The sequence below is a fragment of the Triticum urartu genome, chromosome 4 (assembly GCF_003073215.2).
Source record: "Triticum urartu cultivar G1812 chromosome 4, Tu2.1, whole genome shotgun sequence".
NCBI classification, from domain to species: Eukaryota; Viridiplantae; Streptophyta; class Magnoliopsida; order Poales; family Poaceae; genus Triticum; species Triticum urartu.
In genome coordinates, this window is record NC_053025.1 from 519,177,437 (window position 1) to 519,249,525 (window position 72,089).

A 72,089-nucleotide genomic window follows, 5' to 3' on the forward strand; every position below is an offset into this window, starting at 1 on the left:
GGCCCGACTACGGCGCCAAAATAAAAGATAACCCAACAAGCGACACGGTCCCGTTCAACCCCAATTGGGCACCACTACTGATCATCAGGAAAGGAAACGTAGTAACGTTGAGAGTCTTCGTCGAACTCCCACTTGAGCTCAAGCGCATCTCCTGGAGCGTAATCATCAGGCCCTGCATCTGGTGTAATAGTAATCTGTGAGCTACAGGGACTCAGCAATCTCGCACCCTCGCGATCAAGACTATTTAAGCTTATAGGTATGGCAAGGTAAATATATGGAGCTGCAGCAAGCGACTAGCGAATATGGTGGCTAACTTATTCGCAAAGAGAGCGGGAAGAGGAGGCAAAGCGCGAGCGAGAAACTAGAGAGCAACCTGCGCAAACATTACTCCAACACCGTGTCCACTTCCCGGACTCCGCCGAGAAGAGGCCATCACGGTAACACACTCAGTTGATTCATTTTAATTAAGTTAAGGTTAAAGTTATCTACAATCGGACATTAACAAATTCCCATCTGCCCATAACCGCGGGCACGGCTTTCGAAAGTTCAAAACCCTGTAGGGGAGTCCCAACTTAGCCCATGACAAGCTCTCGCGGTCAACGAAGGAATAGACCTCCTCCCAAGACGTTCCGATCAGACTGGGTATCTCGGTTCTTCAAGACACTTCGACAGGTTAAAACAAGACCAGCAACACCGCCCGAACGTGCCGACAAATCCCGATAGGAGCTGCACATATCTCTTTCTCAGGGCACACTCAGATTGTCTAAACTTCCGGTAGGCCAGCCCAGAGTTGCCCCTGGTAGCCACCGGCAGCTGACAGTTTGGACCAACACTCAGTGGAGCACTGACCCGGGGGGGGGTTTAAATAAGATGACCCTCGGGCTCCGGAAACCCAAGGGAAAAGAGGCTAGGTGGCAAATGGTAAAACCAAGGTTGGGAATTGCTGGAAAAGCTTTAATCAAGGCGAACTATCAAGGGGTTCCCATTATAACCCAACCGCGTAAGGAACGCAAAATCTGGGAACATAACACCGATATGACGGAAACTAAGGCGGCAAGAGTGGAACAAAACACTAGGCGAGAGGCCGAGCCTTCCACCCTTTACCAAGTATATAGATGCATTAAGATAACATGGAAATATAATGATATCCCAACAAGTAAATAAATGTTCCAACAAGGAACGGCCTCCAATCTTCACCTGCAACTAGCAACGCTATAAGAGGGGCTGAGCAAAGCGGTAACATAGTCAATCAACGGTTTGCTAGGACATAGAGGGTTAGCGGTTTGACATGGCAATTTGGGAGGCTTGAAAGCAAGTGGTAGGCATCGTAGCATTGGCATAGCAAAAGAGTGAGCAAACTAGCAAAGCAAAGATAGTAGTGATTTCGAGGGTATGATCATCTTGCCTGCAAAGTTGTCAGAGTTGACTGGATCCTCGAAAGCAAACTCAACAGGCACCTTGTTAGCGAACTCGTCTCCCGGCTCTACCCAAACAAGACAAACAAGCAACAAGGACACAATCAACCACGTGCAAGGATCAAACAAGATGATGCAAAGATGATATGCTATGCGGGATGCGATGCGGGATGCATATGCAAGATTTAACAAGGGATGCATGAATATGGCCTCAACTTGGGAATCCAAGTGTGCCACTGGAAATATGAGATGAAATCGCTTGAAAACGATATAAAGAACGCTGGAATCGGAGTTACGGTTTGGAAATGGCAAGCGATTCAAATATGGCACCGGTCTGCGATTCACAGCAAGTAGCCATCTAAATGCAATGAGATGAACATGCTACATCACTCAAACATGACAACAAAATACATGGCAGGGATGCATTCAAGATGCTTAACAAAAGTCTAGCACTGAGCTACAGCCAATTCATCCATTAACAGGTTCAAACAAGCATGGCAAAAATGCATATGGCAAACAGATTTCAGACTTGGTGAAATCAACACTTGTCTGGAATTTCAGATCAGGTAGCACTCTTCGGAGCAACAAAACTACATGCTATAGGACCTGAACATGGCAAAATAAAGCATGTCATGGAGCTACTCAAAGAGGTTAACAAAAGTCCCTTAGTGACCTTGAGCCAAAAGGGACCAGAAAATACAATTGCAAGCATGTGAACATAGCAAAAACATAATCAGATCACAGACTTAGTGAAAACTGGAGCATGCTAAAAACAGATATCAAGAAGGCATGTTTACGAGCTCGATGCACTCAATACAGAGCAAGAAATGATAAGGTAAGCATACATCTATCAAGAACACACAAAATGCAAGCTAGACATTGCAAGAATAATAGCATATCATGCACGGATCAACTACAACATCATCGGCAAAATTACAAACAAGTTGACAATCTGGCCAGATTCACAAAGTAGAAAAAGTAGAGCTCAATTGACTCAAGCTAGGGTGCTCCATAATTGCAAACAAAGACATGGATGGATAGAGCACTACAAGATTAACAAAACATCCTTACTGATCATCCTCAAAAGAGGCACAGATCACTAGGAAACAACATGATTATATGGCATCATGAGATAAACCGCTCAAGGACTTGGTGGAAATGCTAAGTCCCTGAAATCAGAATTACCAAGTGCCTCACTTTGCAAGCTTGTGCTAGTCACCACACACATCAAAAAAATACATGGGTTGCACCTCTGGAAAGATGACAAAACCCTTAACAAAACATATGTAGAACTCATGGGCATATCATGCACACAATAATCATGGCAAAAATGACAAAAAGCTAAATGGAGCAGCAGATCTGACAATTATCTCAAGTAGCCCTCTTCTAACAGCATTTCGGGCATCGAGATGAACTCAAATGAAAATGATGCAATGGAATGAAATGATGTACTCTCTGAGATGAACATTTTGATATGCTATATGCATGAATCGGAGCTACGGATGCAAAGTTATAGCATGATGAAGATGGGCACATGAGCTAGGGACTTGGGGAAAAAACGGGGTCAACCCTTATATTCCAGATCTGGATCGGGGGCACGCAATCCGAGGTTCGACGGGGCTCTCACCGGAGCTCACTGTAGACGGCCGGAGCGGGGGCTTGGCGGTGGTGCCGCCGCCGGCGACGAGGAGGAGGCGGTGGGCGGCCGGAGTGGCGAGGTCAGCGCCGGGCGCGGACGGGGCGGCGCCTGCTCGGGCGGCGTGGAGCTTCGGGGCGGCGGTGGCCGAGGCGGCGGAGCGCAGCGCCGGCTCGGGAGGAGAAGGGCGGCAGCGGCTAAGCCCCGAGTTAGGTCGGGAGGGCCGGGGACGGGCCGAGCGGGCCTGGCACGGCTGAGGCGGCGAAGTGGTCCAGGGGCGCCACGTGGCAGCTCCCGGTTGGCGACGGCGGAAGCGTCCGGCCCGGACGGACGTGTCCGTCCGGCGCGGTGACGATTTTTAGGGTTTCGGACGAGGGAGGTCCGGATTTTCGGGGAGAGGCCTTTATATAGGCATAGAGGGAGCTAGGAGAGTCCAAATGAGGTGCGGTTTCTGGCCACGCGATCGTGATCGAACACTCTAGATGATGGAGAAGGTTCAGGTGGGTTTTGGGCCAAATTGGAGGGGTGTTGGGCTGCAACACACACGAGGCCTTTTCGGTCCCTCGGTTAGCCGTTGGAGTATCAAACGAAGTCCAAATGATACGAAACTTGACAGGCGGTCTACCAGTAGTAAACCCAGGCCGCTTGGCAAGTCTTGGTCCAATCCGGAAATGTTTAATCCTCACACACGAAAGAAAGGTAGAAATGACCACCGAAGGAGAACGAAGCGCCGGAATGCAAAACGGACAACGGGGAAAATGCTCGAATGCATGAGATGAACACGTATGCAAATGCAATGCACATGATGACATGATATGAGATGCATGACAACGATAACAACACACGGAGACAAAGACCCGAACCCGAGAAAATAAAATAACTTAACGCCGGAAACGGCAAGAGTTGGAGTACAAATTGGGAAAGTTACATCCGGGGTGTTACTGTCGAGCTCGATGTCGCCGCCGTGCTCCGTCTTCACCGCGGGGAGGCCCGGCTCCGTCTTCACCGGTGCCTGGCCCGGCTCCGTCTTGGGCCTGACGAAGCGCGGAGGAGCCAACGAGGGGGCACAACGGCCGCCCTCATTGATGACGATGCCGGCGCTGCGAGTGCGCCGGCCGAGCGGCGTCTCTGCCGTGGGCTCGGCCTTGACGCCGAGCAGCGCTGGAGCGTCGGACGAGTGTGAGGAAGAGCGGGAGGAGGAGGAAGAAGAGGAGGCGCCGAACCTCCTGGGCAACCATTTCCCGTCACATGGAAGGTGAGCCGTGGCCGTGGCGGCCGCCCTCGCCGGGGGGCATGCCAACGGCGGGTCGTTGGCGCCCTCGAGGTACACCAGAACGCCCTCGAGGGTGCGGCCGGGGACACCCCACCACAGGTGGTGTCCCTCGCTGTTCTTCGGTCCGCCCACCACCGGTGCGCCGTTGGTGGACGCCATCCTCTGCTGCTGCCGGCGCTGGAAGTACGCTGTCCACGCCGCTATGTTGTCGGCGGCGTACTCGGGGAGGGTGAGCTGGGCATTGGTGAGGGAGGCGCGCACGACGTCGACCTCGGCGGCAAAGTAGCCCGGTTTCGCCACGGCATCGGGCAACGGGGGAATGGGCACTCCCCGTTGCTGAGTCTCCACCCCGTTGGCCCGGCGCGCATGTCCGGTGGCGCCGGGATGTTCACCTAGAACAGGAGTCAAGACTCCTGTTCACGGAGCGAGCGGCGGCCGAAGCCGTTGGCCGCGGCCTCATCTCCGGGGAATCGCTCGGCCATCGGGAGAGTGAGGGAGGGAGAGGGAGGGCTTGGCGGCGGCACTCGGGAGAGGTAGACGGCGGGCTAGGGCTGGTGTGGCTGGTGTGGCCAGAGGCGAGGGAGCCACCGGCTTATATAGCGGCGTCGCCCCGTGTGTACACGTGCGAGGGAGGGGAGGCGTCCGCGCGCCACCCCGTGACACACCGCCCGCGAGGAATCAATGGTAAGGCTGACCGGCGGCAGCCTTGCCATTGATTCCCCACGGGAAACCGAGGAGTTCGGGGACGAAGACGCGCGGTGTCGCTGACGCGGCGGGCCCGCGGCTCTTTCGTGCCAAAACTGCTCGCCCCGGCGCCCCCGAGCGCCCCCAGCGCGCCGGGTTCGGCTTGGCTCCACCAATGCTAAATTCGGCCCAGGCCAGCGAAAATCGGGCTCCTGTGGGCACGACTGGGCCGATTTTTCTGCGCCGGCTCAAAAAAAACACCTGGGGAGGCCTTTCTGGGGGCGCGGCTGGAGATGCTCTAACGGATGGGTCTAGTCCATCACATCATTCTCTAATGATGTGATCCCGTTCATCAAATGACAACACATGTGTAACACCCCGGATGTAACTTTCCCAATTTGTACTCCAACTCTTGCCGTTTCCGGCGTTAAGTTAATTTATTATCTCGGGTTCGGGTCTTTGTCTCCGTGTGTTGTTATCGCTGTCATGCATCTCATATCATGTCATCATGTGCATTGCATTTGCATACGTGTTTGTCTCATGCTTTCGAGCATTTTCCCCGTTGTCCGTTTTGCATTCCGGCGCTTCGTTCTTCTCCGGTGGTCATTTCTAGCTTTCTTTCGTGTGTGGGGATTAAACATTTCCGGATTGGACCGAGACTTGCCAAGCGGCCTTGGTTTACTACCGGTAGACCGCCTGTCAAGTTTCGTACCATTTGGACTTCGTTTGATACTCCAACGGTTAACCGAGGGACCGTAAAGGCCTCGTGTGTGTTGCATCCCAACACCCCTCCAATTTGGCCCAAAACCCATCTAACTCTGCTCCATCATCTAGAGCGTTCGATCACGATCGCGTGGCCGAAAACCGCACCTCATTTGGACTCTCCTAGCTCCCTCTATGCCTATTTAAACACCCCCTCGAAATTCGGATCTCCTTCCTCCCCGAAACCCTAGATTTCTCCTCCGCCGCCGCCGGACACGTCCGGACGGACCGGACGCGTCCGCTCCGCCGCCCGCAGCCACTCCGGAGCCGCCACGTGGCACCCGCCACCTCGCCGCCTCCGCGGGCCGGGGAGCCCGGAGCCTGCCCCCGCGGCCCGATCCGCCCGCGCCGCCTCCGATCCGCCCGCGCCGCCAACTCCCTCGCCACCGACGCCTCGCCGCCGCGCCGCCGCCATCGGCCATCGCCGCCCCGGGCCCGCGCCCCTCGCCGGCGCCCGCTCGCCCGCGCCGCCCGAGGCCCCGCCGGCCGCCGCCGCCACCTCCGCCGCCAGATCCGGCCGGGAGTGGCCGGATCCACCTCTCCCGCGCCTCCCCGCCGCTTCTTCGAGCTCGCCGGAGCCGCCGCCGCCGCCTCGCCGGAGTTCTCGGTTCGCGTGCGTGAACAGTAACCCTAGATCTCGGAGGTTGAATTTTCTCTAAGTCCCTGATATTTTCAGTCCAAGTGCTCATGTTCGTGGCTCCGTAACTTTGCATCCGTAGCTTCGATTCTTGCATATAGCATATCAAAATGTTCATCTCAGAGAGTACATCATTTCATTCCATTGCATCATTTTCATTTGAGTTCATCTTGATGCCCGAAATGCTGTTAGAAGAGGGCTACTTGAGTTAATTGTCAGATCTGCTACTCCGTTTAGGTTTTTGTCATTTTTGCCATGATTAATGTGTGCATGCTATGCCCTGATGCTCTACATGTGTTTTAAGGGTTTTTCATCTTTCCAGAGGTGCAACCCATGTATTTTTGTGATGTGTTTGATGGCTAGTGCAAGCTTGCAGAGTGGTGCACTTGCTAAGTCTGTTTTCAGGGACTTAGTAATTTCACTAAGTCCTGGAGCTGTTTATCTCATGATGCCATATGTTCATGCTGTTTGCTAGTGATCCGTGCCTCTTTTGAGGATGATCAGTAAGGATGTTTTGTTAATCTTGTAGTGCTCTATCCATCCATGTCTTTTTTTGCAATTATGGAGCACCCTAGCTTGAGTCAATCGAGCTCTACTTTTGCTACTTTGTGAATCTGGGCAGATTGTCAACTTATTTGCAATTTTGCCGATGATGTTGTAGTTGATCCGTGCATGATATGCTATTATTCTTGCCATGTATAGCTTGCATTTTGTGTGTTCTTGATAGATGTATGCTGAGCTTATCATTTCTTGCTCTGTATTGAGTGCATCGAGCTCGTAAACATGCCTTCTTGATATCTGTTTTCAGCATGCTCCAGTTTTCACTAAGTCTGTGATCTGATTATGTTTTTGCTATGTTCACATGCTTGCAATTGTATTTTCTGATCCCTTTTGGCTCAAGGTAACTAAGGGACTTTTGTTAAGCTCTTTGAGTAGCTCCATGCCATGATTTACTTTGCCATGTTCAGGTCCTATAGCATGTAGTTTTGTTGCTCCGAAGAGTGCTACCTGATCTGAAATTCCAGACAAGTGTTGATTTCACCAAGTCTGAAATCTGTTTGCCATATGCATTTTTGCCATGCTTGTTTGAACCTGTTAATGGATGAATTGGCTGTAGCTCAGTGCTAGACTTTTGTTAAGCATCTTGAATGCATCCCTGCCATGCATTTTGTTGTCATGTTTGAGTGCTGTAGCATGTTCATCTCATTGCATTTAGATGGCTACTTGCTGTGAATCCAGACCGGTGTCATATTTGTATCGCTTGCCATTTCCAAACCATAACTCCGATTCCGGCGTTCTTTATATCGTTTCCAAGCAATTTCATCTCATCTTTCCAGTGGAACACTTGGATTCCCAAGGGGAGGCCAGGGTCATGCATCCCTTGTTAAATCTTGCATATGCATCCCGCATCGCATCCCGCATAGCATATCATCTTTGCATCATCTTGTTTGATCCTTGCACGTGGTTGATTGTGTCCTTGTTGCTTGTTTGTATTGTTTGGGTAGAGCCGGGAGACGAGTTCTCTAACGAGGAGCCCGTTGAGTTTGCTTTCGAGGATCTAGTCAACTCTGACAACTTTGCAGGCAAGATGATCATACCCTCGAAATCACTACTATCTTTGCTCTTCTAGTTTGCTCGCTCTTTTGCTATGCCAATGCTACGATGCCTACCACTTGCTTTCAAGCCTGCCAAATTGCCATGTCAAACCTCTAACCCTCCATGTCCTAGCAAACCGTTGATTGGCTATGTTACCGCTTTGCTCAGCCCCTCTTATAGCGTTGCTAGTTGTAGGTGAAGATTGGAGGCCGTTCCTTGTTGGAACATTTCTTGATGGGTGTATGCTTGTCTTGCCATGACTTGCATCATAGTGAGTGCATCGAGCTCGTAAACATGCCTACTTGAGTTATATTTCAGCATGTGTCAGTTTTCACTAAGTATGAAAACTGATTATGTTTTGCTATGTTCGCATGCTTGCAATTGCATTTTCTGATCCCTTTTGGCTCAAGGTCACTAAGGGACTTTTGTTAAGATCTTTGAGTATCTCCATGCCATGCTCTACTTTTCCTTGTTCAGATCCTGTAGCATATAGTTTTGTTGCTCCGAAGAGGGCTACCTGATCTGAAATTCCAGACAAGTGTTGATTTCACTAAGTTTGAGATCTGTTTGCCATATGCATTTTTGCCATGCTAGTTTGAACCTGTTAATGGATGAATTGGCCGTAGCTCAGTGCTAGACTTTTGTTAAGCATCTTGAATGCATCCCTGCCATTTTTTTTTTCATGTTTGGTTGCTGTAGCATGTTCATCTCATTGCATTTAGTTGGCTACTTGCTGTAAATCGCAGACCGGTGTCATATTTGAATCGCTTGCCATTTCCAAACCGTAACTCCGATTCCGGCGTTCTTTATATCGTTTTCAAGCGATTTCGTCTCATCTTTCCAGTGGCACACTTGGATTTCCAAGTTGAGGCCAGGTTCATGCATTTGCTGTCATATCTTGCATTTTGCATCCCGCATCGCATCCCGCATAGCATATCATCATTGCATCATATCGCTTGATCCTTGCACGTGGTTGATTGTGTCCTTGTTGCTTGTTTGTCTTGTTTGGGTAGAGCCAGGAGATGAGTTCGCTAACGAGGAGCCCGTTGAGTTTGCTTTCGAGGATCCAGTCAACTCTGACAACTGTGCAGGCAAGATGATCATACCCTCGAAATCACCACTATCTTTGCTATGCTAGTTTGCTCGCTCTTTTGCTATGCCAATGCTATGATGCCTACCACTTGCTTGCAAGCCTCCCAAATTTCCATGTCAAACCTCTACCCATCATGTCCTAGCAAACCGTTGATTGGCTATGTTACCGCTTTGCTCGGCCCCTCTTATAGCGTTGCTAGTTGCAGGTGAAGATTGAAGGCCGTTCCTTGTTGGAACATTTATTTACGTGTTGGGATATCATTATATTATCTTGCTATCTTAATGCATCTATATACTTGGTAAAGGGTGGAAGGCTCGGCCTCTCGCCTAGTGTTTTGTTCCACTCTTGCTGCCCTAGTTTTCCGTCATATCGGTGTTATGTTCCCGGATTTTGCGTTCCTTACGCGGTTGGGTTATAATGGGAACCCCTTGATAGTTCGCCTTGATTAAAGCTTTTCCAGCAATGCCCAACATTGGTTTTACCATTCGCCACCTAGCCTTTTCTTTCCCTTGGGTTCTGCAGACTCAAGGGTCATCATTATTTTAACCCCCCCGGGCCAGTGCTCCTCTGAGTGTTGGTCCACCTGTCAGCTACCGGTGGCCACCAGGGGCAACTCTGGGCTGGCCTACCCGTACCTAGGACAATCTGAGTGTGCCCTGAGAAAGAGCTATGTGCAGCTCCTATCGGGATTTGTCGGCACATTCGGGCGGTGTTGCTGGTCTTGTTTTAACCTGTCGAAGTGTCTTGAATTACCGAGATACCGAGTCTGATCGGAACGTCTTGGGAGGAGGTCTATTCCTTCGTTGACCATGAGAGCTTGTCATGGGCTAAGTTGGGACTCCCCTGCAGGGTTTTGAACTTTCGAAAGCCGTGCCCGCGGTTATGGGCAGATGGGAATTTGTTAATGTCCGGTTGTAGATAACTTGAACCTTAAGTTAATTAAAATGAATCAACTGAGTGTGTTACCGTGACGGCCTCTTCTCGGCAGAGTCCGGGAAGTGGACACGGTGTTGGAGTAATGTTTGTGCAGGTTGTTCTCTAGTTTCTCGCTCGCGCTTTGCCTCCTCTTCTCGCTCTCTTTTGCGAATGAGTTAGCCACCATATTTGCTAGTCGCTTGCTGCAGCTCCACTCATATTTTACCTTGCCTTACCTATAAGCTTAAATAGTCTTGATCACGAGGGTGCGAGATTGCTGAGTCCCTGTGGCTCACAGATTACTATTACACCAGATGCAGGGCCTGATGTTTCCGCTCTAGCAGACGCGTATGAGCTCAAGTGGGAGTTCGACGAAGACTCTCAACGTTACTATGTTTCCTTTCCCGATGATCAGTAGTGGTGCCCAGTTGGGGGTGATTGGGACCGTGTCGCATGTTGATTTCTCTTTTATTTTGGCGCCGTAGTCGGGCCATGAGTGTTTGGATGATGTAATGTTATTTATGTACTTTATTGACGTGGCGAGTGTAAGCCAACTAGTGTTATCTCCCCTTTATTATTTATATTACATGGGATGTTGTGAAGATTGCCTAACTTGCGACATATGCCTTCAATGCGATTATGTCTCTAAGTCGTGCCTCGACACGTGGGAGCTATAGTCGCATCGAGGGTGTTACAACATGTCGATGGCTAGGAAACTTAACCATCTTTTATTAACGAGCTAGTCAAGTAGAGGCATACTAGGGACACTCTATTTGTCTATGTATTCACACATGTACTAAGTTTCCGGTTAATACAATTCTAGCATGAATAATAAACATTTATCATGATATAAGTAAATATAAATAACAACTTTATTATTGCCTCCAGGGCATATTTCCTTCAGTCTCCCACTTGCACTAGAGTCAATAATCTGGATTGCACAGTAATGATTCTAACACCCATGGAGTCTTGGTGCTGATCATGTTTTGCTCGTGAGAGAGGCTTAGTCAACGGGTCTGCAACATTCAGATCCGTATGTATCTTGCAAAGCTCTATGTCTCCCTCCTTGACTTGTTCGTGGATGGAATTGAAGCATCTCTTGATGTGCTTAGTTCTCTTGTGAAATCTGGATTCCTTTGCCAAGGCAATTGCACCGGTATTGTCACAAAAGATTTTCATTGGACCCGATGCACTAGGTATTACACCTAGACCGGATATGAATTCGTTCATCCAGACTCCTTCATTTGCCGCTTTCAAAGCAGCTATGTATTCCGCTTCACATGTAGATCCCGCCACGACGCTCTACTTAGAACTGCACCAACTGACAGCTCCACCATTAAATAAAAATACGTATCCGGTTTGTGACTTAGAGTCATCCGGATCAGTGTCAAAGCTTGCATCGACGTAACCGTTTACGACGAGCTCTTTGTCACCTCCATAAACGAGAAACATATCCTTAGTCCTTTTTAGGTATTTCAAGATGTTTTTGACCGCTGTCCAGTGATCCACTCCTGGATTAGTTTGGTACCTCCCTGCTAAACTAATAGCAAGGAACACATAAGGTCTGGTACATAGCATTGCATACATGATAGAACCTATGGCTGAGGTATAGGGAATGACTTTCATTTTCTCTCTATCTTCTGCAGTGGTCGGGCATTGAGTCTGACTCAACTTTACACCTTGTAACATAGGCAAGAACCCTTTCTTTGCTTGATCCATTTTGAACTTTTTCAAAACTTTATCAAGGTACGTGCTTTGTGAAAGTCCAATTAAGCGTCTTGATCTATCTCTATAGATTTTGATGCCCAATATATAAGTAGCTTCACCGAGGTCTTTCATTGAAAAATTCTTATTCAAGTATCCTTTTTTGCTATTCGGAAATTTAGTATCATTTCTGATCAACAATATATCATCCACATATAATATCAGAAATGCTACAGAGCTCCCACTCACTTTCTTGTAAATACAGGCTTCTCCAAAAGTCTGTATAAAACCATATGCTTTGATCACACTATCAAAGCGTATATTGCAACTCCAAGATGCTTGCACCAGTCCATAAATGGATCGCTGGAGCTTGCACACTTTGTTAGCACCTTTTGGATTGACAAAACCTTCTGGTTGCATCATATACAACTCTTCTTTAAGATATCCATTAAGGAATGTAGTTTTGACATTTGCCAAATTTCATGATCATGAAATGCAGCAATTGCTAATATGATTCAGACGGACTTAAGCATCACTACGGGTGAGAAGGTCTCATCGTAGGCAACTCCTTGAACTTGTCGAAAACCTTTTGCAACAAGTCGAGCTTTGTAGACAGTAACATTACCTCCAGCGTCAGTCTTCTTCTTGAAGATCCATTTATTCTCTATGGCTTGCCGATCATTGGGTAAGTCAACCAAAGTCCATACTTTGTTCTCATACATGGATCCCATCTCATATTTCATGGCCTCAAGCCATTTTGCGGAATCTGGGCTCATCATCGCTTCCTCATAGTTCGTAGGTTCGTCATGGTCAAGTAACATGACTTCCAGAACCAGATTACCATACCACTCTTGTGCGGATCTTGCTCTGGTTGACCTACAAGGTTCGGTAGTAACTTGATCAGAAGTTTCATGATCGTCATCATTAACTTCTTCACTAATTGGTGTAGAAATCACTGGAACTGATTTCTGTGATGAACTACTTTCCAATAAGGGAGAAGGTACAGTTACCTCATCAAGTTCTACTTTCCTCGCACTCACTTCTTTTAAGAGAAACTCCTTCTCTAGAAAGGATCCATTCTTAGCAACAAATATCTTGCCTTCGGATATGCTATAGAAGGTATACCCAACAGTCTCCTTTGGGTATCCTATGAAGACACATTTCTCCGATTTGGGTTCGAGCTTATCAGGTTGAAGCTTTTTCACATAAGCCTCGGAACCCAAAATTTTAAGAAACAACTTGGGTTTCTTGCCAAACCACAGTTCATATGGTGTCGTCTCAACGGATTTCGATGGTGCCCTATTTAACGTGAATGCATCCGTCTCTAAAGCATAACCCCAAAACAATAGCGATAAATCAGTAAGAGACATCATAGATCGCACCATATCTAATAAAGTGCGGTTACGACGTTGGGACACACCATTACACTGTGGTGTTCTAGGTGGCGTGAGTTGCGAAACTGTTCCATGTTGTTTCAAATGAAGACCAAACTCATAACTCAAATATTCACCTCCACGATCAGATCGTAGAAACTTAATTTTCTTGTTACGATGATTTTCCACTTCACTCTGAAATTCTTTGAACTTTTTCAAATGTTTCAGACTTATGTTTCATCAAGTAGATATAGCCATATCTGCTTAAATCATCTGTGAAGGTCAGAAAATAACGATACCCGCCGCGAGCATCAACACTCATCGGACCGTATACATCAGTATGTATTATTTCCAACACTCACCTCATTGTTCTAGATAACGGAGTCTTGATACGTCTCCATCGTATCTACTTTTTGAAACACTTTTGCCCTTGTTTTCGACTCTAACTTGCATGATTTGAATGGAACTAACCCAGACCGATGTTGTTTTCAGCATAATTGCCATGGTGTTATTTTTGTGCAGAAATAAAAGTTCTCGGAATGACCTAAAAATCAATGGAGAATATTTTTTGGAATATATAAAAAATACTGGCGAAAGAATCAAGGCCAGGGGGCCCACACCCTGTCCACAAGGGCGGGGGGCGCGCCTACCCCCTGGGCGCGCCCCCTGCCTCGTGTCCCCCTGGTGCTCCACCGACCTCAACTCCAAGTCTATATATTCACGTTTGGGGAGAAAAAAATCAGAGAGAAGGATTCATCGCGTTTTACGATACGGAGCCGCCGCCAAGCCCTAATCTCTCTCGGGAGGGCTGATCTGGAGTCCGTTCAGGGCTCCGGAGAGGGGAATCCGTCGCCATCGTCATCATCAACCTTCCTCCATCACCAATTTCATGATGCTCACCGCCATGCGTGAGTAATTCCATCGTAGGCTTGCTAGACGGTGATGGATTGGATGAGATTTATCATGTAATCGAGTTAGTTTTGTTAGGGTTTGATCCCTAGTATCCATTATGTTCTGATATTGATGTTGCTATGAATTTGCTATGCTTAATGCTCGTCATTAGGGCCCGAGTGCCATGATTTCAGATCTGAACCTATTATGTTTTCATGAATATATGTGAGTTCTTGATCCTATCTTGCAAGTCTATAGTCACCTATTATGTGTTATGATCTGTTAACCCCGAAGTGACAATAATCAGATACTTACCGGTGATGACCGTAGTTTGAGGAGTTCATGTATTCACTAAGTGTTAATGCTTTGGTTCGGTACTCTATTAAAAGGAGGCCTTAATATCCCTTAGTTTCTAATAGGACCCCGCTGCCACGGGAGGGTAGGACAAAAGATGGCATGCAAGTTCTTTTCCATAAGCACGTATGACTATATTCGGAATACATGCCTACATTACATTGATGAACTGGAGCTAGTTCTGTGTCACCCTATGTTATAACTATTGCATGGGGAATCGCATCCGACATAATTATCCATCACTGATCCATTGCCTACGACCTTTTCATATATTGATCTTCGCGTATTTACTTTTCCGTTGCTACTGTTACAATCACTATAAAACCAAAACTATTACTTTTGCTACCATTACCGCTACTATCATACTAATTTGCTACTAAATACTTTGCTGCAGATATTAAGTCTTTCAGGTGCGGTTGAATTGACAACTCAAATGTAAATACTTGAGAATATTCTTTGGCTCCCCTTGTGTCGAATCAATAAATTTGGGTTGAATACTCTACCCTCGAAAACTGTTACGATCCCCTATACTTGTGGGTTATCAAGTCTTAGTCATCTTGCCCATGAGGCATGGTTCGCAAGCATCAAGTGATTCATAATCAAGTGATTTCAAAAGCCCATCAACATGGAGTTTCTTCATGCGCTTTATACCAATATGACATAAACGGCAGTGCCACAAATAAGTTGCACTATCATTATTAAAATTATATCTTTTGGCTTCAATACTATGAATATGTGTATTACTACTATCGAGATTCAATAAAAATTGACCACTCATCAAGGGTGCATGACCATAAAAGATATTACTCATATAAATAGAACAACCATTATTCTCTGATTTGAATGAATAACCGTCTTGCATCAAACAAGATCCGGATATAATGTTCATGCTTAGCGCTGGCACCAAAGAATAATTATTCAGGTCTAATACTAATCCCGAAGGTAGATGCAGAGGTAGCATGCCGACCGCGATCACATTGACTTTGGAACCATTTCCCACGCGCATCGTCACCTCGTCCTTAGCCAATCTTCACTTAATCTGTAGCCCCTATTTCGAGTTGCAAATATGAGCAACAGAGCCAGTCAAATACACAGGCGCTACTATGAGCATTAGTAAGGTACACATCGATAACATGTATATCAAATATACCTTTCACTTTGCCATCCTTCTTATCCGCCAAATACTTGGGGCAGTTCCACTTCCAGTGACCAGTCAATTTGTTGTAGAAGCACTCAGTCTCAGGCTTAGGTCCAGACTTGGGCTTCTTCACTTGAGCAACAACTTGCTTGTTGTCCTTCTTGAAGTTCCCCTTCTTCCCTTTGCCCTTTTTGTCGAAAATAGTGGTCTTGTTAACCATCAACACTTGATGCTCCTTCTTGATTTCTACCTCCGCATCCTTTAGCATTGCGAAGAGCTCGTGAATTGTCTTATCCATCCCTTGCATATTATAGTTCATCATGAAGCTTTTGTAGCTTGGTGGCAGTGATTGAAGAACTCTGTCGATGACACTATCATCAGGAAGATTAACTCCCAGTTGAGTCAAGTGGTTGTTGTACCCAGACATTCTGAGTATATGTTCACTGACAGAACTATTCTCCTCCATCTTGCTGCAATAGAACTTATTGGAGACTTCATACCTCTCAATTTGAGCATTTGCTTGAAATATTAACTTCAACCCCTGAAACATCTCATATGCTCCATGACGTTCAAAACATCGTTGAAGTCCCGATTCTAAGCCATAAAGTATCGCACACTGAACTATCGAGTAGTCATCAGCTTTGCTCTGCCAGACGTTCATAACATCTGGTGTTGCTCCTACAGCGGGCTTTGCACCTAGCGATGCTTCCAGGATGTAATTCTTCTGTGCAGCTGCTACGTCCTGAGCTTGCGTTGGTTTTCCCCGAAGAGGAAGGGATGATGCAGCAGAGTAGTGTAAGTATTTCCCTCAGTTTTTGAGAACCAAGGTATCAATCCAGTAGGAGCCCACGCTCAAGTCCCTCGTACCTGCACAAAGCGATAGCTACTCGCAACCAATGCGATTAGGGGTTGTCAAGCCCTTCACGGTCACTTACGAGAGTGAGATCTGATAGATATAATATTTTTTGTATTTTTGGTATAAAGATGCAAAGTAAAAAGTAAAGGCAAAGTAAAAAGCAAAGCAAGATTTAAGTAATGGAGATTGATATGATGAGAATAGACCCGGGGGCCATAGGTTTCACTAGTGGCTTCTCTCAAGAGCATAAGTATTCTACGGTGGGTGAACAAATTACTGTTGAGCAATTGACAGAATTGAGCATAGTTATGAGAATATCTAGGCATGATCATGTATATAGGCATCACGTCCGTGACAAGTAGATCGAAATGATTCTGCATCTACTACTATTACTCCACTCATCGACCGCTATCCAGCATGCATCTAGAGTATTAAGTTAAAACAGAGTAACGCCTTAAGCAAGATGACATGATGTAGAGAGATAAATTCATGCAATATGAAATAAACCCCATCTTGTTATCCTCGATGGCAATGATACAATACGTGCCTTGCTGCCCCTTCTGTCACTGGGTAAGGACACCGCAAGATCGAACCCAAAGCTAAGCACTTCTCCCATGGCAAGAACTACCAATCTAGTTGGCCAAACCAAACGGATAATTCGAAGAGACTTGCAAAGATAACCAATCATACATAAAAGAATTCAGAGAAGATTCAAATATTATTCATAGATAGACATGATCATAAACCCACAATTCATCGGTCTCAACAAACACACCGCAAAAAGAAGATTACATCGAATAGATCTCCACAAGAGAGGGGGAGAACTTTGTATTGAGATTCAAAGAGAGAGAATAAGCCATCTAGCTACTAACTATGGACCCGAAGGTCTGAGGTAAACTACTCACACTTCATCGGAGGGGCTAGGATGATGTAGAAGCCCTCCGTGATGATGGCCCTCTTCCGGTGGAGCTCCGGAACAGGCCCCAAGATGGGATCTCATGGATACAGAAAGTTGTGGTGGTGGAATTAGGTTTTTGGCTCCTGTTCTAATCGTTTGGGGGTACGTGTGTATATATAGGAGGAAGAAGTACGCCGGAGGAGCAACGAGGGGCCCATGAGGCAGGGGGCGCGCCCTAGGGGGGCGCCCCCACCCTTGTGACCGCCTCTTTTGTTCCTTGGAGCAGGGTCCAAGTCTCCTAGATCACGTTCGGTGAGAAAATCACGTTCCCGAAGATTTTATTCCGTTTGGACTCCGTTTGATATTCCGTTTCTTCGAAACACTGAAATAGGCAAAAAACAGCAATTCTGGGCTGGGCCTCCGGTTAATAGGTTAGTCCCAAAAATAATATAAAAGTGGAAAATAAAGCTCAATATAGTCCAAAATAGTAGATAATATAGCATGGAGCAATCAAAAATTATAGATACGTTGGAGATGTATCAGGCATCCCCAAGCTTAATTCCTGCTCGTCCTCGAGTAGGTAAATGATAAAAAGAGAATTTTTGATGCGGAGTGCTACTTGGAATAATTTCAATGAAAATCTTCTTAATTGTGGTATGAATATTCAGATTAGAAAGATTCAAGACAAAAGTTTATATTGACATAAAAATAATAATACTTCAAGCATACTAATAAAGCAATTATGTCTTCTCAAAATAACATGGCCAAAGAAAGTTATCCCTACAAAATCATATAGTCTGGCTATGCTCCATCTTCACCACACAAAGTATTCAAATAATGCACAAACCCAATGACAAGCCAAGCAATTGTTTCATACTCTAACTTTTTCAAAACTTTTTCAATCTTCACGCAATACATGAGCGTGAGCCATGGATATAGCACTATAGGTGGAATAGAATGGTGGTTGTGGAGAAGACAAAAAGGAGGGGAATATAGTCTCACATCAACTAGGCATATCAACGGGTTATGGAGATGCCCATCAATAGATATCAATGTGAGTGAGTAGGGATTGCCATGCAACAGATGCACTAGAGCTATAAATGTATGAAAGCTCAACAAAAGAAACTAGTGGGTGTGCATCCAACTTGCTTGCTCACGAAGACCTAGGGCAATTTGAGGAAGCCCATTATTGGAATATACAAGCCAAGTTCTATAATGTAAAATTCCCACTAGTATATGAAAGTGACAACATATGAGACTCTCTATATGAAGAACATGGTGCTACTTTGAAGCACAATATATGAGACTCGCTATATCATGGTGCTACTTTGAAGCACAAGTGTGGTAAAAGGATAGTAGCATTGCCCCTTTTTTTGGGGGGGGCCTTCTTTTTTTCTTTGGCCTTTCTCCTTTTTTTATTGGGACAATGCTCTATTGAATGATGATCATCACACTTTTATTTATTTACAACTCAATGATTACAACTCGATTCTAGAACAAAGTAGGACTCTATATGGATGCCTCCGGCGGTGTACCGGGATATGCAATGAATCAAGAGTGACAAGTATGAAGAAATTATGAACGGTAGTTTTGCCACAAATACTTATGTCAACTACATGATCATGCTAAGCAATATGACAATGATGAATGTGTCATGATGAACTAGATGGTGGAAAGTTGCATGACAATATATCTCAGAATGGCTATGGAAATGCCATAATAGGTAGGTATGGTGGCTGTTTTGAGGAAGGTATATGGTAGGTGTATGACACCGGCGAAAGGTGCGCGGTATTAGAGAGGCTAGCAAAGGTAGAAGGGTGAGAGTGCGTATAATCCATGGACTCAACATTAGTCATAAAGAACTCATATACTTATTGCAAAAATCTAGAAGTTATCAAAGCAAAGTATTACGTGCATGCTCCTAGGGGGATAGATTGGTAGGAAAAGACCATCGCTCGTCCCCGACCGCCACTCATAAGGAAGACAATCAATAAACAAATCATGCTCCGACTTCGTTACATAACGGTTCACCATACGTGCATGCTACGGGAATCACAAACTTTAACACAAGTATTCTTTAAATTCACAACTACTCAACTAGCATGACTTTAATATTATCACCTCCATATCTCAAAACAATTATCATGCTTCAATCTTTTCTTAGTATTCAACACACTCAAAAGAAAGTTTCACAAATCTTGAATACCAAGCATATTATTATTAAGCAAATTACCATGCTATTAAGAGACTCTCAAAATAATTTAAGTGAAGCATGAGAGATCAATAGTTTCTTTAAAACGAATCCACCACCATGCTCTAAAAGATCTAAGTGAAGCACATAGAGCAAAATTACTATGCTCAAAAGATATAAGTGAAGCACATAGAGCAAAACTACTTAGCTCAAAAGATATAAGTGAAGCACATAGAGTATTCTATCAAATTTTAATTCATGTATGGCTCTCTCAAAAGGTGTGTACAGCAAGGATGATTGTGGCATACTAAGACACAAAGACACAAATAATACAAGACGCTCCAAGCAACACACATATCATGTTGGTGAATAAAAATATAGCTCCAAGTAAATTACCGATGGAAGTGGACGAAAGAGGGGATGCCTTCCGGGGCATCCCCAAACTTTGACTTTTTGGTGTCCTTTGATTATCTTGGGGGTGCCATGGGAATCCCCAACCTTAGTCTCTTGACACTCCTTGTTCCATGATCCATCAAAAGAATTCACCCAAAACTTGAAAACTTCACAACACAAAACTCAAAATAGAAAACTCGTGAGCTCCGTTAGCGAAAGAAAACAAAAGACCACTTCAAGGTACTGTAATGAACTCATTATTTATTTATATTGGTGTTAAACCTACTGTATTCCAACTTATCTATGGATTATAAACTATTTTACTAGCCATAGATTCATCAAAATAAGCAAACAACACACGAAAAAACAGAATCTGTCAAAAACAGAACAGTCTGTATTAATCTGTAGCTAGCGCAAGATCTGGAACCCCAAAAATTCTAAAATAAATTGCTGGACGTGAGGAATTTATCTATTAATCATATTAAAACATAATTAACTAAATATCACTCTTCAAATAAAAATGACAGCAGTTCTCGTGAGCGCTAAAGTTTCTGTTTTTACAGCAAGTTCAACAAGACTTTCCCCAAGTCTTCCCAACGGTTCTACTTGGCACAAACACTAATTAAACACAAAAAAACACAACTAAAACAGAGGCTAAATAATTTATTTATTACTAAACAGGAGAAAAGGCAAGGAATAAAAATAAAATTGGGTTGCCTCCCAACAAGCGCTATCGTTTAACGCCCCTAGGTAGGCATAAAAGCGAGGATAGATCTAGGTATTGCCATCTTTGGTAGGTAATCCATACGTGGCTCTCATGATAGTTTCATATGGTAATTTTATTTTATTTCTTGGAAAGTTTTCCATGCCCTTTTTAATGGAAATTGAAATCTAATATTCCCTTCCTTCATATCAATAATCGCACCAACCGTTCCAAGGAAAGGTCTACCAAGAATAATAGGGCAAGAAGGATTGCAATCTATATCAAGAACAATGAAATCTGCGGGCACATAATTCCTATTTGCAACAATAAGAACATCATTAATCCTTCCCATAGGTTTCTTAATAGTGGAATCCGCAATATGCAAGTTTAGAGAGCAATCATCAAAATTACGGAAATCTAGTAAATCACACAAAGTCTTGGGAATAGTAGAGACACTAGCACCCAAATCACACAAAGCATAAAATTCATGATCTTTAATTTTAATTTTAATAGTTGGTTCCCACTCATCATAGAGTTTTCTAGGGATAGAAACTTTCAACTCAAGTTTTTCTTCATAAGATTGCATCAAGGCATCAACAATATGTTCGGTGAAGGCTTTATTTTGAATATAAGCATGTGGAGAATTTAGAAGGATTGCAACAAGGAAATACAATCAATTAAAGAGCAACTTTCATAATTAAATTCCTTGAAATCCAATATAGTGGGTTTAGCAACATCTACATTTTTATTTCTTTCAATCCCACTTTCATCAATTTCATCATTAAGATCTAAATACTCCGAATTTTTAGAACGCCTTCTAGGTAAAGGAAGATCATATTCAGTTTCATCAAGATTGATATTGAAAAATAAAGATTTAATAGGAGACACATCAATAACTTTTAGATCTTCATCTTGATTTTGATAGGTATTGGAAGAACACGCTTTAATAAAGGCATCTTTGGAAGCACGCATCCTAGCGGTTCTTTCCTTGCACTCATTAATGGAAATTCTCATGGCTTTGAGAGACTCATTGATATCATGCTTAGGAGGAATAGATCTAAGCTTTAAAGAATCAACCTCAAGAGAAATTCTATCAACGTTTCTAGCCAAATCATCAACTTTAAGCAATTTCTCCTCAAGCAAAGCATTAAAATTCTTTTGTGAATTCATAAACTCTTTAACACTATTCTCAAATTCAGAGTGCATCTTATTATAATTTCCATAAGAGTTGTTGTAGGAATTACCATAATTATTAGAAGGATTATTAGGATATGACCTAGGATTAAAATCCCCTCTATATGCGTTGTTACCAAAATTATTCCTACCAACAAAATTCACATCCATAGATTCATTGTTATTCTCAATCAAAGTAGACAAAGGCATATCATTAGGATCATAAGAAACACTCTTAGTAGCAAATAATTTCATAAGTTCATCCATCTTTCCACTCAACACATTAATTTCTTCTATCGCATGCACTTTTTTATTAGAAGATCTTTCAGTATGCCATTGAGAATAATTAACCATAATATTATCAAGGAGTTTAGTAGCATCTCCTAGAGTGATTTCCATAAAAGTGCCTCCCGCGGCCAAATCTAAAAGATTTCTAGAAGCAAAATTCAATCCGGCATAAAAAAATTGTATGATCATCCACAAATTCAAACCATGATTAGGGCAATCACGTATCATTAATTTCATTCTCTCCCAAGCTTGTGCAACATGTTCATGATCAAGTTGTTTAAAGTTCATAATATCGTTTCTAAGAGAGATGATCTTAGCAGGAGGAAAATACTTAGAGATAAAAGAATCTTTGCACTTGTTCCATGAATCAATACTATTCTTAGGCAAAGACGAAAACCAAGCTTTAGCACGATCTCTAAGCGAAAAAGGAAATAGCTTCAATTTAACGACATCATTATTGACATCTTTTTTCTTTTGCATATCACATAAATCAACGAAGCTATTTAGATGAGTAGCGGCATCTTCACTAGGAAGGCCGGCGAATTGATCTTTCATAACAAGATTCAACAAAGCAGTATTAATTTCACAAGATTCAGCATCGGTAAGAGGAGCAATCGGAGTGCTAAGGAAATCATTATTGTTGGTATTTGTGAAGTCACACAATTTAGTAGTATCTTGAGCCATCGCGACAAACAAGCAATCTAACACACAAGCAAACAAAAGCAAACGGGGTAAAAGAGGCAAATAGAGAGGGAGGATAGGGAGAGAGAGGGCGAATAAAATGGCAAGGGTGAATTGGGGGGGAGAGGAAAACGAGAGGCAAATGGCAAATAATGTAATGCGAGAGATAGGGATTGTGATGGGCACTTGGTATGTTGACTTTTCGCGTAGACTCCCCGTCAACGGCGCCAGAAATCCTTCTAGCTACGTCTTGAGCTTGCGTTGGTTTTCCCCGAAGAGGAAGGGATGATGGAGCAGAGTAGCGTAAGTATTTCCCTTAGTTTTTGAGAACCAAGGTATCAATCCAGTAGGAGCCCACGCTCAAGTCCCTCGTACCTGCATGAAGCGATAGCTACTCGCAACCAACGCGATTAGGGGTTGTCAAGCCCTTCACGGTCTCTTACGAGAGTGAGATCTGATAGATATAATATTTTTGGTATTTTTGGTATAAAGATGCAAAGTAAAAAGTAAAGGCAAAGTAAAAAAGCAAGGCAAGATCAAAGTAATGGAGATTGATATGATGAGAATAGACCCCGGGGCCATAGGTTTCACAAGTGGCTTCTCTCAAGAGCATTAGTATTCTACGGTGGGTGAACAAATTACTGTTGAGCAATTGACAGAACTGAGCATAGTTATGAGAATATCTAGGCATGATCATGTATATAGGCATCACGTCCGTGACAAGTAGATCAAAACGATTCTGCATCTACTACTATTACTCCACTCATCGACCGCTATCCAGCATGCATCTAGAGTATTAAGTTAAAAACAGAGTAACGCCTTAAGCAAGATGACATGATGTAGAGAGATAAATTCATGCAATATGAAATAAACCCCATCTTGTTATCCTCGATGGCAACGATACAATACATGCCTTGCTGCCCCTTCTGTCACTGGGTAAGGACACCGCAAGATCGAACCCAAAGCTAAGCACTTCTCCCATGGCAAGAACTACCAATCTAGTTGGCCAAACCAAATGGATAATTCGAAGAGACTTGCAAAGATAACCAATCATACAAAAAATAATTCAGAGAAGATTCAAATATTATTCATAGATAGACTTGATCATAAACGCACAATTCATCGGTTTAAACAAACACACCACAAAAAGAAGATTACATCGAATAGATCTCCACAAGAGAGGGGGAGAACTTTGTATTGAGATCCAAAAAGAGAGAAGAAGCCATCTATGTACTAACTATGGACCCGAAGGTCTGAGGTAAACTACTCACACTTCATCGGAGGGGCTAGGATGATGTAGAAGCCCTCCATGATGACGGCCCTCTTCCGGCGGAGCTCCGGAACAGGCCCCAAGATGGGATCTCGTGGATACAGAAAGTTGCGGCGGTGGAATTAGGTTTTTGGATCCTGTTCTAATCGTTTGGGGGTACGTGTGTATATATAGGAGGAAGAAGTACGCCGGAGGAGCAACGAGGGGCCCACGAGGCAGGGGGCGCGCCCTAGGGGGGGCGCCCCCACCCTCGTGACCGCCTCTTTTGTTCCTTGGAGCAGGGTCCAAGTCTCCTGGATCACGTTCGGTGAGAAAATCACGTTCCCGAAGATTTTATTTCGTTTGGACTTCGTTTGATATTCCGTTTCTTCGAAACATTTAAATAGGCAAAAAAACAGCAATTCTGGGCTGGGCCTCCGGTTAATAGGTTAGTCCCAAAAATAATATAAAAGTGGAAAATAAAGTCCAATATTGTCCAAAACAGTAGATAATATAGCATGGAGCAATCAAAAATTATAGATACGTTGGAGACGTATCAGCAATGAGGATAATCCTCAAGTTACGGACCCAGTCCGTGTAGTTGCTACCATCATCTTTCAACCTAGCTTTCTCTAGGAACACATTAAAATTCAAAGGAACAGAAGCACAGGCCATTTATCTACAACAACATAGACATGCAAAATACTATCAGGTACTAAGTTCATGATAAATTAAGTTCAATTAATCATATTACTTAAGAACTCCCACTTATATAGACATCCCTCTAGTCATCTAAATGATCACGTGATCCATATCAACTAAACCATGTCCGATCATCACGTGAGATGGAGAAGTTTTCAATGGTGAACATCACTATGTTGATCATATCTACTATATAATTCACGCTCGACCTTTCGGTCTCAGTGTTCCGAGGCCATATCTGCATATGCTAGGCTCGTTAAGTTTAACCTGAGTATTTTGCTTGTGCAAAACTAGCTTGCACTCGTTGTATGTGAACGTAGAGCTTATCACACCCGATCATCATGTGGTGTCTCGGCACGACGAACTGTCGCAACGGTGCATACTCAGGGAAAACACTTATACCTTGAAATTTAGTAAGAGATCATCTTATAATGCTACCGCTGTACTAACAAAATAAGACGCATAAAAGATAAACATCACATGTAATCAATATAAGTGATATGATATGGCCATCATCATCTTGTGCCTTTGATATCCATCTCCAAAGCATCGTCCTGATCACCATCGAAACTGGCTTGACACCTTGATCTCCATCGTAGCATCGTTGTCGTCTCGCCAACTATTGCTTCTACGACTATCGTTACCGCTTAGTGATAAAGTAAAGCAATTACATGGCGATTGTATTTCATACAATAAAGCGACAACTATATGGCTCCTGCCAGTTGCCGATAACTTTGTTACAAAACATGATCATCTCATACAACAATTTATATAATCATGTCTTGAGCATATCACATCACAACTTGCCCTGCAAAAACAAGCTAGATGTCCTCTACTTTGTTGTTGCAAGTTTTACGTGGCTGCTACGGGCTTAGCAATAACCGTTCTTACCTATGCATCAAAAACCACAACGATTTTTCGTCAAGTGTGTTGTTTTAACCTTCAACAAGGACCGGGCGTAGTCACACTCGATTCAACTAAAGCTGGAGAAACAGACACCCACTAGCCACCTGTGTGTGAAGCACGGCGGTAGAACCAGTATCATGAAAGCGGTCATGTAATGTCGGGCTGGGCCGCTTCATCCAACAATACTGCCGAATCAAAGTATGACATGCTGGTAAGCAGTATGACTATTATCGCCCACAACTCTTTGTGTTCTACTCGTGCATATAACATCTACGCATAGACCTGGCTCTGATGCCACTGTTGGGGAACGCAGTATTTCAAAAAAATTCCTACATCACGCAAGACCTATCTAGGAGATGCATAGCAACGAGAGGGGAGAGTGTGTCTACGTACCCTCATAGACCGAAAGTGAAAGCGTTAAGTAACATGGTTGATGTAGTCGACTGTCTTCGTGATCCAACCGATCAAGTACCAAACGCACCGCGCCTCCGTGATCTGCACACGTTCAGCTCGGTGACGTCCCTCGTACTCTTGATCCAGCTAAGGCCGAGGGTGAGTTCCGTCAGCACGATGGCGTGTTGACGGTGATAATGAAGTTACCGACGTAGGGCTTCGCCTAAGCACTACGACAATATGACCGAGGTGTAAAACTGTGGAGGGGGGCACCGCACATGGCTAAAGATCAACTTGTGTGTCTACGGGGTGCCCCCCTCCCCCGTATATAAAGGAGGGGAGGAGGAGGAGGGCCGGCCACAAGGGGCACGCCTAAGGGGGGGAATCCTACTCCTAGTAGGAGTAGGTTTCCCCCTTTCCTAGTCCAAGTAGGAGAAGAAGGAAGGAGAGGAAGAAGAGAAGGAAAGGGGGGTGGCCCCCTAGCCTTAGTCCAATTCGGTTTGGTCTAGGGGGCATCCGCCACACCTTGGAGTGCCTCCTCTCTTCCACCATTAGGCCCATGAGGCCCAATAACTTCCCAGAGGGGTTCCAGTAACCGCCGGTACTCTGAAACTTATCTGAAACGACCTGAACCATTCTGGTGTCCAAATGTAGCCTTCCAATATACGAATATTTATGTCTCGGCCATTTTGAGACTCCTCGTCATGTCCGTGATCACATCCGGGACTTCGAACAACCTTCGGTACATCAAATCTCATAACTCATAATACATATCGTCATCAAACATTAAGCGTGCGGACCCTATGGGTTCGAGAACTATGCAGACATGAACGAGACTCATCTCCGGTCAATAACCAATAGCGGAACCTGGATGCTCATATTGGTTCTTACATATTCGACAAAGATCTTTATCGGTCAAACCGCATAACAACATGCGTTGTTCCCTTTGTCATCGGTATGTTACTTGCTCGAGATTCGATTGTCGGTATCATCATACGTAGTTCAATCTCGTCACCGACAAGTCTCTTTACTCGTTACGTAATGCATCATCCCGTGACTAACTCATTAGTCACATTGCTTGCAAGGCTCATAGTGATGTGCATTACCGAGAGGGCCTAGAGATACCTCTCCGATGGACGGAGTGACAAATCCAAATCTTGATCTATGCCAACTCAACAAACACCATCGGAGACACCTGTAGAGCATCTTTATAATCACCCAGTTACGTTGTGACGTTTGATAGCACACAAGGGGTTCCTCCGGCATTTGGGAGTTGCATAATCTCATAGTCATAGGAACATGTTTAAGTCATGAAGAAAGCAATAGCAATAAACTAAACGATCATAGTGCTAAGCTAACGGATGGGTGTAGTCCATCACATCATTCTATAATGATGTGATCCCGTTCATCAAATGACAACACATGTCCATGGCTAGGAAACTTAACAATCTTTTATTAACGAGCTAGTCAAGTAGAGGCATACTAGGGACACTCTATTTGTCTATGTATCCACACATGTACTAAGTTTCCGGTTAATACAATTCTAAGATGAATAATAAACATTTATCATGATATAAGGAAATATAATTAACAACTTTATTATTGCCTCTAGGGCATATTTCCTTCACAAACTATAGCAACGGTGCATACTCAGGGAGCACACTTATACCTTGAAATTTAGTGAGGGATCATCTTATAATGCTACCACCGTACTAAAAAAATAAGATGCATAAAAGATAAACATCACATGCAATCAAAATATGTGACATGATATGGCCATCACCATCTTGTGCCTTTGATCTCCATCTCCTAAGCACCGTCATGATCTCCATCGTCACCGGCTTGACACCTTTATCTTCATCGTAGCGTCGTGGTCGTCTCGCCAACTATTGCTTCTATGAGTATCGCTACCGCTTAGTGATAAAGTAAAGCAATTACATGGCGATTGCATTTCATACAATAAAGTGACAACCATAAGGCTCCTGCCAGTTGCCGATAACTTCTACAAAACATGATCATCTCATACAAAAATTTATATCTCATCATGTCTTGACCATATCACATCACAACATGCCTTACAAACAAGTTAGACGTCCTCTACTTTGTTGTTGCAAGTTTTACGTGGCTGCTACGGGCTTCTAGCAAGAACCATTCTTACCTATACGCATCAAAACCACAACATTTTTTGTCAAGTGTGCTGTTTTAACCTTCAACAAGGACTGGGCATCGTCAAATTCGATTCAACTAATGTTGGAGAAACAGACAATCGCCAGCCACCTTTATGCAAAACAAGTTGCATGTCTGTCGGTGGAACCGGTCTCATGAACGTGGTCATGTAAGGTTGGTCCGGGCCGCTTCATACAACACTACCGCCGAATCAAAATAAGACATTGGTGGTAAGCAGTATGACTATTATCGCCCACAACTCTTTGTGTTATACTCGTGCATATCATCTACGCATAGACCTAGCTCGGATGCCACTATTGGGGAACATAGCATGCAATTTCAAAAAAAAATCCTACGATCACGCAAGATCTATCTAGGAGATGCATAGCAATGAGACGGGGAGAGTGTTTCCACGTACCCTAGTAGACCAAAAGCGGAAGCGTTAGCTAGGTTAACGCGGTTGATGTAGTCGAACGTCTTCACGACCCAACTGATCTAGTAACGAATGTACGGCACCTCCGAGTTCAGCACACGTTCTTCTCGATGACGTCCCTCGAACTCTTGATCCAGTAGAGGGTCGAGGGAGAGTTTCGTCAGCACGACGGCGTGGTGACGGTGACGGTGATGTGATCCAAGCAGGGCTTCGTCTAAGCACTACGACTCTATGACTGGAGGAGTAAACTATGGAGGGGGGCACCACACATGGCTAAGAGAACAATAGATGTGCAATGAGGTGCCCCTGCCCTCATATATAAAGGAGGAGGGGACGAGGCGGCTGGCCTAGAGGGGGCGTGCCATGGGGGAGTCCTACTAGGACTCCTAGTCCTAGTAGGATTCCCCCTTCCTTCTCCGGAGTGGAAAAGGGGGAAAGGGAGAGGGAGTAGGAAAGGAAAAGGGGGGCGCTGCCACCTCCCCTAGTCCTATTCGGACTCCTATCGGGGGGGCGCAGCCACCCCTTGTGGGCTGTCCCCTCTCTCCCGTGGCCCTTGAGGGCCATGACTTCCCCTGGGGGGTTCTGGCAACCTCCCGGTACTCCGAAGAATACCCGAAATGATCCGGAACCATTCCATTGTCCGAATATCATTGTCCAATATATCAATATTTACCTCTCGACCATTTCGAGACTCCTCGTCATGTCCGTGATCTCATCCGGGACTCCAAACAAACTTCGGTCACCAAAACACATAACTCATAATACAAATCGTCATCGAACATTAAGCGTGCAGATCCTACGGGTTCGAGAACTATGTAGACATGACCAAGACATATCTCCAGTCAATAACCAATAGCGGAACCTGGATGCTCATATTGGTTCCTACATATTCTACGAAGATCTTTATTGGTCAAACCGCAATAACAACATACGTTATTCCCTTTGTCATCGGTATGTTACTTGCCTGAGATTCGATCGTCGGTATCCTCATACCTAGTTTAATATCGTTACCGGAAGTCTCTTTACTCATTCTGTAATGCATCATCCCGTAACTAACTCATTAGTCACATTTCTTGCAAGGCTTATAGTGATGTGCATTACCGAGAGGGCCCAGAGATACCTCTCCGATACTCGGAGTTACAAATCCTAATCTTGATCTATGCCAACCCAACAAACACCTTTGGAGACACTTGTAGAGCATCTTTATAATCACCCAGTTACGTTGTGACGTTTGATAGCACACAAGGTGTTCCTCCGGTATTCGGGAGTTGCATAATCTCATAGTTAGAGGAATATATATAAGTCATGAAGAAAGCAATAGCAATAAAACTTAACGATTATTATGCTAAGCTAGTGGATGGGTCTTGTCCATCACATCATTCTCTAATGATGTGATCACGTTCATCAAATGACAACACATGTCTATGGTTAGGAAACTTAACCATCTTTGATTAACGAGCTAGTCAAGTAGAGGCAAACTAGGGACACTTTGTTTTGTCTATGTATTCACACATGTATCAAGTTTCCTGTTAATACAATTCTAGCATGAATAATACACATTTATCATGATATAAGGAAATATAAATAACAACTATATTATTGCCTCTAGGGCATATTTCCTTCACAAAGGACAACATGAAGTCCAATGAGTACATAAGAATAAGATTAACACTGTCAAAAAATTAAGGAACTCGAGAGTGATAGCGCTAGATTATACCCAAACGGCTAAGAATTTGGAAAATCCCTTTACTGAAGGGTTATCGTGTGTTGTGATAGATAATACATAGAAGGAGATGGGCATGAGACCCACATGAGCTGCTGATAACCCACAAGTATAGGGGATCCCATCAGTTTTCGGGGGTAGAGTATTCAACCCAAATTTATTGATTCCACAAGGGGAGCCAATGAATATTTGCGAGTATTAACAGTTGAGATTCAACTCAACCACACCTGGAGAAGTAAATATCTGCAGCAAGGTGAGTAGTAGCACAGTAATATGATAGTTTGATAGCAGTGGTAACAATAGCAATAGTAACAGTAATAGTAGCAGTAGCAGTTTTATAGTGATTGTAACAGCATCAGCAATGAAAGTAACTTAGCAAAGATCAATGTATGAAAAGCGTATGCATTGGATCAGTGATGGATATTTGTGTTGGATGACATTCATCATATAACAGTCACAACCTAGAGCGATACACAATATCTCCAATTCATCAATGTAATGTAGGCATGTATTCCATATATAGTCATACGTGCTTATAATAAGAACTTGCATGACATCTTTTGTCCTACCCTCCCATGGCAGCGGGGTCTGTAAAGAAACCAAGGGATATTAAGGCCTCCTTTTAATAGAGAACCAGAACAAAGCTTGTGATGCCTGGGTGTCCCCCTCTCGCAATTCTTTTTGCCAGTATATTTATATATTCTGAAAATATTCTTCGTAAATTTTCATCCCAATCCAAGAACTTTTATTTCTGCACAAAAATAACACCATGGCAATTTTGCTGAAAACAACGTTAGTCCGAGTTAGTCCCATTCAAAGCATGCAAATTACAGTCCAAAACAAGAGCAAAAGTGTTTGGAAAAGTAGATACGTTCGGGACGTATCAATTGCCATGGTGGTAACCCAACCTATGTGATTGGAGATCCCATGACGTAGGACCCAGGAAAACAAGCCAGTGGTAAACCGATGAGTTACTTTACTAACCCACTCCGCTGGAGATGCAATACTCTCGGAAACTGTATGGTAGGTTGACTACTGTCTTAATGTGTTTCAAAGCTCATATAAGCAAGATGCTATCCTACAGAGCGATCGTTGGAGGAACACACCTATATGAGCCCGACTGCTGGTCACAGTCTATGAGATTGGGGTGATCTCTAGTAAGCTCATGAATAGGCCAGGAGTAACTAATATGCTCCACCCGAGGGGTCAGCCTTCGACAATCTAATACTAGTAAGACATGTGGTGAAGTTTCTTTACGCCAAACAGACAATTCAATGCATAGTCCATTGTTCAGTTGTAAAAGAGTGTAGCTACTTGCTCTAGGTGGAGCTCAACCTATAACGCCCCGAGACCGATGTGCCAGGTGTTTTCCAGTTATTCGCTGACGTTGTCATGTCATTTGCTTGCGTGTTGCATCTTATCATGTCATCATGTACATTGCATCATCATGTTCTCAAAACTTGCATCCGTCCCGGTCTCCTCGTTCCTTCCGTTGTCCGTTCTGAGCCCAGACACACTTGCACGCGCCCGCGGCACCTCCGAAATATTATTTTATAAGTGGGAAGTCCGGGAAGTGAACACGGTGTTGGAGTTATGTTTGACGTAGGTTGTTCTAGGATCACTTCTTGATCATAGTTGTTCGACCATGCTTTTGCCTTCTCTTCTCGCTCTCATTTGCGTATGTTTAGCCACAATATATGCTAGTCGCTTGCTGCAGCTCCGCATCATACCTTTACCCTTCCTATAAGCTTAAATAGTCTTGATCGCGAGGGTGTGAGATTGCTGAGTCCCCATGACTCACATATACTTCCAAAACCAGTTTGCAGGTGCCGATGAAACCGTGCAGGTGACGCAACCGAGCTCAAGGAGAAGCTCGATGAAGACCTCGTTTATTGTGTTGTTTCATTTCAGTTGATCAGTAGTGGAGCCCAGTTGGGACGATCGGGGATCTGTGTAGCTTTTGGGGTAGTCTTCTTTTATTTTGGTTCTGTAGTCGGACCTTGATTGTATCTGGATGATGTAATGCTTTATTCATGTATTGTGTGAAGTGGCGACTGTAAGCCAACTATGTATCTCTTTCCCTTATGTATTACATGGGTTGTGTAAAGATTACCTCACTTGCGACATTGCTTTCAATGCGGTTATGCCTCTAAGTCGTGCTTCGACACGTGGGAGATATAGCCGCATCGAGGGCGTTACAAGTTGGTAATCAGAGCCTTCCCCGACTTTAGGAGCCTCCCTGCTTGATCGAATCGCTGGCGTTGTTGAGTCTAGAAAAATGTTTTGAGTCATTTAGGATTATATATATCGGAGAGTATGACTTCTTTTTACTCCTCAGTCCCTTCGTCGCTCTGGTCAGGCATCCTGACATAGAGTTTTGACTCTTCTCTTCTCAAATTTCACTAAAAAAATTTAGGATCATGCGGGTATCTTGGAATCGTTCTGATGGTTTTGTGACGAGAACATTGTTCTTGGTGCCTCCTGACATTTAGGGGTTGTGGCAGTGTCCCGGGGAGTTGAGCTCTGAGGTGTTGTCGTCACAATTTTATCGTTGCAGTTCTGGAATACCTGAGTTTCGCCGACATCGAAAATCTCTTTTATGTAGTTGTTGGTGAGATAACCTCGACGCCACCCATTATTGGGGCGGGAGTTCGGGAGTATTGCCATAACTTGTATAACGGACGCTTTTCGAAGGTTGAGGTAAACGATTTCCGAAGGTTTCTTGGTTATGTGTTGAAGGATGGATACAACTGGATGTAGGATTTGCTAGTTTTGGGTGAGATATTATGCTTCCCCTGTATCCCCAACACCTGATTGCATAACAGGAAAATTTCGGGAGTTTATAAGTGGGAATTCAAGTAGCTCCTAGGATATCTTTCCGACAGATGTATGATATGAAATTGGGGTTCGATGTCTAGTGGTCCGCCTATCCATGGTTGGTTTTACAGTGGTCTCGTTGTGTCTTAAAGAGTCCTTGGCTATGCTGACTCAGGGACGCTTCGTATGTCATGTGCACTGCCTTGTACATGATGGTGCTGTACAATCGAGCCCGTGTAGGCCCCACCACGAAAACTTTGGACGAAATCTCTATCATATGTTTGTTTTGGCTTATTCTACAAGCCAATCCTTTGTTTTGTTTTGAGTTGTGGTATTCGAGTTGCTTCGAAGTCAAATGTTGATTCCATACCTTCCCCAAATGTTGTTCTCATATTTCTATGCGGATACCAATCCTTCATGATAATCGAGATTGTCATGTCAATCTTTTTCTACCGGCGTGTTTCTCTTCAAGTGGATCCGATCATTTTCAACATCGGCAAGATCAACTCAGTTTTCGTCAACGGTGTTTGTTTCATCCGTCTCCAAGTTGCCTTTATTTTCCCCCCCCCCCCCCCCCCTTTTTTTCTTCAAGGACTCAGATTTCTTAATCAAGTATCCATTTTATTCGTGTGAAGTCTCTTCATTCTTTTCTTTCTATGTTCTTATCCGGTGATTCTCATGAAGATCCTAATGGAGCCTCAAGTTCATCATTATGCGTTCTTTTTCTTCTCCGGTGTGTTCAAGTCAAACTTTGTTCATCATATTCTTTTCCTTGTTTCAAATGTTTTCTCGTGTCGGTGCACCTCTTAATCATCCACTTCTCGCCATTCATTTGTTCCGGAGTGCTGAAGATATCTCAGAAGGCTCGTCTTGTCATTCAAGATCCATTCAAGCTATTTCGGGGTTGTTATCTCAGTCAAGCCATTTAAATCTTACCGATGCATTCTCTCTTTTAAATTGTTCAACGGTGTTTCTTTTGAGTGGGCCCTAACCCACAGGTCTTTTTCCAGGATCTTACCTGACTCCTCTATTTTCCCGGAGCTATTCCCAAATCTTTCCAAGTTTGACGTAAGAATGATTTATCATCAGTCAAATGCCTTTCTCCAAGATCGGTTAAATTCTTTTCATCGTTGGCTCAATCTCTTCGCTTTTGATTCTTCCGGAGTGCCTCTACAATTCATGGTGGTGTTTCTCATCATCATTCTCTGCGTTTGAAGACCGAAGAAGTGTTTTACCTCCATATCTTAACCGTTCTCTCAGAGATTCGTGGTTCTAGTTCAAGGCCATCCTCTCATAATTGTTTTCGATTGTGAGAATTCTTTTTACCATCCGGAACAATTCAGGAGTATTTTTCAGTTTGATTATCCGGATGCCATCATCTCAGAATTATTCATTCCAGCTTTCAGTGATCATTCTCCAAATCTTACCGGTGTATCGCTCAAGTATTCGTTAATTAGCTCAAGATCTCTTCATTATCTTGTTTCTAAATTCTCTCAAGCATCTTCGTTCATTTGCTAATTCTTCCCGGTGCTTCTTTATCTTTTCTTCAATCGTTTTCAATTCTTACGGTGGTTCGTTAAAGATTTCTCTTCCTTTATTATTGTATCAATTCATTCATTGTTTCAATCCTACCGGTGGTCCATTAAGTTTGCGCTATATCTATCTAAATCCTTTCTACGAGAATAAGTTGTATGCGATCTGTTGCTTGTCATCAATTTAAATTGGTGAAGGATACGCTTAACGTAATTCTTATTCTTGCTTCATCCAAGTGATTAATTCCTTATTCTGGAGGCTCATAAAATTCTCGGTTTCTCTTGTTTCATCTTTTCTTTTCCGGAGTTCCAAGTTTCCACTTTATCTCGTCGCAAAGCTTCATTTAATCTTTGCAAGGTTTCACTTTGTGTTTTCAACTACTCTCTCTTCTCGTTATGCTTTTGTTACCGGAGTTCTTCATGGAGACTCTACATGATGGTTCTTAAAGGATTAAATTCCTTCTCGAAGTGTTCATCAACATTCTTTTTAGAGGAGCTCAAGTATTCTTCATCTTGCAATCCAGAGTGCAATTCTTCCTTCCGTATCAATAGAGGTGGTATTTTGTCATTTTTGATAATTTGAGTTCATGTCTCATGAGTCACATGTTGTCAAGAATGAGTTATTTAAATCCATCAATCTCGTCATTGGAGTTATCTTGGGTTATATTTCACCTAAAGCTTTCCCTAAGGTTCATCGCTATTTGTGGTGCTCATAAATGAACCGAGTTCTTCATTATCCTCCCGGTGAGATGAGTTTCTCGTCTTCTTGTTCATATCAATCCAACTTTTTTACCGTGAGTGGCAGGTTGTCACCGCATAATTTTGAGATGTATTCCATAATACCATATCAAGCTTATTCTTTTCGTTGTTGGCTTTCCAACAACTCCGTTCTAGCATTTGTTGTAAGCGTGCTCTCTTAAGATCTTGTTTCCCTTCGTTCATTCCAGTCCATTCTCACTTTTGTTCCGGAGGCATTGTATTGTTGCTCTCTTCAACCCATCTTCTTGTTTTGTCAAGATCATGTTCTTTTCTTGTTTTATCCATTTAACCGGAGTGTTGTGTCCCCTTGCTCAAGCTCTTTCATTTTATCAAGTCTTTCATCTCTTTTCACCCGAAGTGTTACCGAATCGGTTCTTTCTTATTCCTCTTTCTTAACGGAGTGCTTTCTTAACCTCGCAAGGTTCCTTGGTTTCACTCATTGGTCAAAGAAGCAACTTAGTTTTACCTCTTCTCTTTCTCTTCCGTTTTCCCTCCGGTGCCATTCTAGATCTCGGGAGATCCTCTCGTAGTGGTGGAGTGTTGTAACGCCCCGAGACCGATGTGCCAGGTGTCTTCCAGTTATTCGCTGATGTTGTCATGTCATTTGCTTGCGTGTTGCATCTTATCATGTCATCATGTGCATTGCGTCATCATGTTTTCAAAACTTGCATCCGTCCCGGTCTCCTCGTTCCTTCCCTTGTCCGTTCTGAGCCCAGACACACTTGCACGCGCCCCCGGCACCTCCGAAATATTATTTTATAAGTGGGTGGAAAATGTTCTCAGAAAGGGTTGAAAGTTGGCGTGCGGTGTTGTTTTGTTGTCAGTAGACCGCCTGCCAAGTTTCATCGCATTCGGAGTCTGTTTGACGCCTCAACCGTTAAACTATAGCGGCATTAGAGCCGGTCTAACGTCGGACGTTTTCGGTCTCCAGAATAGTCGTCGGATCTCTCTCTTCTCTTCTCTCAGCTCTAGAACGTCTACACAGTCCACTACCTACTGCCAGACCCAATGTAAGCTCTCTCATCAAGCCGCGGACCTCCTCGCGCACGCGTCCGAAAACTGTCCCGGACCCGACCCGAGCAGTCGTGACCGATGGGTCCGGAACATCCCCAAACATCTACCAAACGTCACCGTTTTCTTATTTGGGCTCCCTAGCCTATTTTTCCTGACCGTCTGATTTTGATCAAAGGGACGAGTTATCCCCTAATCTAACCCACACCCACCTACTATAAATAGCAGTGCAATCATCGGACCAATCCCTAATTTCTAGGGATCCTCCTAGCCGCCGCCGCTCCTCTGGTCTTTTCTTCCTTGGGATCCTCCCAGATCCCCATCGGCCAACCACCACCGATCCAACACTCCACCTCTCAAGAAGCGTCCTCAAACCCCATGGAGCCAGGCCTCTTCCTGTCGTCTTCGACCTCAGGCGCCACCTCCTCCTCGTCGCGTTCGAGGAGACGAACGCCTCGCTAGCCTCAAAGCTTGCACCAGCGCCACTGCTCCTCCCTTCTGCTCGTGTTCGAGGGGCTTGCCTCGGGTGCTGCCGCGAGAAGCAGCAGCCATCGAAGGTCCCAGCACCCGCTCTTTTTTCTTCGCTCGTAGTACTAAGCCCGAACCTCCCGTCGCCAAACGCCACCATGGCCAACCGCTGGAGCCCGACTGTACCATGCCGCAACTCCTCTGCCTCCTTCCCTCGTTCTTCCTCCTCCCTCTATATTCATCTCCCTCTCAATGCTCTCTCTCTGTGTGTGTCTCAACAGGTAACCAAGCCACCATGGGAGTTCCCTGCAAGCCGCCGCCTTCTCTGCGCAACACCTCCTCGGAGTTGATCCTCGCCGCCACCCGATCCGCACCCCGGCGTCCGCCCCGTTCCCGGATCTGTCTCCCCGCGCCCAGTTCATCGTCCCCGCACCCGTCGTCGCAGGATCCGGTGGGCACAGGCCGGAGACAGCCCCCCGCTCGCGTCGCTAGCATCTGCCTCCTCTGCTCCTGGTCGAGCGAGCGAGGGAACCGCGAGCGTTGACCTCCACCCTGCGCGAGCCGGCCCAGCCGCTCCCCTGCGCCGCTCCCCTGTGCCACGCCAAGGCCCAGCCGTCCCATCTTTTCCTCTGGGCCCAAAGTGAGCAAGCCCCTTGTGCACTGTTGGTCCAGTCTTGTTTCGGCTTGTTTCTGTTTTTTTAGTTATGCGAATTTGTCTTATTTCCACAGGATAGCAGTTTTGTAGAAAACCCCCTGCTATTCATGCATATAATAACTCTCAAAATGTGCATCGGTTTAAAATAAATTATGTATGAAACTTGCTTAGAATTTTGTCTAGATTCATAATATCCAACTTTCATCTATGTTTGAAATGTTTAAAATGTTGTTTGTTTAAATTTTGCCTATTGCCATGCTAAAATGATTTATTCCATAACTTAATAACCGTAGCTCCAAATTTAATAAACTTTATATGTAAATGGGGTGGAAAAATGTCTAGATTAACATGGTGACATTGGTTTGCATGTTTAACAACTCTAAAATTGTGTTTAGGGCAGAACAGTACCAAACCTAATATATGCATATGAGGATTTTCCGGAATGGTTGTTCATTGTCTCCGGCCTCATTTAAACTTGACTAGATAGGTAGTTTTCATTTGCTTCACCCCTTGCCATGCTAACAAACATTTAATGTTGTTGAGTACATAAACGGGAGAGAACTAAATAAGTCATGTGGTGTTCCGTCAACATGCAACTTGTTGCATATTGAGCTCCACTTAATTTGTAGGATTGTTTGTGCATATTGCCATGCCATGCCTCATTAAACCGGAAATGCATCATACTTGGTTGTGCATCATGCCATGTTCATGTGTTGGTTGTTTACTATGTTGTTTGCTCCTTTCCGGTGTTGCTTCTTCGGGTTGGTTCTGATAACGTCGTATTTTGAGGATTCGTTCGACTACGTCCGTTTGTCTTCATGGACTCGTTCTTCTTCCTTGCGGGATCTCAGGCAAGATGGTCATACCCTCGAAATCACTTCTATCTTTGCTTGCTAGTTGCTCGCTCTTTTGCTATGCCTATGCTGCGATACCTACCACTTGCTTATCATGCCTCCCATATTGTTAAGCCAAGCCGCTAACCCACCTTGTCCTAGCAAACCCTTGTTTGGCTATGTTACCGCTTTGCTCAGCCCCTCTTATAGCGTTGTTAGTTGCAGGTGAAGATTGGAGCTTGTTCCATGTTTGGAACATGGCTATTTGTTGGGATATCACAATATCTCTTATTTAATTAATGCATCTATATACTTGGTAAAGGATGGAAGGCTCGGCCTTATGCCTGGTGTTTTGTTCCACTCTTGCCGCCCTAGTTTCCGTCATATCGGTGTTATGTTCCTGGATTTTGCGTTCCTTACACGGTTGGGTTATAATGGGAACCCCTTGACAGTTCGCTTTGAATAAAACTCCTCCAGCAAGGCCGAACATTGGTTTTATCATCCGCCACCTAGCCTATTTTCCCCTTGGGTTAGGCCAGCCCAAGGGTCATTTTTATTTTAACCCCCCCGGGCCAGTGCTTGTCTAAGTGTTGGTCCAAACTAAGCGATGTCCGGAGCTACCAGGGGCAACTCTGGGCTGGCCCACCCGACGTATTGCTCATCCGGTGTGCCCTGAGAACGAGATATGTGCAGCTCCTATCAGGATTTGTCGGCACAACGGGTGGTCTTGCTGGACTTGTTTTACCATTGTCGAGGATGTCATGTAACCGGGATGCCGAGTCTGATCGGATTGTCTTGGGAGAAGAAATATCCTTCGTTGACTGTGAGAGCTTGTGATGGGCTAAGTTGGGACACCCCTGCAGGGATCTGAACTTTCGAGAGCCGTGCCCGCGGTTATGGGCAGGTGGGAATTTGTTAATGTCCGGTTGTAGAAAACCTGAAGTCTATTTTAATTAAAATACATCAACCGCGTGTGTAGCTGTGATGGTCTCTTCTCGGCGGAGTTCGGGAAGTGAACACGGTGTTGGAGTTATGTTTGACGTAGGTTGTTCTAGGATCACTTCTTGATCATAGTTGTTCGACCGTGCTTTTGCCTTCTCTTCTCGCTCTCATTTGCGTATGTTTAGCCACCATATATGCTAGTCGCTTGCTGCAGCTCCGCATCATACATTTACCCTTCCTATAAGCTTAAATAGTCTTGATCGCGAGGGTGTGAGATTGCTGAGTCCCCGTGACTCACAGATACTTCCAAAACCAGTTTGCAGGTGTCGATAAAACCGTGCAGGTGACGCAACCAAGCTCAAGGAGAAGCTAGATGAAGACCTCGTTTATTGTGTTGTTTCGTTTCAGTTGATCAGTAGTGGAGCCCAGTTGGGACGATCGGGGATCTGTGTAGCTTTTGGGGTAGTCTTCTTTTATTTTGGTTCCGTAGTCGGACCTTGATTGTATCTGGATGATGAAATGCTTTATTCATGTATTGTGTGAAGTGGCGATTGTAAGCCAACTATGTATCTCTTTCCCTTATGTATTACATGGGTTGTGTAAAGATTACCTCACTTGCGACATTGCTTTCAATGCGGTTATGCCTCTAAGTCGTGCTTCGACACATGGGAGATATAGCCGCATCGAGGGCGTTACACAACCTTAACAGGTCTCCACTGAAACACTGGTATATCAAACAGTGTTTGGAACAAAGGACAATATGGGCCCTTGAGATCTGGTGGGAGGTTGTTGAAATATTAGGGTGGGCATAGGGCCCATTTAACAATTTCAAAAAATCTCTAAGGGCCCATGTGGATTTAAATGGCAATGAATGTGGTGGAAAGTTTAGTCTCATACCGCTAATTGGAGAGGAGTTGGACCTCCATATAGGGGATTGTCTTTCACATGCTATTGAAGCTTTAGAAGAGAAGTGGTCCCCGTGCGCTCCTCCTCTGCCGCCCGCCTCGTCATGCCGCAGCACATCGCGCAGCGAGTTGTGAGAATGAGCCGAGCCTAGCTCACACCTATGCGCTTATTTTTGTCGGCTAGGAACAAAGAGTCTTTGACAGGTGGACCAGATCTGAGACGTCAGATCATGGGCTGTTACCGACTCGGACGTGGGTCCAGCCCACGTCTCTCCACCGGATGTGCCTATATATGTGTGAGATGTCTACCAACCCTAGCCGCCACGAGAATCAGATCACATCTACCTCCACACCCATGTCGTTCCACTGCCGCCGGTGATCCCATCCCGTCCGCTACGTACACGGTCGATGGAAGAGCAGGCCTCTGAAACCCCGCCTCTCCGGATCCTGTATGGAAGAGGGGCGATTAGATTTTTAGGATGCGTCTCCTACGCGACTACTCGCCGCCGTTCGTCCGCTTCCTCTGCATTGTCCGCGTTGTCTTCATTGTCATCATGTCCACCGACGCCGAGAAGGCTGCCGCCGAGAAACTCAAAGCCGACAAGAAGGCCGCCGAGGACGCCGTTGCGGCCACCGCTGCCGCCGCGGCTTCTGTGTGGCCTATTGGAGGGTATAACTCGTTTATCCCACTCTTATTTATTTTTGTATTAGTTGTAATAGCATTATGTGTAGATGTACCTACTGTTTATGTAGTACGTGCTTATCTAGCTCGTAATCGGTATATCGTTAATTTTGTCAATACCAAGCTCATGATTATTTTCTGGATTAAATTAATCGAAAAACTGCCTATTTACTCAGCACTATGATGGCGGCGCCCTCGGCTCACTCCAGAGGTGGTCGACGAACATGGATGTAATTCTCTTTCTTCTAATGTTCTTTGTACTGCCATGATTTCTATTCAATAGATTGGAAGCTTTTCCGAAAAAAAATATTACTATGTACTAAGGACTGAAATTGTCGATATCTTTTAGAGTGATCCTACGGAGGCTCAACTCCAGCTCTGCCTTAGTTTCTTTCTCACACCGAAATAGATTTAGGCGAATCTGCTTAAAGATGAAGGCATTTAAGCCCTTGGCGTTCAAGAGCTTAATTACAACATAGTTGGTCCAAAAAGCAACCAATAGACAGGTAGCATATAGAAGCAAAACCTTGGAGCTCAAGAGCATAAACTTTTCAGGTTCTAGAGCCCTGTGTAGTCCGCAGGCATAACAGCGTCCTTTCGACCCTAACGTGGCCGCAGTGACGAATTTAGAACCCATCGTGCAGCACCCGCCCACGTAAGTCGGACGAGCTCGAAATAGTTGTCATCTTATCTGCCCAGTTGAGCGAGACAATGCTAGCCCCATGCCTCTGCCCTGCACACATGGGATCTGAAGCAGGGGTTGAGCCAGGTACGCACTACTGTTCTTGGACCAAGGAAAAGCAGTGGCCAGATATGATAAACTGATAACGAGTGCGACGTCCCTTTCGACCGATCGATCTGACCGATTGTTGTTTCGCTTCGATCGGCTTGGGACTACTGCGGCAGCACACAGGAGTCCACAAATCCACGGACGATTTCGCTGTGCACTGGCTCTTCGTCTATAATGCAGGGACGTCAGGTAACTGTCCACCGTTTATCTGAAAGATACATGCGAATGTGATGGAGCTGTTTGCGTGTGCTTTTGCTGGTCTCAAACGTTGCAAGATCAACGCATGTTAGTAGTGCTATATATAATATATATATATATATATATATATATATAATATATATATATATATATATATATACTATGTATCTGTACATGGTACGTTCCTGATTAAGTTCTGGCAGAGCGCCGAGAACGTGTCCTCATGCCAGCGACGAACGACCGGATGAGCTCGGTTTTGACGGTCGACCCGGCGTCGTTCTCAGGCCGTGCGGACTGGATTGGGTTGGATTGGACTGCGTGCTCCTGATCAGAAGATTTGTCGCCCGTCTCGTCAGGCCCCAGATCAAGGAGCAAAGCATCGGTGCATCGACGCACGTAGCGGCGACAGCAGACGATCGACGCGACCTCCAAATCTCAAAATCAATCGGCGTCGCGTGTCAAGTCGTACCGACGGATTCGCGCGGCGTGGTTTTGTTCTGACGCGGGCGGGCTTAACCGCGGCGGCGCTGGGAAAAGGCGATTCCTTCGGGGGTGGAGCGGCGACCGCCGCTTGATGGACGCTCTGGCATGTGATCTGCTGACAGAACCAAAGGTGCAATGAATCTCGGCCTCCATAACCCATTCAACCGTTGGGAAGAATTTAGATGAAAGAATTTGTCCAACGAGAGAATCTTAGTTGATCCACAAAGCTGCCCGTAGATTAAAAAGAAAACTGGCCATTGGATACTCATCCGATGGTTGTAAAGAAAAGACACATGTGAGTCCTTTTGTATTGAGAATGTTTAAAATCTAACGTCAGATTTTTAAGCTTGATAAATCAAATATTTTATGGAAAATTACGTTGTCACGGCATGGCAATTCCCTTCAACAAGCATGACAAATCAGGGCAAAAAAAACTGAGAATAAGGTTTTGTCATGCTTGCTGAAGCGAATTGTCATGTCGTGACAATGTAACTTGCCATAAAAACTTTGATTTGTCATGCATAAAACCTAACACATTTTCAGTAAAATTATTTTTTATTTGTGAATGTAAGATCTAATAGTTGATCTTGTCATTTGAGATTAAAAAAATGTCTACAACAGTTGCAGATTCTAAAAAAATGCACGCTGTACAATCACAGATGCTAACATACACGCACATACATTCATCCATACCAAGGCACATAAGGGCACCCTACCCTGTTAGCACCTTCAAGATACGAGTCGGCCCAATATTTTGAGATTAACGAAGTTATTATAGATGCCTCGTCTTAATGTGCAAAATAGAATTCTAAAATGCATAGTAAAATAACAAACAAATTTATATCACAGTAAGAACGACTCATCCATAAGATGCATAGGTGTTAGGGCATATTTCTCTCTAATGGTTTGATGATTGATGACAATGCTATTTATGGACTAACCATGCGCACTGAGCATATCTAACTATGTTGGAAAAAGGCAGTGCTTAGGAGGCGCTTATGCGCGCTTAGACACTAGGCGATGGCCAAATGCCTCACATAGGGGATAAATGGAAGTCTAGGTAGGGAAAGTAAGGAATTGCCTACCCAAGCAAGAAATCGAGCCATATTGCACTCGTATGCCAAACGGGCCATATTCCAATGGCAGTAGTTGGTAGTTAACTTATTTATATGCCTTAAATTAATATAGCCACACATATAATAATCACAAATACACTTTGATAGTAAAAACTATATTACCGCCTAGGCCGCACCTAGGGCACTTAAGCACATACTAGGCACTAGGCGAGGGCCAACCGTCTCACTTACGCCTACCGCTTTTTCCAACCTTGACTTCAGATATTCTTATATATGATACAAGACGGTTTTGTTCCCTTCGGTGAAAAAAAAGTGAAGACGGTTTCTAGCGTTTCTTTTCAGTTGACTTGAGTCGTAGGAAATCTATACTATTAAGAGGGGGTCCACTTTGGAAAGGTTTTGTAACGCTCCAGATATAACTTTTCATATTTGTACTCCGACTCTTGCCTTTTCCGGAGATGTGTTGTGAGTTTTTCCCTTCGTGGTTGGGTTTTGTCTTCGTTTTGCATTTTGTTCATGTCATGCATTTCATATCATGTCATCATGTGCATCGCATTTGCATACGTGTGTGTCTCATGCAACCGAGCATTTTTCACGTTGTCCGTTTTGTAATCCGACACTCCTATGTCCTCCGGCGCCCCTTTTGCCTCTTTTCGTGTGCGGGTGTTAAACATTCTCGGGATGGACCGAGATTTGCCAAGCGGCCTTGGTACACCACCGGTAGACCGCCTGTGAAGTTTCGTGCCATTTGGAGTCCGTTTGATACTCCAACGGTGAACCGGGGAACCGGGGAACCGTAAAGGCCTCGTGTGTGTTACAGCCAAACACCCCTCCTAAGTGGCCCAATAACCTATACAAAGCTCCTCCATCCTCTCGGCCGTTCGATCACGATCGCATGGCCGAAAACTACACCTCGTTTGGACATTCCTACCTCCCTCTACCTATATATATGTGCAACCTTTCCAAATTCGCGGTCTAAACCCTAGATCCATTTTTCCTCGCGCCGCCGGACGTTTCTTCCTCCACCGCCGAACATGTCCGCCCTCCACCTCGCTCCAACCAATCACGTTGCGCCATGTCATCACCGCCGCCTCCCGCACCCAATCAGGTGCCGCCACTTGTCGCCGCCGCCTCCCACCACCTCGCGGCCCGCGGAGCCCATCCAGGGCCCGCGCGAGCCCGACCGCGCCACCGACCGGCCCGAGGGCGCCCGCCTGCGTGCCTCGCGCCCCGCCGCCCTTGCGCCGCCGCCCAGCCTCCCGCCGGCGAGCTCCGCTGGAGCCGCTTCACCGCCGGCCTCGGACACCGCGCCTCCGCCGCCCGCTGCTCTGTCCGAGCACCCGGGCCTTCCTCGAGCTCCATCACCCCGTCGCCTGCATTTCCCTCGCCGCCGCTTTCAGCCGACCTTGCCGGAGTCCGTTGGGTCGCCGCCGGCGACCTCTCATGGAGCCCCCATGGCGCGCCCGAGCTCGGTGCTCCGCCTGTCGCCGCATCTAGCCTCTGGGACCGGTCAACACCTCCAGATCCGGTGAGCCGGGCCTGGATCCGGCCTTCTCCCTCGTCGCCGGTTCCGCCTGAGCTCCTGCATGTTGGGGCACGTAGTAATTTCAAAAAAATTCCTACGCACACGCAAGATCATGGTGATGCACAGCAACGAGAGGGGAGAGTGTTGTCCATGTACCCTCGTAGACCGAAAGCGGAAGCGTTAGCACAACGCGGTTGATGTAGTCGTACGTCTTCACGATCCGACCGATCAAGTACCGAACGCATGGCACCTCCGAGTTCTGCACACGTTCAACTCGATGACGTCCCTCGAACTCCGATCCAGCCGAGTGTTGAGGGAGAGTTTCGTCACCACGATGGCATGGTGATGATGATGATGTTCTACCGACGCAGGGCTTCGCCTAAGCACCGCTACGATATGATCGAGGTGGATTTGGTGGAGGGGGGCACCGCACACGGCTAAGAGATTAAGAGATCAATTGTTGTGTCTATGGGGTGCCCACTGGCCACGTATATAAAGGACCGGAGGAGGGGGAGAGGGCCGGCCCCTATGGCGCGCCCTGGAGGAGTCCTACTCCCACCGGGAGTAGGATTCCCCCCCCCCTTCCAAGTAGTAGGAGTAGGAGTCAAGGCAAGGGAAGAGAGAAGAGAAGGAAGGAGGGGGCGCAACCCCTCCCCCTAGTCCAATTCGGACTAGGACTTGGGGGGCGCCCAACCTCTCCTCTCTCTTTCCCCTAAAGCCCAATAAGGCCCATATACTCTGCGGCGAATTCCCGTAACTCTCCGGTACTCCGAAAAATACCCGAATCACTCAGAACCTTTCCGATGTCTGAATATAGTCGTCCAATATATCGATCTTTACGTCTCGACCATTTCGAGACTCCTCGTCTTGTCCCTGATCTCATACGGGACTACGAACTACCTTCGGTACATCAATACACATAAACTCATAATATAACCGTCATCGAACTTTAAGCGTGCGGACCCTACGGGTTCGAGAACTATGTAGACATGACCGAGACACGTCTCCGCTCAATAACCAATAGCGGAACCTGGATGCTCATATTGGCTCCCACATATTCTACAAAGATCTTTATCGGTCAAACCGCATAACAACATACGTTGTTCCCTTTGTCATCGGTATGTTACTTGCCCGAGATTCGATCGTCGGTATCTCAATACCTAGTTCAATCTCGTTATTGGCAAGTCTCTTTACTCGTTCCCTAATATATCATCCCGCAACTAACTCATTAGTTGCAATGCTTGCAAGGCTTAAGTGATGTGTATTACCGAGTGGGCCCAGAGATACCTCTCCGACAATTGGAATGACAAATCCTAATCTCGAAATATGCCAACCCAACAAGCACCTTCGGAGACACTTGTAGAGCATCTTTATAATCACCCAGTTACGTTGTGACGTTTGGTGGCACACAAAGTGTTCCTCCGGTAAACGGGAGTTGCATAATCTCATAGTCATAGGAACATGTATAAGTCATGAAGAAATCAATAGCAACAAACTAAATGATCAAGTGCTAAGCTAACGGAATGGGTCAAGTCAATCACATCATTCTCCTAATGATGTGATCTCGTTAATCAAATGACAACTCATGTCTATGGTTAGGAAACATAACCATCTTTGATCAACGAGCTAGTCAAGTAGAGGCATACTAGTGACACTCTGTTTGTATATGTATTCACACATGTATTATGTTTCCGGTTAATACAATTCTAGCATGAATAATAAACATTTATCATGATATAAGGAAATAAATAATAACTTTATTATTGCCTCTAGGGCATATTTCCTTCAGTCTCCCACTTGCACTAGAGTCAATAATCTAGTTCACATCACCATGTGATTTAATACCAATAGTTCACATCACCATGTGATTAACACCCATAGTTCACATCGACATGTGACCAACACCCAAAGGGTTTACTAGAGTCAATAATCTAGTTCGCATCGCTATGTGATTAACACCCAAAGAGTACTAAGGTGTGATCATGTTTTGCTTGTGAGAGAAGTTTAGTCAACGGGTCTGCCACATTCAGATCCGTAAGTATTTTGCAAATTTCTATGTCAACAATGCTTTGCACAGAGCTACTCTAGCTAATTGCTCCCACTTTCAATATGTATCCAGATTGAGATTTAGATTCATCTGGATCAGTGTCAAAATTTGCATCGACGTAACCCTTTACGACGAACATTTTTGTCACCTCCATAATCAAGAAACATATCCTTATTCCACTAAGGATAATTTTGACCGCTGTCCAGTGATCTACTCCTAGATCACTATTGTACCCCTTGCCAAAATCAGGGTAGGGTATACAATAGATCTGGTACACAGCATGGCATATTTTATAGAACCTATGGCCAAGGCATAGGGAATGACTTTCATTCTCTTTCTATCTTCTGCCATGGTCGGGCTTTGAGTCTTACTCAGTTTCACACCTTGTAACACAGGCAAGAACTCTTTCTTTGACTGTTCCATTTTGAACCACTTCAAAATCTTGTCAAGGTATGTACTCATTGAAAAACTTATTAAGAGTCTTGATCTATCTCTATAGATCTTGATGCTCAATATGAAAGCAGCTTCATCGAGGTCTTTCTTTGAAAAACTCCTTTCAAACACTAATTTATGCTTTGCAGAATAATTCTACATTATCTCCAATCAACAATATGTCATTCACATATACTTATCAGAAATAATGTAGTGCTCCCACTCACTTTCTTGTAAATACAGGCTTCACCGCAAGTCTGTATAAAACTATATGCTTTGATCAACTTATCAAAGCGTATGTTCCAACTCCGAGATGCTTGCACCAGTCCATAAATGGATCGCTGGAGCTTGCATATTTTGTTAGTACCTTTAGGATTGACAAAACTTTGTTGTTGCATCATATACAACTCTTATTTAATAAACCCATTAAGGAATGTAGTTTTGTTTATCCATTTGCCAGATTTCATAAAATGTGGCAATTGCTAACATGATTCGGACAGACTTAAGCATAGATACGAGTGAGAAACTCTCATCGTAGTCAACACCTTGAACTTGTCGAAAACCTTTTTGCGACAATTCTAGCTTTGTAGATAGTAACACTACTATCAGCGTCCGTCTTCCTCTTGAAGATCCATTTAATCTCAATGGCTCGCCAATCTTTGGGCAAGTCAATCAAAGTCCATACTTTGTTCTCATACATGGATCTCATCTCAGATTTCATGGCCTCAAGCCATTTCGCGGAATCTGGGCTCATCATCGCTTCCTCATAGTTCGTAGGTTCGTCATGGTCAAGTAACATGACCTCCAGAACAGGATTACCGTACCACTCTGGTGTGGATCTCACTTTGGTTTACCTACAAGGTTCGGTAATAACTTGATCTGAAGTTACATGATCATCATCATTAGCTTCCTCACTAATTGGTGTAGTAGTCACAGGAACAGATTTCTGTGATGAACTACTTTCCAATAAGGGAGCAGGTACAGTTACCTCATCAAGTTCTACTTTCCTCCCACTCACTTCTTTTGAGAGAAACTCCTTCTCTAGAAAGGATCCATTCTCAGCAATGAATATCTTGCCTTCGGATCTGTGATAGAAGGTGTACCCAACATTTTCTTTTGGGTATCCTATTAAGATTTACTTCTCCGATTTGGGTTCGAGCTTATCATGTTGAAACTTTTTCACATAAGCATCGCAGTCCCAAACTTTAAGAAACGACAGCTTAGGTTTCTCGCCAAACCACAATTCATACGGTGTCATCTCCATGGATTTAGATGGTTCCCTATTTAACGTGAATGTAGATGTCTCTAATGCATAACCCCAAAACGATAGTGGTAGATCGGTAAGAGACATCATAGATCGCACTATATCTAATAAAGTACGGTTATGACGTTCGGCCACACCATTACACTGTGGTGTTCCAGGTGGCGTGAGTAGTGAAACTATTTCACATTGTTTTAACTGAAGGCCAAACTCGTTAACTCAAATATTTTACTTTTGCGATCATATCGTAGAAACTTTTATTTTCTTGTTACGATGATTCTCCACTTTACTCTGAAATACTTTGAACTTTTCAAATGTTTCAGACTTGTGTTTCATCAAGTAGATATACCCATATCTGCTCAAATCATCTGTGAAGGTCAGAACATAATGATATCCGCCGTGAGCCTCAATATTCATCGGACCACATACATCAGTATGTATGATTCCGAACAAATCTGTTGCTCGCTCCATTGTTCCGAAGAATGGAGTCTTAGTCATCTTGCCCATGAGGCATGGTTCGCAAGCATCAACTGATTCATAATCAAGTGATTCCAAAACCCATCAGCATGGATTTTGTTCATGCACTTTACACCAATATGACCTAAACGGCAGTGCCACAAATAAGTTGCACTATCATTATTAACTTTGCATCTTTTGGCTTCAATATTATGAAAATGTGTATCACCACGATCAAGATCCAACAAACCATTTTCATTAGGTGTATGTCCATAGAAGGTTTTATTCATGTAAACAGAACAACAATTATTCTCTAACTTACATGAATAACCGTATTGCAATAAAAATGATCCAATCATATTCATGCTCAACGCAAACACTAAATAACATTTATTTTAGGTTTAACATTAATCCTGAAAGTATAGGGAGTGTTCGATGATGATCATATCAATCTTGGAACCATTTCCAATACACATCATCACTTCACCCTTATCTAGTCTCTGTTCATTCCGCAACTCCCGTTCGAGTTACTATTCTTAGCAACTGAACTAGTACCAAATACTGAGGGGTTGCTATAAATACTAGTAAAGTACACATCAATAACATGTTTATCAAATATACCTATGTTCACTTTGCCATCCTTCTTATCTGCCAATTACTTGGGGTAGTTCCGCTTCCAGTGACCAGTCCCTTTGCAGTAGAAGCACTCAGTTTCAGGCTTAGGTCTAGACTTGGGTTTTTTCACTTGAGCAGCAACTTGCTTGCCGTTCTTCTTGAAGATCCCCTTTCTTCCCTTTGTCCCTTTACTTGAAACCAGTGGTTTTTTTTGCCATCAACACTTGATGCTTTTCTTGCTTTCTACCTTCGTCAATTTCAGCATCATGAAGAACTCGGGAATCGTCTCCGTTATCCCTTGCATATTATAGTTCATCACGAAGTTCTACTAACTTGGTGATGGTGACTAGAGAATTCTGTCAATCACTATTTTATCTGGAAGATTAAATCCACTTGATTCAAGCGATTGTAGTACCCAGACAATCTGAGCACATCCTCACTGCTTGAGCTATTCTCCTCCATCTTTTAGCTATAGAACTTGTTGGAGACTTCATATCTCTTAACTCGGGTATTTGCTTGAAATATTAACTTCAACTCCTGGAACATCTCATATGGTCCATGACGTTCAAAATGTCTTTGAAGTCCCGATTCTAAGCCGTTTAAGCATGGTACACTAAACTATCAAGTAGTCATCATATTGAGCTAGCCAAACGTTCATAACATCTGCATCTGCTCCTGCAATAGGTGTGTCACCTAGTGGTGCATCAAGGACATAATTCTTCTGTGCAACAATGAGGATAAACCTCAGATCATGGATCCAATCCGCATCATTGCTACTAACATCTTTCAACTTAGTTTTCTCTAGGAACATATCAAAAATAAAACAAGGAGCTAAACGTGAGCTATTGATCTACAACATAGATATGCTAATACTACCAGGACTAAGTTCATGATAAATTTAAGTTCAATTAATCATATTACTTAAGAACTCCCACTTAGGAAGACATCCCTCTAATCTTCTAAGTGATCACGTGATCCAAATCAACTAAACCATAACCGATCATCACGTGAAATGGAGTAGTTTTCAATGGTGAACATCACTATGTTGATCATATCTACTATATGATTCACGCTCGACCTTTCGGTCTCAGTGTTCCGAGGCCATATCTGCATATGCTAGGCTTGTCAAGTTTAACCTGAGTATTCTGCGTGTGCAAAACTGGCTTGCACCCGTTGTAGATGGACGTAGAGCTTATCACACCCGATCATCACGTGGTGTCTGGGCACGACGAACTTTGGCAACGTTGCATACTCAGGGAGAACACTTTTATCTTGAAATTTAGTGAGAGATCATCTTATAATGCTACCGTCAATCAAAGCAAGATAAGATGCATAAAAGATAAACATCACATGCAATCAATATAAGTGATATGATATGACCAGCATTATCTTGTGCTTGTGATCTCCATCTCCGAAGCACCGTCATGATCACCATCGTCACCGGCGCGACACCTTGATCTCCATCGTAGCATCGTTGCCGTCTCGCCAATCTTATGCTTCCACGACTATCGCTACCACTTAGTGATAAAGTAAAGCATTACAGCGCGATTGCATTGCATAGAATAAAGCGACAACCATGTGGCTCCTGCCAGTTGCCGATAACTCGGTTACAAAACATGATCATCTCATACAATAAAATTTAGCATCATGTCTTGACCATATCACATCACAACATGCCCTGCAAAAACAAGTTAGACGTCCTCTACTTTGTTGTTGCAAGTTTTACGTGGCTGCTACGGGCTTTAGCAAGAACTGTTCTTACCTACGCATTAAAACCACAACGATAGTTTGTCAAGTTGGTGCTATTTTAACCTTTGCAAGGACCGGGCATAGCCACACTCGGTTCACCTAAAGTTGGAGAAACTGATACCCGCCAGCCACTTGTGTGCAAAGCACGTCGGTAGAACCAGTCTCGCGTAAGCGTACGCGTAATGTCGGTTTGGGCCGGTTCATCCAACAATACCGCTGAACCAAAGTATGACATGCTGGTAAGCAGTATGACTTATATCGCCCACAACTCACTTGTGTTCTACTCGTGCATATGACATCTACGCATAAAACCTGGCTCGGATGCCACCGTTGGGGAACGTAGTAATTTAAAAAAAATTCCTACGCACACGCAAGATCATGGTGATGCACAGCAACGAGAGGGGAGAGTGTTGTCCACGTACCCTCGTAGACCGAAAGCGGAAGCGTTAGCACAACGCGGTTGATATAGTCGTACGTCTTCACGATCCGACCGATCAAGTACCGAACGCACGACACCTCCGAGTTCTGCACACGTTCAACTCGATGACGTCCCTCGAACTCTGATCCAGCCGAGTGTTGAGGGAGAGTTTCGTCAGCACGATGGCGTGGTGATGATGATGATGTTCTACCGACGCAGGGCTTCGCCTAAGCACCGCTACGATATGATCGAAGTGGATTTGGTGGAGGGGGGCACCGCACACGGCTAAGAGATCAAGGGATCAATTGTTATGTCTATGGGGTGCCCCCTGGTCACGTATATAAAGGAGTGGAGGAGGGGGAGAGGGCCGGCCCCTATGGCGCGCCCTGGAGGAGTCCTACTCCCGATTCCCCCCCCCCTTCCAAGTAGTAGGAGTAGGAGTCAAGGCAAGGGAAGAGAGAAGAGAAGGAAGGAGGGGGCGCATCCCCTCCCCCTAGTCCAATTCGGACTAGGCCTTGGGGGCGCCCAACCTCTCCTCTTTCTTTCCCCTAAAGCCCAATAAGGCCCATATACTCCGCGGCGAATTCCCGTAACTCTCCGGTACTCCAAAAAATACCCGAATCACTCGGAACCTTTCTGATGTCTGAATATAGTCGTCCAATATATCGATCTTTACGTCTCGACCATTTTGAGACTCCTTGTCTTGTCCCCGATCTCATCCGGGACTCTGAACTACCTTCGGTACATCAATACACATAAACTCATAATATAACCGTCATCGAACTTTAAGCGTGCGGATCCTACGGGTTCGAGAACTATGTAGACATGACCGAGACACGTCTCCGGTCAATAACCAATAGCGGAACCTGGATGCTCATATTGGCTCCCACATATTCTACGAAGATCTTTATCGTCAAACCGCATAACAACATACGTTGTTCCCTTTGTCATCGGTATGTTACTTGCCCGAGATTCGGTCGTCGGTATCTCAATACCTAGTTCAATCTCGTTACCGGCAAGTCTCTTTACTCATTCCGTAATACATCATCTCGCAACTAACTCATTAGTCACAATGCTTGCAAGGCTTATAGTGATGTGCATTATCGAGAGGGCCCAGAGATACCTCTCCGACAATCGGAGTGACAAATCCTAATCTCGAAATACGCCAACCCAACAAGCACCTTCGGAGACACCTGTAGAGCACCTTTATAATCACCCAGTTACGTTGTGACGTTTGGTGGCACACAAAGTGTTCCTCCAGTAAACGGGAGTTGCATAATCTCATAGTCATAGGAACATGTATAAGTCATGAAGAAAGCAATAGCAACAAACTAAATGATCAAGTGTTAAGCTAACGGAATGGGTCAAGTCAATCACATCATTCTCCTAATGATGTGATCCCGTTAATCAAATGACAACTCATGTCTATGGTTAGGAAACATAACCATCTTTGATCAACGAGCTAGTCAAGTAGAGGCATACTAGTGACACTCTGTTTGTCTATGTATTCACACATGTATTATGTTTCCGGTTAATACAATTCTAGCATGAATAATAAACATTTATCATGATATAAGGAAATAAATAATAACTTTATTATTGCCTCTAGGGAATATTTCCTTCACTGTCGGCCTTGAGCTCGCCGGAGCACCACCACAGCCATGACCGGCCCTGTTCTCGTCAGATCTGTACGGCGCCGTCCCTACACGACCTCATCCAACGGACCAAACGGGAGACCCCGTACGTTGCACCGCTCCGTCCCGCTCGGCGTCGTTCCGCTCCTTCTCTCTGGCCTGGATCCACGAGATCCCCGTACCAAACGCCTCGCCCTGCCCGGATCCCTCCGTCCCGGGTCGAGCCCGTCCCGCGTTGACTTTTCCCGCGAGGTCTAAATTTCTGCCAAGTCCCATATCTGTGTTATTTTCAAGCATTGTTCAACATGTCATAACTCCTCATCCATAGATCCGTTTTGCATTTATGATATATCAAAATGTTCATTAGGATGTGCTTTTTATTTTGTTCTATTGAGCCATGCTTGTTTGAGTCCATCTTGATGCCCAAATTGTTGTTGCAAGAGTGCTATAAAATGTTAGTTCATGTTTCTTAGCAGATTATGAGCATTTGTCATTTTTGTCATGATTATTGTGTGCTGCATATGAGCATGAGCTCTACATGTGTTTTGGGCTATGCCATATCATTTTCACAGGCATGTATGCCATGTATTTTTGGGATCAATGTGGTGACTAGCACATGCATGCAAAGTAGCTCTCATAATATTGCTTATTTCGGAGACTTAGAATTTCACTAAGTCATTTCTCTGCTGTTATTTTTATGCCATGTATTCATGTTGCTACAGAGAGATCCATTCTTCTTTTGAGTATGTTCAGTAAGGATGATTCGGGCATATGGTTGTGCTCTATCCATCCATGCCCCTGTTTGCATTTATGGAGTGCCCTAGCATGACTCAAGCTTGCTCTACTTTTGCTATAAAATGTTCCTGGCAGATTGTTTACGTGTTAATCAATTTTTGCCAAGGTTGTTGTAGTTGATCCATGCATGCTATGAGATTGTTCTTGCTATGTTTAGCTTCTTGAACATGTCTTCTTGCTGATAGTATGCTTAGCTTGTCATGCAATGCCTTGTGATGAGTGCATCGTGTTGGGGAACGTAGCAATTTCAAAAATTTCCTACGCACACGCAAGATCATGGTGATGCATAGCAACGAGAGGGGAGAGTGTTGTCCACGTACCCTCATAGACCGAAAGCGGAACCGTTAGCACAACGCGGTTGATGTAGTCGTACGTCTTCACAGCCCGACCGATCAAGCACCGAAACTATGGCACCTTTGAGTTCTAGCACACGTTCAGCTCGATGACGATCCCCACACTCTGATCCAGCAGAATGTCGGGGAAGAGTTCCGTCAGCACGACTGTGTGGTGACGATCTTGATGTTCTACTGTCGCAGGGCTTCGCCTAAGCACCACTACAATATTATCGAGGACTATGGTGGAGGGAGGCACCACACACGGCTAAGAGATCAATGATCAACTGTTGTATCTAGAGGTGCCCCCCTGCCCCTGTATATAAAGGAGCAAGGGGAGAGGTGGCCGGCCTAGGAGGAGGGCGCGCCAAGGGGGGAGTCCTACTCCCACCGGGAGTAGGACTCCTCCTTCCCTTGTTGGAGTAGGAGAGAAGGAAAGAGGGGGAGAGGAACAAGGAAAAGTGGGCTGCACCCCTTGTCCAATTCGGACCAGAGGGGGGGCGCGCGCCTCCTTCCTTTTGGCCTCTCTCCTCTATTCCCGTATGGCCCAATAAGGCCCATATACTCCCCGGCGAATTCCCATAACTCTCCGGTACTCCAAAAAAATACCCGAATCACTCGGAACCTTTCCGATGTCCGAATATAGTCGTCCAATATATCGATCTTTACGTCTTGACCATTTCGAGACTCCTCGTCATGTCCCCGATCTCATCCAGGACTCCAAACTCCTTCGGTACATCAAAACTCATAAACTCATAATATAACTGTCATCGAAACCTTAAGCGTGCGGACCCTACGGGTTCGAGAACAATGTAGACATGACCGAGAGACGTCTCCGGTAAATAACCAATAGCGGAACCTGGATGCTCATATTGGCTCCCACATATTCTACGAAGATCTTTATCAGTCAGACCACGTAACAACATACGTTGTTCCCTTTGTCATCGGTATGTTACTTGCTCGAGATTCGATCGTCGGTATCTCAATACCTAGTTCAATCTCGTTACTGGCAAGTCTCTTTACTCGTTCCGTAATACATCATCCCGCAACTAACTCATTAGTTGCAATGCTTGCAAGGCTTAAGTGATGTGTATTACTGAGTGGGCCAAGAGATACCTCTCCGACAATCAGAGTGACAAATCCTAATCTCGAAATACGCCAACCCAACAAGTACCTTCGGACACACCTGTAGAGCACCTTTATAATCACCCAGTTACGTTGTGACGTTTGGTAGCACACAAAGTGTTCCTCCGGTAAACGGGAGTTGAATAATCTCATAGTCATAGGAACATGTATAAGTCATGAAGAAAGCAATATCAACAAACTAAATGATCAAGTGCTAAGCTAACGGAATGGGTCAAGTCAATCACATCATTCTCCTAATGATGTGATCCCATTAATCAAATGACAACCCATGTCAATGGCTAGGAAACTTAACCATCTTTGATCAACGAGCTAGTCAAGTAGAGGCATACTAGTGACACTCTATTTGTCTATGTATTCACACATGTATCATGTTTCCGGTTAATACAATTCTAGCATGAATAATAAACATTTATCATGATATAAGGAAATAAATAATAACTTTATTATTGCCTCTAGGGCATATTTCCTTAAGTCTCCCACTTGCACTAGAGTCAATAATCTAGTTCACATCGCCATGTGATTTAACATCAATAGTTCACATCACCATGTGATTAACACCCATAGTTCACATCGTCATGTGACCAACACCCAAAGGGTTTACTAGAGTCAATAATCTAGTTCACATTGCTAGGTGATTAATACCCAAAGAGTACTAAGGTGTGATCATGTTTTGCTTGTGAGGGAAGTTTAGTGAACGGGTCTGCCACATTCAGATCCGTAAGTATTTTGCAAATTTCTATGTCAACAATGCTCTGCACAGAGCTACTCTAGCTAATTGCTCCCACTTTCAACATGTATCCAGATTGAGATTTAGAGTCATCTGGATCAGTGTCAAAATTTGCATCGACGTAACCCTTTACGACGAACCTTTTGTCGCCTCCATAATTGAGAAACATATATTTTATTCCACTAAGGATAATTTTGACCAATGTCCAGTGATCTACTCCTAGATCACTATTGTACTCCCTTGCCAAACTTAGGGCAGGGTACACAATAGGTCTGGTACACAGCATGGCATACTTTATAGAACCTATGGCCGAGGCATAGGGAATGACTTTCATTCTCTCTCTATCTTCTGCCGTCGTCGGGTTTTGAGTCTTACTCAACTTCACACCTTGTAACACAGGCAAGAACTCCTTCTTTGACTGTTCCATTTTGAACTACTTCAAAATCTTGTCAAGGTATGTACTCATTTAAAAACTTATCAAGCGTCTTGATCTATCTCTATAGATCTTGATGCTCAATATGTAAGCAGCTTCACCAATGTCTTTCTTTGAAAAACTCCTTTCAAACATTCATTTATGCTTTGCAGAATAATTCTACATTATCTCCGATCAGCAATATATCATTCACATATACTTATTAGAAATGTTGTAGTGCTCCCACTCACTTTCTTGTAAATACATGCTTCACCGCAAGTCTGTATGAAACTATATGCTTTGATCAACTTATCAAAGCGTATATTCCAACTCTGAGATGCTTGCACCAGTCCATAGATGGATCGCTGGAGCTTGCATATTTTGTTAGTACCTTTAGGATTGACAAAACCTTCTGGTTGCATCATATACAACTCTTCTTTAATAAATCCATTAAGGAATGCAGTTTTGTTTATCCATTTGCCAGATTTCATAAAATGCGGCAATTGCTAACATGATTCGGACAGACTTAAGCATAGATACGAGTGAGAAACTCTCATCGTAGTGAACACCTTGAACTTGTCGAAAACCTTTTTGCGACAATTCTAGCTTTGTAGATAGTAACACTACTGTCAGCGTCCGTCTTCCTCTTGAAGATCCATTTAATCTCAATGGCTCGCCGATCATTGGGCAAGTCAATCAAAGTCCATACTTTGTTCTCATACATGGATCTCATCTCAGATTTCATGGCCTCAAGCCATTTCGCGGAATCTGGGCTCATCATCGCTTCCTCATAGTTCGTAGGCTTGTCATGGTCAAGTAACATGACCTTCAGAACAGCATTACCGTACCAGTCTGGTGCGGATCTCACTCTGGTTTACCTACGAGGTTCGGTAGTAACTTGATCTGAAGTTACATGATCATCATAATTAACTTCCTCACTAATTGGTGTAGTAGTCACAGGAACAGATTCTCTGTGATGAACTACTTTTCAATAAGGGAGCAGGTACAGTTACCTCATCAAGTTCTACTTTCCTCCTACTCACTTCTTTCGAGAGAAACTCCTTCTCTAGAAAGGATCCATTCTTAGCAACGAATGTCTTGCCTTCGGATTTGTGATAGAAGGTGTACCCAATTGTCTCCTTTGGGTATCCTATGAAGACGCACTTCTCCGATTTGGGTTTGAGCTTATCAGGTTGAAACTTTTTCACATAAGCATTGCAACCTCAAACTTTAAGAAACGACAGCTTAGGTTTCTTGCCAAACCATAGTTCATACGGTGTCGTCTCAACAAATTTCGATGGTGCCCTATTTAACGTGAATGCAGTTGTCTCTAATGCATAACCCCAAAACGATAGTGGTAGATCGGTAAGAGACATCATAGATCGCACCATATCTAATAAAGTACGGTTATGACGTTCGGACACACCATTATGCTGTGGTGTTCCAGGTGGCACGAATTTGTGAAACTATTCCACATTGTTTTAATTGAAGACCAAACTCGTAACTCAAATATTTGTCTCCGCGATCAGATCATAGAAACCTTATTTTCTTGTCATGATGATTTTCCACTTCACTCTGAAATTCTTTGAACTGTTCAAATGTTTCAGATTTATGTTTCATCTAGTAGATATACCCATATCTGCTCAAATCATCTGTGAAGGTATGAAAATAACGATACCTACCACGAGCCTTAACACTCATCGGAACGCATACATCAGTACGTATTATTTCCAATAAGCCAGTGGCTTGCTCCATTGTTCCAGACAATGGAGTTTTAGTCATCTTGCCCATAAGGCATGGTTCGCAAGCATCAAGTGATTCATAATCAAGTGATTCCAAAATCCCATCAGCATGGAGTTTCTTCATGCGATTTACACCAATATGACCTAAACGGCAGTGCCACAAACAAGTTGCACTATCATTATTAAGTTTGCACCTTTTGGCTTCAATATTATGAATATGTGTATCACTACAATCGAGATCCAACAAATCATTTTCGTTGGTGTGTATGACCATAGAAGGTTTTATTCATGTAAACAGAACAACAATTGTTCTCTAACTTAAATGAATAATCGTATTGCAATAAACATGATCAAATCATATTCATGCTCAACGCAAACACCAAATAACACTTATTTAAGTTCAACACTAATCCCGAAAGTATAGGGAGTCTGCGATGATGATCATATCAATCTTGGAACCACTTCCAACACACATCGTCACTTCACCCTTAACTAGTCTCTGTTTATTCTGCAACTCCCATTTTGAGTTACTAATCATAGCAACGGAACTAGTATCAAATACTTAGGGGTTGCTATAAACACTAGTAAAGTATACATCAATAACATGTATATCAAATATACCTTTGTTCACTTTGCCATCCTTCTTATCCGCCAAATACTTGGGGCAGTTCCGTTTCCAGTGACCAGTTCCTTTGCAGTAGAAGCACTCAGTCTCAGGCCTAGGTCCAGACTTGGGCTTCTTCACTTGAGCAGCAACTCGCTTGCCGTTCTTCTTGAAGTTCCCCTTCTTCCCTTTGTTGGGGATCGTAGTAGAAATTTAAAATTTTCTACGCATCACCAAGATCAATCTATGGAGTAATCTAGCAATGAGGAGAAGGAGAGTGCATCTACATACCCTTGTAGATCGCTAAGCGGAAGCGTTGCAAGAACGCGGATGAAGGAGTCGTACTCGCAGCGATTCAGATCACGGTTCATTCCGATCTAAGCGCTGAACAATGGCGCCTCCGCGTTCAACACACGTGCAGCCCGGTGACGTCTCCCACGCCTTGATCTAGCAAGGGGAGAAGGAGAGGTTTGGGAAGACTCCGTCCAGCAGCAGCACAACTGTGTGGTGGTGAAGGAGGAGCGTGGCAATCCTGCAGGGCTTCGCCAAGCACCGCGGGAGAGGAGGAGGACTTGGGAGAGGGGGAGGGCTGCGCAAGAACTTGGGTGCGGCTGCCCTCCCATCCCCCACATATATATAGGGGCAAGGGAGAGGGGGGGCCGGCCCCCTCAGATCCAATCTGAGGAGGGGGCGGCGGCCAGGGGGGTTGCCTTGCCCCCTAAGGCAAGGGGGCGCCCCCCTTTAGGGTTCCCCCAAACCCTAGGCGCGTGGGCCCTAGGGGGAGGCGCCCAACCCACTAAGGGGCTGTTCCCTCTCCACACACAGCCCATAGGGCCCTCCAGGGCAGGTGGACCCTCCCGGTGGACCCCCGGAACCCCTTTGGTGGTCCCGGTACAATACCGGTAACCCCCGAATTATTCCGGTGACCGTATGATGACTTCCCATATATAAATCTTTACCTCCGGACCATTCCGGAACTCCTCGTGATGTCCGGGATCTCATCCGGGACTCCGAACAACATACGGTGACCAAGTACATCTATTCCCTATAACCCTAGCGTCATCGAACCTTAAGTGTGTAGACCCTACGGGCTCGGGAGTCATGCAGACATGGCCGAGACAACTCTCCAGTCAATAACCAACAGCGGGATCTGGATACCCATGTTGGCTCCCACATGCTCCACGATGATCTCATCGGATGAACCACGATGTCAAGGATTCAATCAATCCCGTATACAATTCCCTTTGTCTACCGGTATAGTACTTGCCCGAGATTCGATCGTCGATATCCCGATACCTTGTTCATTCTCGTTACTGGCAAGTCTCTTTACTCATTCCGTAACACATCATCCCGTGATCAACTCCTTGGTCACATTGTGCACATTATGATGATGTCCTGCCGAGTGGGCCCAGAGATACCTCTCCGTTACACGGAGTGACAAATCCCAGTCTCGATTCGTGCCAACTCAACAGACACTTTCGGAGATACCCGTAGTGCACCTTTATAGCCACCCAGTTACGTTGTGACGTTTGGCACACCCAAAGCACTCCTACGGTATCCGGGAGTTGCACAATCTCATGGTCTAAGGAAATGATACTTGACATTAGAAAAGCTTTAGCATACGAACTACACGATCTTGTGCTAGGCTTAGGATTGGGTCTTGTCCATCACATCATTCTCCTAATGATGTGATCCCGTTATCAACGACATCCAATGTCCATGGTCAGGAAACCGTGACCATCTATTGATCAACAAGCTAGTCAACTAGAGGCTTACTAGGGACATGGTGTTGTCTATGTATCCACACATGTATCTGAGTTTCCTATCAATACAATTCTAGCATGGATAATAAACGATTATCATGGACAAGGAAATATAATAATAACTAATTTATTATTGCCTCTAGGGCATATTTCCAACAGTCTCCCACTTGCACTAGAGTCAATAATCTAGTTCACATCGCCATGTGATTAACACTCATAGGTTACATCGCCATGTGACCAACATCCAAAGAGTTTACTAGAGTCAATAATCTAGTTCACATCACTACGTGATTAACACTCAATGAGTTCTGGGTTTGATCATGTTATGCTTGTGAGAGAGGTTGTAGTCAACGGGTCTACAATATTCAGATCCCTATGTATTTCGCAAAACTTTATGTCATACCGTAGATGCTGCTACCGCGTTCCACTTGGAGCTATTCCAAATTGTTGCTCCATTATACGCATCTGGTATCTCTACTCAGAGCTAGCTGGATAGGTGTTAAGCTTGCATCGAGGTAACTCTTTACGTTTAACTCTTTATGACCTCCATAACCGAGAAACATTTCCTTATTCCTCTAAGGATAATTTTGATCGCTATCTGGTGATCCACTCCTAGATCACCTTTGTACCCTCTTGCCAGACATGTGGCAAGGCACACATCAGGTGCGGTACTCAGCATGGCATACCGTATAGAGCCTATGACAAAAGCATAGGGGACGACCTTCGTCCTTACTCTTTCTTCTGCCGTGGTCAAGCTTTGAGTCTTACTCAACTTCACACCTTACAACTCAGGTAAGAATCCCTTCTTTGACTGATCTATTTTGAACTCCTTCAAAATCATGTCAAGGTGTGCGTTCTTTGAAAGTATCATCAGGCGTCTTGATCTATCTCTATAGATCTTGATGCCCAATATGTAAGCAGCTTTATCCAGGTCTTCCTTTGAAAATCACTCTTCAAACAACCGTTTATGCTTTCCAGAAATTCTACATTATTTCGGATCAACAATATGTCATCCACATATACTTATCAGAAATGTTGTAGTGCTCCCACTCACTTTCTTGTAAATACAAGTTTCTAGCAAACATTTTATAAACCTAAAAGCTTTGATCACTCCATCAAAGCATATATTCTGACTCCGAGATGCTTGCTCTAGTCCATAGAAGGATCGCTGGAGCCAGCATACCTTTTAGCATCCTTAGGATCGACAAAACTTTGATTGTATCACATACAACTCTTTCTTACGAAAACTGGTAAGGAAACTTGTTTTTGACATCCATCTGTCAGATTTCATAATCGAAAAATACAGCTAATGCTAACATGATTCCGACGGACTTAAGCATCGCTACGGGTGAGAAATTCCCATCGTAGTCAACTCCTTGAACTTGTGAAAAGACTCTTTCCCACAAGTCGAGCTTCATAGACGGTAACATTACCGCCCACGTCCGTCTTCTTCTTAAAGATCCATTTATCTCAATGGCTTGCCGATCATCGGGCAAGTCCACCAAAGTCCATACTTTCTTTTGATACATGGATCCTATCTCGGATTTCATGGCTTCTAACCATTTGTCAGAATACGGGCCCACCATCGCTTCTCCATAGCTCGTAGGTTCATTGTTGTCTAACAACATGATATCTAAGACATGATTACCGTACCACTCAGGAGTAGTACATATCCTTGTCGACCTACGAGGTTCGATAGCAACTTGATCCGAAGCTTCATGATCACTATCATTAACTTCCTATTCAACAGACGTAGGTGCCACAGAAAACATCTTTCTGTGTTGCATCACTCTCTGGTTGAAGTAAAGGTTCGACAACCTCATCAAGTTCTATCTTCCTCCCACTCAATTCTTTCGAGAGAAACTCCTTCTCGAGAAAGGACCCGTTCTTAGCGACAAACAATTTGCCCTCGAATCTGAGATAGAAGGTGTTCCCAACTGTCACCTTTGGGTATCCTATGAAGATGTGTTTGTCCGCTTTGGGTTCGAGCTTCTCCGGCTGAAGCCTTAAGCATCGCAGCCCCAAACATTAAGAAACAACAGCTTTGGTTTCTTGCCAAACCAATGTTCACACGACGTCGTCTCAACGGACTTAGATGGTGTCCTATCTAAAGTGAATGCAGCTGTCTCTAACGCATAACCTCAAAATGAAAACAGTAGATCGGTAAGAGACAACATAGATCGCACCATATCTCATAAGGTTCGATTACGACGTCCGGACACACCATTACCCTGTGGTGTTCTAGGTGGCTTCAATTGTGAAACAATTCCACAATGTCTTAAGTGATTGCCAAACTCATAACTCAGAAATTCTCATCGATCAGATCGTAGGAATTTGCTCTTCTTGTTATGATGGTTCTTAACTTCACTCTGAAATCGCTTGAACTTTTCAAATGTTTCGGACTTGTGCTTCATTAAGTAAATATACCTATATCTACTCAAATCGTCAGTGAAGATGAGAAAATAGCCATATCCACCGCACGCTTCAATTCTCATTGGATCACATGCATCAGCATGTATGATTCCCAACAAGTCACTTGCCTGTTTTATTTTACCTAAAAACGGGGTCTTAGTCATCCTGCCCATGAGGCATGGCTCGCATGTGTCAAGCGATTCAAAATCAAGTGACTCCAAACATCCATCGACATGGAGTTTCTTCATGCATCTTACGCCAATATGACCTAAGCGGCAGTGCCACAAGAAAGTGGTACTATCATTATTAACTCTACATCTTTTGGCGTGAACATGTGTATTACCACGATCGAGATTCAATGAACCATTCACATAGGGTGCATGACCATGAAAGGTATTATTCATGTAAACAGAATAACCATTATTCTCTAACTTAAATGAATAACCGTATTGCAATGAACATGATCTAATCATATTCATGCTCAACGTAGACACCTGATAACATTTATCTAGGTTCAATACTAATCCCGAAGACAGATGGAGCGTGCGATGGTGATCTCATCAACTTTGGAAACACTTCCAACACACATCGTCACCTCGCCCTTAGCCAGTCTCCGTTTAGTCCGTAGCTTTTGCTTCAAGTCACCAATAACAGCAACTGAACCGGTATCTAATACCCAGGTGCTACCAGGAGTACTAGTGAGGTACACTTAATAACACGTATATACTTTCTTGAAGTTGCCAGCCTTCTTATCTACCATGCATTTGGGCTAGTTCCGCTACCAGTGACCGTTCCCCTTACAATAGAAGCACTTAGTCTCGGGTTTGGGTTCAACCTTGGGTTCCTTCACTGGAGCGGCAACTGGTTTGCCATCCATGAAATTTCCCTTCTAGCCCTTGCCCTTCTTGAAACCAGTGGTCTTGTTAAACCATCAACACTTTATGCTCCTTCTTGATTTCTACCTTTTGCGGTCTTAATCACTGCGAACAGCTCCGGGATCATCTCCATCCCTTGCATGTCATAGTTCATCACGAAGATCTAGTAGCTTAGTGATAGTGACTAGAGAACTCTATCAATCACTATCTTATATGGAAGTTTAACTCCCACTTGATTCAAGTGATTGTAGCACCCAGACATTCTGAGCACATGCTCACTAGCTGAGCTATTCTCCTCCATCTTGTAGGCAAAGAACTTGTCAGAGGTCTCATACCTCTCAATACGGGCATGAGCCTGAAATCCCAATTTCAGCTCTTGGAACATCTCATATGTTCTATGGCGTTCAAAACGTCATTGGAATCCCGATTCTAAGCCGTAAAGTATGGTGCACTTAACTATCAAGTAGTCATCAGGACGTATCTGTCAGATGTTCATAACATCCACAGACGACACTGGAGGGGTTGGCACACCGAGCGGTGCATCAAAGACATAAGCCTTCTATGTAGCAGTGAGGACACTCCTCAGGCAACGGACCTAGTCCGCGTCAATCCTTACAATATCTTTCAACTTAGTCTTTTCTCTAGGAACGTATTAAAACAGGGAGCTAAAGCGTGAGCTATTTATCCACAACATATTTGCAAAGACAATTTAGACTATGTTCATGATAATTAAGTTCATCTAATCAAATTATTTAATGAACTCCCACTCAGATAGACATCCCTCTAGTCATCTAAGTGAAACATGATCCGAGTCAACTAGGCCGTGTCCGATCATCACGTGAGACGGACTAGTCATCATCGGTGAACATCTTCATGTTGATCGTATCTTCTATACGACTCATGTTCGACCTTTCGGTCTTCCGTGTTCCGAGGCCATGTCTGTACATGCTAGGCTCGTCAATTCAACCTAAGTGTATTGCATGTGTAAATCTAGCTTACACCCGTTGTATTCGAACGTTAGAATCTATCACACCCGATCATCACGTGGTGCTTCGAAACAACGAACCTTCGCAACGGTGCACAGTTAGGGGGAACACTTTCTTGAAATTATTGCGAGGGATCATATTATTTAAGCTACCGTCGTTCTAAGCAAATAAGATGTAAAACATGATAAACATCACATGCAATCAAATAGTGACATGATATGGCCAATATCATTTTGCTCCTTTTGATCTCCATCTTCGGGGCGCCATGATCATCATCGTCACCGGCATGACACCATGATCTCCATCATCACGATCTCCATCATCGTGTCTTCATGAAGTCGTCTCGTCAACTATTACTTCTACTACTATGGCTAACGGTTTAGCAATAAAGTAAAGTAATTACATGACATTTAAGTTGACACGCAGATCATAAATAAATTAAGACAACTCCTATGGCTCCTGCCGGTTGTCATACTCATCGACATGCAAGTCGTGATTCATATTACAAGAACATGATCAATCTCATACAGCACATATATCATCCATCACATCCTTTTGGCCATATCACATCACACGGCATATGCTGCAAAAACAAGTTAGACGTCCTCTAATTGTTGTTGCAGATTTTTTACGTGGCTGCTATAGGTTTCTTAGCAAGAACGTTTCTTACCTACGCCAAAACCACAACGTGATATGCCAATTTCTATTTACCCTTCATAAGGACCCTTTTCATCGAATCCAATCCGACTAAAGTGGGAGAGACAGACACCCGCTAGCCACCTTATGCAACTAGTGCATGTCAGTCGGTGGAACCTGTCTCACGTAAGAGTACGTGTAAGGTCGGTCTGGGCCGCTTCATCCCACGATGCCACCGAATCAAGATAAGACTAGTAACGGCAAGTAAATTGACAAAATCGACGCCCACAACAACTTGTGTTCTACTCGTGCATAGAAACTACGCATAGACCTAGCTCATGATGCCACTGTTGGGGATCGTAGCAGAAATTTAAGATTTTCTACGCATCACCAAGATCAATCTATGGAGTAATCTAGCAACGAGGGGAAGGAGAGTGCATCTACATACCCTTGTAGATCGCTAAGCGGAAGCGTTGCAAGAACACGAATGAAGGAGTCATACTCGCAGCGATTCAGATCGCGGTTGATTCCGATCTAAGCGCCGAACAACGGCGCCTCCGCGTTCAACACACGTGCAGCCCGGTGACGTCTCCCACGCCTTGATCTAGCAAGGGGAGAAGGAGAGATTTGGGAAGACTTCGTCCAGCAGCAGCACGACGGCGTGGTGGTGAAGGAGGAGCGTGGCAATCCTGTAGGGCTTCGCCAAGCACCGCGGGAGAGGAGGAGGACTTGGGAGAGGGGGAGGGCTATGCCAGAACTTGGGTGCGGCTGCCCTCCCATACCCCACATATATATAGGGGCAAGGGAGAGGGGGGCCGACCCCCTCAGATCCAATCTGAGGAGGGGGCTGCGGCCAGGGGGGTTGCCTTGCCCCCCAAGGCAAGGGGGCGCCCCCCTTTAGGGTTCCCCCAAACCCTAGGCGCATGGGCCCTAGGGGGGAGGCACCCAGCCCACTAAGGGGCTGGTCCCTCTCCACACACAGCCCATAGGGCCCTCCGGGGTAGGTGGACCCTCCCGGTGGACCCTCGGAACCCCTTCGGTGGTCCCGGTACAATACCGGTAACCCCCGAATTATTCCGATGACCGTATGATGACTTCCCATATATAAATCTTTACCTCCGGACCATTCCGGAACTCCTCGTGATGTCCGGGATCTCTTCCGGGACTCTGAACAACATTCGGTGACCACGTACATCTATTCCCTATAACCCTAGCGTCATCGAACCTTAAGTGTGTAGACCCTACGGGCTCGGGAGTCATGCAGACATGGCCGAGACAACTCTCCGGTCAATAACCAACAGCGGGATCTGGATACCCATGTTGGCTCCCACATGCTCCACGATGATCTCATCGGATGAACCACGATGTCAAGGATTCAATCAATCCCGTATACAATTCCCTTTGTCTACCGGTATAGTACTTGCCCGAGATTCGATCGTCGGTATCCAGATACCTTGTTCAATCTCGTTACCGGCAAGTCTCTTTACTCGTTCCGTAACACATCATCCCGTGATCAACTCCTAGGTCACATTGTGCACATTATGATGATGTCCTGCCGAGTGGGCCCAGAGATACCTCTCCGTTACACGGAGTGACAAATCCCAGTCTCGATTCGTGCCAACTCAACAACCACTTTCAGAGATACCTGTAGTGCACCTTTATAGCCACCCAGTTACGTTGTGACGTTTGGCACACCCAAAGCACTCCTACGGTATCCGGGAGTTGCACAATCTCATGGTCTAAGGAAATGATACTTGACATTAGAAAAACTTTAGCATACGAACTACACGATCTTGTGCTAGGCTTAGGATTGGGTCTTGTCCATCACATCATTCTCCTAATGATGTGATCCCGTTATCAACGACATCCAATGTCCATGGTCAGGAAACCGTAACCATCTATTGATCAACGAGCTAGTCAACTAGAGGCTTACTAGGGACATGGTGTTGTCTATGTATCCACACATGTATCTGAGTTTCCTATCAATACAATTCTAGCATGGATAATAAACGATTATCATGGACAAGGAAATATAATAATAACTAATTTATTATTGCATCTAGGGCATATTTCCAACACCCTTTGCCCTTTTCTTGAAACTAGTGGTCTTGTTAACTATCAACAATTGATGGTTTTCTTGATTTCTACCTTCGTCGAATTCAGCATCACGAAGAGCTTGGGAATCGTTTCCGTTATCCCTTGCATATTATAGTTCATCACGAAGTTCAACTAACTTGGTGATGGTGACTAGAGAATCATGTCAATCACTATCTTATCTGGAAGATTAACTCCCACTTGATTCAAGCGATTGTAGTACCCAGACAATCTGAGCACATGCTCACTGCTTGATCTATTCTCCTCCATCTTTTAGCTATAGAACTTGTTGGAGATTTCATATCTCTCAACTCGGGTATTTGCTTGAAATATTAACTTCAACTCCTGGAACATCTCATATGGTCTGTGACGTTCAAAACGTCTTTGAAGTCCCGATTCTAAGCCGTTAAACATGGTGCACTAAACTATCAAGTAGTCATCATACTGAGCTAGCTAAACGTTCATAACGTCTGCATCTGCTCCTGCAATAGGTCTGTCACCTAGCGGTGCATCAAGGACATAATTCTTCTGTGTAGCAATGAGGATAAACCTCAGATCACGGATCCAATCCGCATCATTGCTACTAACATCTTTCAACTTTAGTTTTTCTCTAGGAACATATCAAAATAAACATAGGGAAGCAACAAGGCGAGCTATTGATCTACAACATAGATATGCTAATACTATTAGGACTAAGTTCATGATAAATTTAAGTTCAATTAATCATATTACTTAAGAACTCCCACTTAGATAGACATCCCTCTAATCATCTAAGTGATCACGTGATCCACATCAACTAAACCATAACCGATCATCACGTGAAATGGAGTAGCTTTCAATGGTGAACATCACTATGTTGATCATATCTGCTATATGATTCACGCTCGACCTTTCGGTCTCAGTGTTCCGAGGCCATATTTGCATATGCCAGGCTCGTCAAGTTTAACCTGAGTATTCTGCGTGTGCAAAACTGGCTTGCACCTGTTGTAGATGGACGTAGAGCTTATCACACCCGATCATCACGTGGTGTCTGGGCACGACGAACTTTGGCAACGGTGCATACTCAGGGAGAACAATTTTATCTTAAAATTTAGTGAGAGATCATCTTATAATGCTACCGTCAATCGAAGCAAGATAAGATGCACAAAAGATAAACATCACAAGCAATCAATATAAGTGATATGATATGGCCATCATCATCTTGTACTTGTGATCTCCATCTCCGAAGTACCGTCATGATCACCATCGTGACCGGCGCGACACCTTGATCTCCATCGTAGCATCGTTGTCGTCTCGCCAATCTTATGCTTCCATGACTATCGCTACCGCTTAGTGATAAAGTAAAGCATTACAGCGCGATTGCATTGCATACAATAAAGCGACAACCATATGGCTCCTGCCAGTTGCCGATAACTCGGTTACAAAACATGATCATCTCATACAATAAAATTTAGCATCATGTCTTGACCATATCACATCACAACATGCCCTGCAAAAACAAGTTAGACGTCCTCTACATTGTTGTTGCAAGTTTTACGTGGCTACTACGGGCTTAGCAAGAACCGTTCTTACCTACGCATCAAAACCACAACAATAGTTTGTCAAGTTGGTGCTGTTTTAACCTTCGCAAGGACCGGGCGTAGCCACACTTGGTTCAACTAAAGTTGGAGAAACTGACACCCGCCAGCCACCTGTGTGCAAAGCACGTCGGTAGAACCAGTCTCGCGTAAGCGTACGCGTAATGTCGGTCCGGGCCGCTTCATCCATCAATACCGCCGAACCAAAGTATGACATGCTGGTAAGCAGTATGACTTATATCGCCCACAACTCACTTGTGTTCTATTCGTGCACAACATCAACGCATAAAACCTAGGCTCGGATACCACTGTTGGGGAACGTAGCAATTTCAGAAATTTCCTACGAACACGCAAGATCATGGTGATGTAGAGCAACGAGAGGGGAGAGTGTTGTCCACGTACCCTCGTAGACCGAAAGCGGAAGCGTTAGCACAACACAGTTGATGTAGTCGTACGTCTTCACAACCCGACCGATCAAGCACCGAAACTACGACACCTTCGAGTTCTAGCACACGTTCAGCTCGATGACGATCCCTGGACTCCGATCCAGCAGAATGTCGGGGAAGAGTTCCGTCAGCATGATGGCGTGGTGACGATCTTGATGTTCTACTGTCGCAGGGCTTCGCCTAAGCACCACTACAATATTATCGAGGACTATGGTGGAGGGAGGCACCTCACACGGCTAAGAGATCAATGATCAACTGTTGTATCTAGAGGTGCCCCCCTGCCCCTGTATATAAAGGAGCAAGGGAAGAGGTGGCCGGCCTAGGAGGAGGGCGCGCCAAGGGGGGAGTCCTACTCCCACCGGGAGTAGGACTCCTCCTTCCCTTGTTGGAGTAGGAGAGAAGGAAAGAGGGGGAGAGGAACAAGGAAAAGTGGGCTGCACCCCTTGTCCAATTCGGACCAGAGGGGGGGCGCGCGCCTCCTTCCTTTTGGCCTCTCTCCTCTATTCCCGTATGGCCCAATAAGGCCCATATACTCCCCGGCGAATTCCCATAACTCTCCGGTACTCCAAAAAAAATACCCGAATCACTCGGAACCTTTCCGATGTCCGAATATAGTCGTCCAATATATCGATCTTTACGTCTCGACCATTTCGAGACTCCTCATCATGTCCCCGATCTCATCCGGGACTCCGAACTCCTTCGGTACATCAAAACTCATGAACTCATAATATAACTGTCATCGAAACCTTAAGCGTGCGGACCCTACGGGTTCGAGAACAATGTAGACATGACTGAGACACGTCTCCGGTCAATAACCAATAGCGGAACCTGGATGCTCATATTGGCTCCCACATATTCTATGAAGATCTTTATCGGTCAGACCGCATAACAACATACGTTGTTCCCTTTGTCATCGGTATGTTACTTGCCCGAGATTCGATCGTCGGTATCTCAATACCTAGTTCAATCTCGTTACTGGCAAGTCTGTTTACTCGTTCCGTAATACATCATCCCGCAACTAACTCATTAGTTGCAATGCTTGTAAGGCTTAAGTGATGTGTATTACCGAGTGGGCCCAAAGATACCTCTCCGACAATCGGAGTGACAAATCCTAATCTCGAAATACGCCAACCCAACAAGTACCTTCGGAGATACCTGTAGAGCACCTTTATAATCACCCAGTTACGTTGTGACGTTTGGTAGCACACAAAGTGCTCCTCCGGTAAACGGGAGTTGAATAATCTCATAGTCATAGGAACATGTATAAGTCATGAAGAAAGTAATAGCAACAAACTAAACGATCAAGTGCTAAGCTAACGGAATGGGTCAAGTCAATCACATCATTCTCCTAATGATGTGATCTCGTTAATCAAATGACAACCCATGTCAATGGCTAGGAAACTTAACCATCTTTGATCAACGAGCTAGTCAAGTAGAGGCATACTAGTGACACTCTGTTTGTCTATGTATTCACACATGTATCATGTTTCCGGTTAATACAATTCTAGCATGAATAATAAACATTTATCATGATATAAGGAAATAAATAATAACTTTATTATTGCCTCTAGGGCATATTTCCTTCACATCGAGCTTGCAAAGATGCCTTCATAATTCTGTTGATGCCATGTCTAGTTTTCTGCTAAGTGTGAATCTGTTAACGAAACTTGCTATGTTTATATGGGTTCCATCATTTCTTCTGATCCTTTTTGGCTTATGGTCAGTAAGAGACTTTTGTTATATGCTTTGATTAGATTCATGCCATGCCTTGTATTGCTATGTTCTGTTCCTGTAGCATGTTAATATCTTGCTCTAAACATTGCTTCCTGATGTTAATTCCTAACATGTTAGTATTTTCACAAAGTCTGTGAAGCTGATATCTTTTGCACTTTTGCCATGCTTGTTTGAACCTGGTCTTGTGTGATTTAGCCATAGCTCATTGTTCATATTTTGTCAAGCAACTTGATTAGATCACTGACATGTGCTTTGTTGCTATGTTAGAGTGCAGTAGCTTAGTTTCTTGTTTCA

The 72,089-nt window shown here is 44.4% G+C and overlaps 1 protein-coding gene across 1 annotated transcript; it reads left to right on the forward strand.

The window, feature by feature from the left end:
• Positions 1–4,526: 4,526 nt before the first annotated feature.
• On the forward strand, positions 4,527–37,694 carry LOC125554837. Its single transcript, XM_048718237.1, has 3 exons — positions 4,527–4,606; positions 36,605–36,995; positions 37,095–37,694. The coding sequence occupies exons 1-3, from the start codon at positions 4,527–4,529 to the stop codon at positions 37,161–37,163; spliced, it is 540 nt and encodes a 179-aa protein (XP_048574194.1). The 3' UTR covers positions 37,164–37,694.
• The last annotated feature ends 34,395 nt before the right edge of the window (positions 37,695–72,089 follow it).

Bases quoted from the DNA above. Each gene is read 5' to 3' on its own strand.
- LOC125554837 (XM_048718237.1), top strand. From the start codon at position 4,527: ATGTTGTCGGCGGCGTACTCGGGGAGGGTGAGCTGGGCATTGGTGAGG. The intron at 4,607-36,604 runs GTAGCCCGGTTT...CCTAATTTCTAG, and splicing joins ACGTCGACCTCGGCGGCAAA to GGATCCTCCTAGCCGCCGCC. The intron at 36,996-37,094 runs GTACCATGCCGC...GTGTCTCAACAG, and splicing joins CCAACCGCTGGAGCCCGACT to GTAACCAAGCCACCATGGGA.